We start from the raw sequence: 72,089 nt of genomic DNA, 5'->3' as shown, positions 1-72,089 counted from the left end.
CGCAAAACCACAATACAGGACCAGAGAGAACTGGAAGAAATAAATTAATTGGGAATTAAAAAGCTCCGATATTTATAATGACCTAGAAAATTACTGAACCGAAACGACGATCGAACAATCAATCAGCTGAAGTAGTGATAGTATTTATGATCAACGAAAGCGATTCATCTCAACGTGTGTGGTCACGCAACAGCGACACCGATCAAACAAAAAAAAAATATAGAATAAACGAACGAAAGATATAACAACAAAGAAATCACGAAATGAAAGTGAGTGGTGTGTTGTTGTGTTTCAAAGAAGTGGTTTTGGACTGAGTTTGAGTAAGATCAAAATCGAAATCAAAATCCCAAAACAACAAGTCAGTGTGTTTAAAAAAAAATATCACGCAATGAAAAAAAAAACGCAAAGAAAAAGAAAACGTGTAATACAACCCTTAAATATATAAAAGTTAATTGACCTAATAAACATTAACCCAGTCACGCAAAAAAAAAAAACCAACTCCTACGGAAAAGCGAAACGTGTCACACGCAATGAAAAAAAACACACGCAATGAAAAAAAAAACACTCATAAACCTCATTAACACACGTAAACAAAAATAGAATAATAATTAAACAAACTTACTTAAAATATATGAGGACAAAAAAGTAAAACAATTATTGCCACCTAATATGGTTGGCTATTTCCCTAAAAAACTCCAAACATAGGCTAGATCCCAAACCAAACGTTTTAAGTGGCCTAGTTGCTTATAAAACTCTTATATATTTGCTCTGTTATATCCATTCAAAAGAAGAATAATTTTAAAAAAAATATATTTTGAAGAACATTGAGATCCAAATTTATAAAATATTGAGAAATATATAATCTAAAATAAATATCATTATAAATTAATTAATAAATTTATCATCAGAGAGTCGCAGTAAGACCCAAATTCTGTTGGGAAAAGCTTGCATTAAATAAAGAGATTCAATTATTTAAAGTTTTATTTTAAGTTGTTCACTGAAAGACGAAATAGTGTGTTATTGTTGAGAGAGTGTGTTTGTGAGTGGGAAAGAGTCCCATATGGAATAAACATAAAGGTGTTGAGCACCTTATATAAGTTGCATTTAATAACCTTGAATAAACAAGTGGTAGAAGGAGAATATGTCATGTGGATGTGAGGTGGAGGTGAGGTGGCATATCTATGCTACCTTTCACACTCACATCCCCCCTCGTCGGTGTCGCCACCGGCGATAGAGGCATCTGGCTCGGGCGGTAGTGGCGCTTTGTAGGCGCACTTCGGCATGCCGGTCACGTGGGCTCGTGGTGAGTCAGGCGTAACGGCGCGGTCGCGCCTTTTCCTTCGGTGGTTATTTTTTGTTACTGTTCGAATGGACAGTCACGTCGTTTGGTCCACGGTCGTGTTGTTTGCGTTTGTTCCTGTCGTTTGAATGAAATTGTGCTTTTGTTCGTCAAACCTTTTCACGAACAAGTACGATTTCAGAAATCAAACAAGGTTTTCGAATCTGCTCTCTCTTCCCCGAAACACCTTTTCCCAGAAAATTATTCTTGCCTATTTTCGGATTTCACTCTGTCTTGGTGCAGTCCGGAATAAGACTTGTCGTATCTTGCGGTATCCTTATTCTGAACCTTAAAACACTTTTGGGGTATAGGAAATTCTATAAAGATAGCGTTCCCATGCGTGATTCAAGACACGACGTCTTCAATTTCGAAGAATTTTCTAACAAATTCGGTATGGATTTATATTAGAGAGAGAAAGAGAGAACTCTCTTAGTGAGAGTTTCCATTTAAAGTTTTAGCAAAGAACGCTGCTACTCTGCCACACAAGCACATTTGCCACATGTCAAACAACCATTGGACAGGATTCTAAGGCGTCGCTTGCATTTGTGCGAGCAAATTCTTATGTGTTTTGCGCTTCGTTGGCTACGTGTTAGCGAGAAATTCAACTACTCCTTTACATGTCGCACATGTGGCAAGCAGCATGCATAAATACTTAAAAACACTTCTTATTATTAAGTGACATCCAAAAATAGTCAAAACAACTATTTTAGATGCTGAGGCGCCTTCTAATTATATTATTTTGTTTAATTGAATATTTCTTTGTAGAAACTCCAATAATGTTGCTTAAAAAAAACTAAAACAACGTAAATTTAGCCATTTTTTTAATTATGTTTTGTATATGGAGGTCACTTCTTAATAAATAACAAAAGTTACAGTAGTAGTTTTTATTGCTATTTGAATTGATTAACAATGACAATAAGCAAACATCGACTCATTTGCCAAAATAATTCCCATTTAGCACAAAAGCTTTCATATATAAATTACAGGCAACTAGCTTTTTCACTAATTCATTTTAAGATTCTATCTCAAATTTCATTTTATTAAATAAAGTCCACATATTCGCAGTAAATTAAATTAAATAAAGAGTTCACTTAATTAACTTTTTAAATAATTTAATTTATTGTGGACTGTTGGACTACTTTTTAATAAAATAAAATTTTAGTTATTTTTTAAATAGATGATAAGCTATTAGGTTACTAAGTTAATTACCCCTATAAATTATCCGCCATAATATGATGATAATAATCTAACTCTACATATATATAATGAACACTAATTCCTTTTGAAAAAAAGGTATACTAATTCCGCTCGCTATATTTTGTTCTTCTATATAGTAATTGTTAGGCCCTCTTTTTCTTACGATAAAAACGATGCCCCAATTGCAAAAACGACGTTACAATATAAAAGCGCCAACCGAGCTTCAACCAGGCGCCAACCGAGCTTCAATCAAGTGCCAACCGAGCTTCAACCAGGCGCCAACCGAGCATCAACCGAGCTTCAACCAAGCGCCAACCAAGCATCAACCAAGCGCCAACCAAGCTTCAACCAAGCGCCAACCAAGCATCAACTAAGCATCAAGCACCGGTTTCTTTTTCTATAAATAGTTCACTCATTCCCAACTAAAAAAACAACTGAAGAGAATCCCCCGAACTCAAAAAAACTCTCTAAACCCCAGAGACTCTCAACCCCAGAATTCACTCATCCAAATACTCTCCCAACTCAAGAGGACTCCGAACTCAGAACTCATTCCGAACTAAAGGAGAGAAAGGTCCAGGATTCACACCGAACTCAAAATACACTAAACCCCAAAAAATTCCACTCTCAACTCTGGAATAGAGTCTGAACCGAGAATCCCCTGAACTACGTCATGACCTAATCCCGCAAAGCGGGTACGTAGGCAGCTCACGAAGAGCACAGTCACGCCCCCCAGGCGAGCTCAACCTCCAGGCAGGGGCGACCTCCAAACGAGCTTGACCCCCCCAGGCGAGCTCCCTCCAGGCAGGGGCGACCTCTAGGCGAGCTCGACCCCCAAGGTGAGCTCCATCCAGGCAGGGCGACCTCCAGGCGAGCTCGACCTCCAGGCAGGGCGACCTCCAGGCGAGCTCACCCTCCAGGCAGGTGCGACCTCCAGGAGCGCTCGACCCTCCAGGCGAGCTCAACCTCCAAGCCGAGCTCGACCTCCCAGGCGAGCTCAACCTCCAGGCGAGCTCGACCCCCAAGGCGAGCTCCCTCCAGGCAGGGCGACCTCCAGGCGAGCTCGACCTCCAGGCCAGACCCGACCTCCAGGCGAGCTCCCTCCAGGCAGAGGCGACCTCCAGGCGAGCTCGACCCCCCAGGCAAGCTCCCTCCAGGCAGGGCGACCTCCAGGCGAGCTCGACCTCCAGGCCAGACTCGACCTCCAGGCGAGCTCGACCCCCCTAGGCGAGCTCCCTCCAGGCAGGGGCGACCTCCAGGCGAGCTCGACCCCCCAGGCAGGGCGACCTCCAGGCGAGCTCGACCTCCAGGCAGGGCGACCTCCAGGCGAGCTCGACCTCCAGGCCAGACTCGACCTCCAGGCGAGCTCGACCCCCCAGGCGAGCTCACCCTCCAGGTAGGTGCGACCTCCAGGAGCGCTCGACCCCCCAGGCGAGCTCAACCTCCAGGCGAGCTCGACCCCCAGGCGAGCTCGACCTCCAGACGAGCTCGACCACCAGGCGAGCTAGACCCCCGGGCGAGCTCGACCTCCAGACGAGCTCGACCTCCAGACGAGCTCGACCTCCAGACGAGCTCGACCTCCAGACGAGCTAGACCCCCGGGACGAGCTCGACCTCCAGACGAGCTCGACCTCCAGACGGGCTCGACCACCAGGCGAGCTAGACCCCCAGGCGAGCTCGACCTCCAGTCGAGCTCGACCTCCAGGCGAGCTCGACCCCCAGGCGAGCTCGACCTCCGGGCGAGCTCAACCTCCCAGCAGGCTCGACCTCCAGGCAAGCTCGACCTCCGGGCGAGCTCAACCTCCCAGCAGGCCCGACCTCCAGGCGAGCTCGACCCCCCCAGGCGAGCTCGATCTCCAGGCAAGCTCGACCCTCCAGTCGAGCTCAACCTCCAGACGAGCTCGACCCTCCAGGCGAGCTCGACCTCCAGCCAGGTTCGACCCTCCAGGCGAGCTCGACCTCCAGCCAGGTTCGACCCCCAGGCGAGCTCAACCTCCAGACGAACTCGACCCCCCAGGCGAGCTCAACCTCCAGACGAGCTCGACCTCCAGGCTAGGAATCAAAGACGAAGAACGCATTCCCGACGAAGAAGAAGGCAAAGCATTGTTTCCCTCTTTACGATTCTAAGATCCTCCGAAGCCCCTGGACGCTTTGGGCTTTGCCCCGAACTTCCTTGAGCCCTTTGAACTCTCGAAAAGTAATTTGGGCCGATCCAATACTAGGCACGTGACTATTCTAAGCACGCCACGTGTCCTCAAATGTTAAATCCAAAAAACGGCTTAACAGTAATCAAACTAAATACTAAATATTAGTATCAAATAATACTCTCACTGTTTTATTGCATGCCTACAGATTTTACCACAATTGAATTTAAGACTTGGTACTTTTTTTCCCCATTTCCGTTCCTTTGAATTGAGGAAGATACAGCGAAGTACTTGACGCCAATATATTGCAAAAAATATATATGTAATTGTCAAGTGGGAACGCATATACAGTTTATAACTATATCTATGTTACAAAAAAATTTTGACGCAGCTTTTGATGCATTATCATTTATCAGTATTAATCATTCTATATTGCTTTGACATGCTGTGACCCAATATTGAGAAATAAAGTTGTCACAATATATGTTGACATAGAAAATGACTTTTTTTTTTTACATGCACATGTTTGATTTTTCCAATCTTAGCTTTAGAGGATATAATTTTTTTTTTTTTTTTAAAGTTTATCTCATCTTTTCTTTTTTATCTATAAACAAATGTCTTGCATATATATATATATATATATATATATATATATATATATATATATATATATATATATAAGGATTTTTGGCTCAAATAATCCATATCTTTTTATGATAGTGGCATTTTAGTCTTTAAATTCTTTTTTGAAGCATTTTGGTCTCTAAAATATTGATTTTGTAGTATTTTTATCCAATTTTAAAAAAATATATATATTTTATTTTATGAAATTATATACTTTATAAACTTAAAACATGTTTATATACTAAATCAAATAATTAGCTGTTTAGCCATCTAAAACACTAGCAATTGGTTTTAGCCAACCTTTCGTTAATTTCCCGTAAATAGTCATCTTGCTTACGTTGCAGCTTATTAATTGAATTAGTTTTACCTTTCTGCCCTTACGCTATTTTAATTAGGCAGCTTTTTTTTAAATTTCGAATTAAATATTGAAACCGAATAGGGAAGTTTTCAAATTTGAAATTTGAATTTTGAGCAGATTTTGAAAGTTCTCAGCCCATTAATTGTTATGTATTTGGAAATTTTCGGCGTTGACTTTGGGTAATTAGTTTCTATTTTCGTTGCAATTCATTATGGATAAAATCTGTATATATATTCTTCATTTATTGATATTATTTCGTCTTCCATATATTCACAATTTCCAGAATTTTCGTGCCAAAAATATTTCCAGAATTTTTTCAATTTATTTACACGAATATACTGTAAATATGTCTTGTATTTACAGTGAATATATTGTAAATAAGCTTCGTATTTACACGAATATACTGTAAATATGATTTCTATTTACACGAACATACTGTAAATATGATATCTATTTACACGAACATACTGTATTAAAAAAAAAACCATAAACTTCTCTCAGCAAGAAGCTTGTCGATTTGCACATGCGTTCTAGGAACTATAATGAACTTGATTCCCAGGTTATAAAGGAAAACAAAATCCCTGAGAACCAAAATTAGTCGAGAGAAAAACAAAATCATAGATCGTTGCCTTGAGACACGGGATCGTCGCCGCCACCTTCGTCGCCACCAGCAGCAGCCCCACGCCGCCCACCGCCGCGTACCCCAAAATGGCCCGCGCCTTCGTCGCCGTCCACCGCGATCCCCGCGTCACCTCTTCCACAGCGTCCTTCTCAGATTCGAAATCGCCGGCGGGATCGAGGCCAAGCGCGCCGGTGGTGGGATCGATGTGGATCACTTGCGTGTCGCGGCAGCTCGCCAGGCTGGCAACGATGCATGTCTCGCCGGAGTCCAGCTCGGCATCACCGATAGCCTTGCGCCTCGGTGGAATCACCACTCCCCTCCCCGATTTTGCTACTGTAGCCTTCGATTTCCGGCGGAGGCGTTGTCTTCACCCTCGAGCACACTCCCTCGATCTCTCTTTCTCGGTTCTCTCTCTCTCTCTCGGCTCTCTTTCTTCTTTCTTATTTCTTCTCTCTTAATGATCTCAATTAATGATCTTAATTACGTCCGTAATAACCGCGAGCAGTTATATCATAATATTTTGTATTAAATGTTTTTATTTTCAGCATGTTAATGGACGGGAACGGTTGGGAGGTTATTTTGGTATTTTTATCTATGTAAATAAATTGGGCTGGCTATTAACACGAAATTAACCAAATGTTGGCTAAATCCAAAACTGTCTAAACTGGGAGGCTATTTAGCTATATAACAAAAAAAAAATTATACAATATTAGATTTTTATAGCATCATATATATATATATATTACTTTTTTAAACTTTTTAAAATTATAAACAAGCTATTTTAGTTTGTAAATATGTTTTAAGTTGATTTGGTGTTGAATTTTATAAAAAGGTTGTCATTTTTTTCAAAAAAAGGATCAAAATGCTATAAAATAAAAAGATTAAGGACCAAAATACATCAAAAAAAAAATTTAGGGATCGAAAGGCCACTATCTTAAAAAAAATGGAGACTTGCGTCAAAATTTCTATATATAATTAGCACTGTGCTAGTACCTTTGATAACATGAGACGAGACAATTCGCCATGTGAACCAAAGGCTAAAGTTCCCGAAGTTTGGGACCCAAAATTAACGCGTTTTAATTTATATTTAGCATATTTATATATACGATGATCTTCTTTTCCGTTCATGTGTGTGTAGTGCAATATATATATATAGTGCATACAGCTAACACCCCGACAGATCTTCTCGCCATATATATATATTCTGCTTCTACTGAACTACCAATTACTAAAATTAACTTTATTTCTATAATATAAGATGAAAAAAAATTATCTATTGGTTCTGCTAAAACCAGTATTTCAAGGGTTTCATACTTTGTCGTTTGCTACATCCAACACTGGAAGTCCACTTTCTCGAAAAGATCGACGTAAGCACTTTTTATGAGTTTAAAAATATAGAAAATTACGAATGACTCATTGTGTGGATGACAAGATGTGGTAATAAATCCCCATACATACACACGCAAAATTACACTGTAATTAAATGAAATAGACGACGTTGTTATGTTTGATACAATCATAATTGCCAATTGTATTTACTATGTGTTAGTATTAATTATTGCATTTCATATTTCTATTTATTTTAAATGTTATTTAAAAATAATAATATCTTTTAGTATTTAAAAAAAATTATTTTAAATTTTAGAAAGGTTTATAGTTTAAAAATAACATTGGATATAGGGTAATGTTTAAATATTAAAATGATAATAATACTTAAGAAACTCTTTTTTTATAATAACAAAAGAGTCACAAAAGATTCAAGTTATATATTGTTTAATAAATGATATTTTGACACCAATGTTAATAATAATAAGTCTCCCAAATTTAGGAAAAACTCAAAATTTGAAAGTTTTATCATCTTCCAAGGTTTATAAAGATGGTTATCTTTTTCACAATTTTTCTTTTTACAGTAGTGACACAAAATACAGAATTTTGTGATAACAGTGTCATAAAATTATGCATTTCGTAATAGTAGTGTCACACAATTTTGTATTCCGTGACAGTAGTGTTGCAAAATGCATAATTTTATGATAATTTTGTCACTAAATTCTGTATTTTGTGACACTCTATTATCACGAAATAAAAAAAAAAGTGTCAAAAAATACTCGAAAATTTTCAGAATGTCTAGATAGGTCAATTTCCAACCTCATTATTGTCGCCTGCTGAGAGAGAGAGAGAGAGAGAGAGAGAGAGAGAGAGAGAGAGAGAGAGAGAGAGAGAGAGAGAGAGAGAGAGAGAGAGAGAGAGAGAGAGAGAGAGATCCCCCAACCCTATTATCTCAGGTTTTTAATACATAAAAAGAGCGGAAAAAATCTATGGGTAAAATCAAATGTCACAATTTAATCCTTTTATGTCAATTGTATAAGAAGAGTCCGAGCATGTTCATGGAAATCTGAAATCTCGACCTGAAATAATAATACTCGTAAACACTCAAAATCTTGACAAATAAATGATATTATCTCGAAGGAGTACTTATCAAAGAATATTGGCGATGAAGAAAGAAGGGGTACAAATTATTGAACGCGACTCATATCTACCCGTCGATATTATAGCTGCAACTATATATGCTATATGTTTAATGTGGTATAATCATATAAACATTGGGAAGAAAGCAACTACCTGTCGATCTTAATTACAGTTGCAATTATATATTGCTCATTCTTAAACAGTTCTTTTTAGTCCTCAATCAATTTATATTAACCCATAGCTTAGTAATACAAATCTGAGCAAACAACATTAGAGATACAAATAATATGGAGGCTTGAGAGAGAGAGAGAGGAAAAAAAGAAAAAAAAAAAGTGGAAACATGGGGTGAGGGTATTCAAAAACAATATTAATTACAAAAATATAGTTTTTTTTCTCTCTAGCTTAATTGAAGAGATTTTCCATCTACCCTAATGGATTATTCTTGCCCTTTCTCCAAGTCCTCCATGGAAAAGATGCTATTGTTGTTTCTCAATTGAAGGAGAAGAACATAGTTTTATTTTATAGATAGCGGACAAAAGAGCAAAAGCCAAGTTTTGTCTATTTGGGAGAGTCTTCTACGTAAGACTTATTCGACTTAATTTCTTTCGCAACCAGTTTACCAATCTATGGAACCCCAAAAAAAGCCAGGATATAAATCAAATTCCAATGAATATATTTCTTCTCAGTTTAAACAAACATGCTAAGATAACCCTTTCACAAATCCAAACCAGTACCCTAATTTCTAAACTCCAAATTTTAAAATAAAAATAGCCTTAAATTAAAATTAAATAATAAAATTCATATCTCCCAAGAGATGACTTCATTCCGTGTTTGAATTGCAACTCTAAATCCTGTTCGAATCTGTGATTTTGATGACTATCAACTGTCGACTTTTACCCTTTTGCCTATTTATGTGTTCTTCGCGATTAAAATACTGTTGTTTATTTTTTAATTTTAAATCAATTACATAAATGGCGTAAAGAAATAAAGATAATCGATGCTTACATACAAATATTATAGTCAACGTCAATGAAAAATCAATAAAAAGAAGATTTGTGACACTGTTGTCTATTGCAGGGTATAATTTCGTCATTTTAGTTAAACATATGGTATGAACTCGACATTTTTGAAAATCAAAAGTTAAACTCGATATTTCACTACAAAAATAAGGTATATTTGTGTCATTTTTCCTATATATTTCGTAAGAGAAACTTCATTTTTGAATCTTTAATTAAAAACTTATATATCTATGTGACCACGATTAAAATACTTTTTACCAATAATAATAAAAATCTTCATGGACCGAAATGTTACGCTAAAATCTATTTTCTAGATTTGTTATGTTTAAACTATTTATAATGGTATTATTTTTAATATATCAATAAGAAATTGTTTCTCTATATTAGTACACGCGCGTGTGTGTATATATGTATATATATATATATATATATATATATATATATATAATATTCAAGCATCATAAAAACAAATTGTTAAAAATCTTTATCAACTTTCAGAATGAATTTAAAGTAAAATTCATAATTTCGTACTAAACTCATCCATCACCACCATAAATAAATAGCTAACATAGGCGGACTAGCACATATCTTATAGAGGGTGGGACTCGGTGGGTTCTCCTAAAATTTGGACAAACGATGTTTCACGAGAATTTGGTTGGTTAAAGGAAAATTAGTATCTAATAGTTTATAAGATAATCGATTAATTAGTTATTAGTCGCTTGCGTTGCAGTGACCATAATCAAAATGCTCGGCTTTGAAAAGAAAACTACATTTTCTCGCGTTTGCCTATATATAGGGAGACCAATAGAGACATGACAACAATTTAATGCTAAATATTATATATGATGTTATTTTAATTACTTGTTTTCATACGTGATAGCTAGTTTAGACTACTCCCACACATACCTCAGTAGAGAGGTCTTCAATTTGAATCCCTTAGAGTACTGCAGAAATACATGCCATTTTACATATAGAGGATTTATCCTCTTTCAGCGTAATGCTCATGTACTAAATCATGTAATCTTGACCAATAACGCCACATGCACTTGCATTGCTAAATATCATACCATGTAATTTTGACCAATAATGACACTTAGAAAAAAAAAATACTATTTTACATATTTGTTTTGTCCATGATTAAAAATAGAGTGCGTATCTCTTGGTATTAAATAGTTATCCATATGTTATTCACTTATTGATCAAAATCAACACTAAGGATATTAAGGTGGTTTGAAGCCCATTTTTTACAATTTACACAAGTCATTAACATTTTTCAAGTCAAGTTATAAATATTTTTCAATTCAATATTTTTTCTTTTATTTTTAATAGAAAAATAATAATTATTAATAAGCTCTTCGCTCACTACTACAAATACTATTTTCCGGAGCGGAAGACATTCGGGTGCGACTTTTCGCACCCAAAATTCGCACCAAATGAGTCTTTCAGGTGCGACTTGTCGCACCCAAAACTAAAACAGCATATAAAAATTTTCGCTGATTTTTTTTTAAACTTTGGGTGCGACTTTTCGTACTCAAAAGTCCGTCAAAATTTTTGGGTGCGACTTAGTCGCACCTATAGTCTTAAAACATTTGAGCGGTCAACTTTCCCCCTCTTTTTTGTGAAATACTATTAGGTGCGACTTTTCGCACCCAATGGGTCATTGGGTGCGACAAAGTCGCACCCAAATTCTAGGTCAGGATATAAAATAAATTTTCACTGCGATTTTCATTCATTCTCTCACATTCTGAGCCTCTCCCTCTCTTTTTTTCTTCCTCTTTAATTTCCAGCCAGCCGCAAACTCCGACTCATCTTTTATTTCTTCATCTTTGCAGGTACCGCCCTTCGCACCCTCGACCTCAGCTCCAACGCCTTCACCGGCAACCTCCCTCCCGGCCTCTGCTCCCGCGGCGAGCGGCCTCTCGAGAACCCTCGACCTCAGCCCCAAATTTTCTAGGGTTTGGAACTTGAATTTGGGGCTTTTGTGGAAATCAGTTGACATTGCCCGTGTGTTTCTGGTGTTGGCCGTGTGTTTTTTACGCTGGCCGTGAATTTGGATTGGGTTGTGTTTCGGCCGAGGGATTTGGTTATTTGGCCGAGGGATTTTGTCGCCATTTTTTTGGTGACTTTTTAGGTGCGACTTTAGATGCGGAAAGTCGCACCTAAATGTCGCATCCGAAAGTCAAGACTTTTGGGTGCGACTTTTCGCACCCAAGACTTTTAGGTGCGGACTTTCGGGTGCGGAAAAGTCGCATCCAAAGTCGCACCTAAAGATATCTTTGGGTGCGAAAATTGACTTTTGGGTGCGAAAAAAGTCGCACCTAAAGGTCTTTTTTGTACTAGTGGCTAGTTCTATTTAGATCTTGTTCTAAGTCATAATTACTATTTTTAATTATATGATTTTATATAATATTAATTGGTAACCCGTATTACAATAAAATATGAACGATAAAAATTAATACCAGTATTTCAAAGGAAAAATGATATGAAGTAGCCAATTCAAACTATAACTTTTGCAAAATAGCCATAGTTTCATTAGGTATAGCAAAATAGCCAATTGAGAGTACTGCGACTTTTAATCCTGCATCGATTAATTTTAATCCAGCCTTCATAAAGCTTACATTCTGTCTTTATAGTTCGTTGGGATTAAATTTAATCAAGCCTAGATTAATCTTACTTAGACTAGTTTGTTTATAGTTGGCCAAACTATGGCTATTTTGCAAAAGTTTAAGTTCTATTTGACTATATAGCCGCTTGACCCTATTTCAAATAACTATAAATATTTGTTGGCAGTTGATATTTTAATATATTCGTAAAAATGTATTTTTCTCTATGTTCAAATATAACTCTGAAAACTGATTGCCTAAAAATAGGCCTGTGCACGGTCCGGTCCGGTCCAAAACTGGCCAAAAAATTGGACCGGACCGTTCAAAACGGTTCAAAAAAACTCAAATCGGACCGGACCAAAAAACTGTAAAAACCGGATCGGACCAGACCGTTTTAAATCATCTAGACCGGACCGGACCGTTTTGAACCGTTTGGACCGTTTTGAACCGTTTAGACCGGACCGGACCGTTTTGGACCGTTGGACCGTTTTGAACCGTTTTACATAATTAAAAAAAATAAAAACCATTAATTTTCCACCAAAACACAAACATATAGTCATATATGGGAGTTAAATACATGCACAAATGTCTAATTTGGCTAATTGGACATTAATTTTTTTTTTTTTTTTTTTTTTTTTTATAAATAAACCGGTCCGGTCCGGTTTAACGGTTTAAAAAAAAAAAAACCGGACCGGACCGGTTGCATTGAGTAAACCGGACCGGACCGGACCGGGAAAACAAAAAACCGTTTTAAACCGGATCGGCGGTCTAAAAATCATCGGTCCGATCCGATCCGGTTTACGGTTTTTTTGCGTCGCCCTACCTAAAAATGCATTGAAAAACACTACGCACCAATTGGTGAATAGAGTAAAATTGGCAAGTTCTTAGTTGCATGGTCTAATTGGTTGTGAGGTTCACATTTTAAAACCCGTACCATTTACATCTACATAAATTCACAGGGTTACATTGAATGCTATATATCATCAAATGTGAAAAACGCTTTCATAGTCATTACAAATTACAAGAATCTACTGTAACAAAATTGGGTGGTTTCAGAGACAAAACAAGACAAAAGGCATGGGATTGATCACTCCAATCGCAAATACATAATTAGTAATATATATATATAGACATATCAAATGCTTAGACGACTATCAAGTGTCAATCAATTTTTGAATCGAGTTAACTGTTTACCTTAACATTTTTACCCATTCCCTTTAAGTTTTGAAACTTAATAGTCAACATGTGACCAAGGCTTCAAAAGGCCTGCAGTTTTATAAGATTTTTTGGTTGTTTTTATATCCATGGAATGGTTTTGGTTGTGACGTGGCTCTCAAGGAATACAATGTCACAGTGGCATGGGTTATACGTAACGAAAGTGTATGTAGTCACATTGCATAATGTGGACACTCTAAGAGACCTATCAATGGAATTCCAGTTAGTTAGATCGTGACTATATTGACGTAACTGCCATTAATAATTATAAATGTTCATGCAATAATGAGAAACATATGATTAAATATATTCGTGCGCATACATACAACAAGATGAAATAAGAGTTTGTTGGAGTTGAAAAGGCTGAGAAAACTATTGCTTACCTTACCTTTGTTTTTGTTTTCCCGGCAGAAACAGAAAATCAATTTATTTTTTGTTTCAATAATATTAATCGTTACTTTCTTCAAGTAATCCACAACGATTTTCACCATGCACCCTCTGGTGGAAGGTCAAGAACCTTTTCTGTAAGTTAATGAATATAAATACGAGTGCGGAATTAATTAAGGCATAATTAAAAGAAATTATAGCATATTTAATTGGTTAGGGACAGAGAATAAAGTAAATCAGTAATTATCTTCGTACAATTTAAATGTACAGGTTCGTATTTTTTATTTATTTAAACGCATATATTTTTATGTTTCTACTGTTCTACATATAGATTATATAGTCCCTATTGTAAAAAGACCACAATCGCAAATGTTTTCAACCCTAATTTAAATAGCATTTATTCTATTTAATTTGAAAATATGTTTGATTTGCTTTATGGAAAACATCTTATCTAATTATGTAGTTGTTTGTTGACTACATTACCAGACTTACATAATTTACCATAATGTACAGGGGTGGTAAATATGGCGGAGCAAGAATTTGAAATCGGGAAGTGTATTTTTACATTTTGAAATATCTATCCGCGGAAACCTCGAACAAGGATGCAGCCGACGATTAGTTTTGAACATGTTTTATCCTCATCTTATTTATTTATTATCAGTCCTAATTGCTGTCAACACTTAATCATAATTACTTATCTAGTTTAGTTTAATAATAGAAAAATCACACGGACTAAATCACTTGGAATGTTGGGTTTGCGATCTAGCTAACGTTTTAATAATATTTAAAATATAGCTTGATTTGGTGACGTGACCTCATTAATAAAATAGTATTTTACATGATTGTCCTTAGCATTTCCATACGTTAATTTTGGTATATATGGTTAATTCATCAAAATAAACGAAACGTAGACTAGTTCTTTAAAATCAAGTTTGAAATTGGCTAAATACATACGGCGCCTTAATAATACCCACCCTTTATGTTTCAAATTTCAACCGATGAAAATGGTGTTACAACTAAATAGTCATTCAAAATTAATGAAATCGTGAAATAGGTAACGTTCGTCTAAAACTAGTGACACAACTAATTTGTAAAAGCATCGGGTTTTAATAATTTTTTTTGACCTCGTGATTACATTTATATGTAAGTGATAAATTTTTGATATAAATCGTCAAAAAATTAATGACATTGAAAAAAAAATGATTACGTAACTTTAGTTAGTTTGATGAAAACTTTAAAATTTGGTTATTTTACTAATCAATTAATTTTAAATAGTTATTTTGTATAATTTTTTTGAAAAAAAATTGAAGGTCTCCTTCATTGGATTAATATAAAATTGAAAAGTAAACCGTAATATAATAAAAACAAATATATGATCTTCTTCATTGGATTAATATATATTTTTTTTTTCAGATCCGAGTCTCAGATTTAAGATATGATATTTTTTTTCGTGGATCTCAATCAGGCAAGATCCCTAAAATCGTAATCTACAACGTGCGAATATCAGCGTTAACGCTCTTTATTCGTGTAGTAATCTGATAATGTATGGTTACATAGTTAGAAGTTTTTAATTTCTTTTGCGTTATTATAGTAATATAAGATTTTGACTTTTATCAATATTTCTCTTTGAGTAGCTCTTTATAACTAAAAAAACAAATATATGAAAGTAATTTTAGTTTTAAAAAATGTGATGTAATTGTAAGTAAAACACAATGAAGAATCTATTTAGTAAAAATATGTTTAAGACCGAATTCTCACTAAATTAGAAAGCTGGGACCACTTTAACAGTTAAATGTTTATTAAATTTCAAATAACTTATTTTACTAGCTAGCTATTGGAGAGTTTCAAACTTGAGCCTAGTTGCAAAGTTTGATAGTATTAAAATAATTTGGTTAAATTTACGGAAGCTCATGTAACTTGTTAGACAAAAATAAACATGTGCATTCTTATTTCTTTGTTTATAACAGTATGTTTTAGATGTTTGACTTTAATGTTTTTAGCTTAATTTAGATTATTATTAGTGTCATATAAATAGCATATATATTTTATATATTTATTTGGGTGTGCATACAGCTGTATATAGATACACACCTCAATTGTCTTTTCATCGACCATTATTATAAAGATTTGGAGAAATTCCCTATCAAAGATTTTTAGTCAATGAAGGTCAAATAATTTATTTTTCTAATTTCTGATAAACACAGTCAACGTTGCCGTGAATAGCTTGGAAATCTCTAAAAATATTGGAATTCAAAAGATCATATATTATTCTTTAAATAAAACAATGAAATGAAAAGAAAACGAACTATTACAACTGGAAATGACTACGACACCATCACCTAATATAAGGTTAAAAATAATATATTGATTTAGAAGTTTTAATTTAAGTATGTAAAGGGATATTAAAATAACCTTTACCATTATATTTGAATAGTCACCGAAAAGGAAACAGATAAAAAAAAAAAAAAACCGGGTATCGAAGATGTTCGATCTGTTTTTCAATTTTCATCAAAATCTCTCCCTATTTAATGCATACTGTATAGTTATACTTATATATACCAATTAAAACACCAAATGAATAACAATAAAGAATAATAATGATAAATTAATAAATATCACTAGTAAAGACTGTAAAGCTAAGGTAAAAAAAAAAAAAAAAGCCATCCATCTGCACTCAATATTGTTTATCACACTTGTCCTTTTCAACCCCAAAATAGTAAAATCACTCTTTTTTATACCATTCCCTCTCACCCTTTTCAATGCCAATTCTCTCTCTCTCTCGCTTAAAAATATATAAAAATTAAACAACGTTTCTGCTCCCAAACCCATTTCCACTTCAAAACCCTCGCATTTGCTCACTCCAAAGCTATTTAGCGCTCCTCTCTCTCTCTTAATAAACAAAACAAACACACCAACCAAAAACGCTTCAAAGAAAGGCCTTTTCTTTACTTCACAGTTCACACACTGCCTCTCTTTCTTTTCTCACTGGTTTCCCAATGGAGAAGAAGCAAGGGTTCTTCTCAGCCCTGAAGCACGAAGTAGTCCGCGGACTCTCTCCATCGCGCTCCCGCGGCAACAGCCCCGCCCGCTCCAGGTCGGCGTCGCCGATCTCCTCCCTCCTCCGCCGCCGGAAATCTGTCGGCTCGGCGTCGGAGATTGCGAGATCCGGCAGCCTGAGGCCGCTGGGAGAGCCAACCCTAGCTCCCCTCATGGAGGGTCCGGATCCGGACGGCGGCGCCGGAGACGGACTCGGCGACTCGAAACGGGTCGGGTCGGGTCTCGGGCACTGGATGAAGGGCCAGCTCTCCAGAGCCCCGTCCATGGCTTACAAGAGGTCCGACCTCCGACTACTCCTCGGCGTCATGGGAGCTCCTCTCTCCCCCGTCCACGTCAGCACCAACGACCCTCTTCCCCACCTCAGCATCAAAGACACTCCCATCGTCAGTCCTCTTCTCATCCCACGAAATTCTTCTTCTTTTTTATTTTGTTTATTTTTGGTTGGTGATGGGGAATGATGAAATTAGAAGAAATTTCATAACAATAATAATGAAATGGGTCCAACTAATTCTGTAACTGTGCGTGATAATTCAATACTCTGTCTTTCTTTTTTTTTTTAAAGCCTTTCATTGACTTGATTTGGATTGTGCGTTGGTTGGTTGTGATAGGAGACGTCGTCGGCGCAGTACATAGTCCAGCAATACACGGCGGCGTCGGGGGGCCAGAAGCTGCAGAACACGATCCGGAACGCGTACGCGATGGGGAAGGTGCGGATGGTGGCGTCGGAGTTCGAGACGGCCACGAAGGTGACGAGGACCCGCAACGCCTCCCGCTGCGCCGAGTCCGGCGGCTTCGTCCTGTGGCAGATGAACCCCGACATGTGGTACGTCGAGCTCGCCGTCGGCGGCACCAAGGTCCACGCCGGCTGCAACGGCAACCTCGTCTGGCGCCACACCCCCTGGCTCGGCGCCCACTCCGCCAAGGGCCCCGTCCGCCCCCTCCGCCGCGCCCTCCAGGTACCCGCTCGCTCACCATCAATCAGATCCCACCGCTCAGGATCACTCATTTAGTTTTGTTCCAGGGTCTTGATCCGAGAACGACGGCGAGTATGTTTGCGGAGGCGAGGTGCATCGGGGAGAAGAAGATAAACGGGGAGGATTGCTTCATCCTGAAGCTGTGCGCGGACCCTCAGACGCTCAAGGCCCGGAGCGAGGGGCCCGCGGAGATCATAAGGCACGTGCTGTTCGGGTACTTCAGCCAGAAGACGGGGCTCCTGGTCCACATCGAGGACTCGCACCTGACGCGGATCCAGTCGAACGGGGGCGACGCGGTCTACTGGGAGACGACGATCAACTCGTTCCTGGAGGACTACAGGGCCGTGGAGGGGATCATGGTGGCCCACTCGGGCCGCTCCGTGGTCAACCTGTTCCGGTTCGGGGAGATGGCGATGAGCCACACCAAGACCAAGATGGAAGAGGCTTGGACCATCGAGGAGGTCGCCTTCAACGTCCCGGGGCTCTCCGTCGACTGTTTCATCCCTCCGGCGGACCTCAGGTCCGGCGCCGTGGACGAGACCTGCGAGCTCTCGCACGACGAGAGAGGGAAAGCCGCTCTCTCCGCCGGGTCCCACGGTTCGCACCGGGCCAAAGTCGCCGCGCTAGAGAAAACCAACGATGGTAATCTCGATAGCATGATGTGGAAGTTGGAGAATTTGAAAGTTTGATGATTGACTGTTTTTTTTTTTTTTTTTTATAATTTTTTTTATAGGGCAATTGTTTATATTAGTAGGGATTAAGGGGGGAGAAAAAAGAGTTAGTCTAAACTTACACTACTTAGTAGGAGGTCTAGTCAAAATATTTTTTGACGTTGGTTATGCCTCTATTAATTCTGTAAATAGAGCATAATTGTTCACAGGTTTGTTAACGGGAAAAAAAAAAAGAAATAGAGAAAAAGCCTGGGTGAATCCTTATACTCTCGATGCAGAGTCCAACGACGGAGTTGGAAGCTCGATTTTCCGGCTAGGGATAGAGCAAATGGAGGTTTTAGTGTTTTTATTTTTATTTTATTTTTCATTAAAGCTCCTATAGAATAGCAGCCAAACTTTTTTTTTTTAACCGTTTACATAGTTTCCCACTAATTTTATCTTGACTGTAAATCCAGACCAGCAGTGAAAAAGGAAACTGTCTCTGGCTCTAGCTTTGAGTTTTTCTGAAGCTATATATCTGTTTTTTTTTTTTTCATGTTAATTTTTCTGTTTTTGGGTGTGCTTAGAAAAATCTTTGCTGTGGTTTGTTTGGTTGAATGATTGTATAACTTTCTTCTGGGTCTGTGGAAGGAGATTTGAAAAGGAAAAAAAAAGCAATGTGGATGTGGTGTTATTATTACCTTTTTTTTTTTTTTTGCATGTGTATTGACTTAATCTACAAGAATTGAGCGTTAAGACAAGTGGGGTATATGATATATCATGGTACTTCTGATGAAAATGTGTAAACAAAATAAAAATACTGCCCTCTGAAGATATTAAATGCTCATGAATATGATAATGACGAGTGATCAAGCATCTTTTTTCTATGTTTCCTTTCGGTGTTTCCCTGGAAATATGTACATTTGATCATTTTAACCCCCCCATTGAATGCCTAGAGAGTAGAGACCCATATCCCTTTCTCTCCTTTATTATCCTCTCAGTGAATCTAACCCAATATTATTTTTCTTTAATGTGCCCTTATTGCATCTTTATTCCCATTCCAACATTTATCCTGACTTGTTCTTTTATGGCTTTTTTATGCAATATATCTTTCATTTACCCAATTCCTTGTGTAGATATCTTATTCTTTTCCATGGTGGTGCTTTACAGCATCAATTGCTGAGGTTTGGAAAGTTCAGTGACATAAGATAGTGGGTGACTTTATGTAGTCCCTTTATTTAATTGTATTCATTTTCTCTCTTTGAGAAGAACCCTTCTTGATGGGGTCACTCAATAACACACCTTTTAACTTTGACCGTTTGGGCACAAGATTAAATTAATCAAGATGGGGTTAGGTTGGCGATTATCATTCGTAATACTTCTGGGTTTTAGGATATATTTAACTATGATTAGTGTAAGTATCCTCGTGAAGTAAGTTTAAATAATAAGTCCCCACTCCCACGTGATAACCTCACTCCTTTATCCTTTGCCTCCTACAGGAAGCAGAGTAGTCAAAGTCCAAGTTGATGAGAGAGGCTTTACCTTTTTATTTTTATTTTTATTTTTATTATTTTTTTTTTCGAGCAGGGCATTATCGTCCAGGATTACATGATATATTAGCAGTGCAAAGCGCATGTGGCACTATCGGCCAATATTACTTAGTAGGTGGCACTATTGACCAATATTACATAATTTTTAGAATAAATCCTATGGGGCATGCATTTCTGCATCCCATGAGGGCTTGAAACCATGACCTCTCCGTCGAGATGAGTGTGAGATTGCCGCTAGACCAAGCTATAGCTACCACAAGGCTTTACCTTTTAAATTTATTTATTCATTTGTTTTATAATAATAATAATGGAAAATATCACAGTATCCCATTTAAATGCGCGATTTATGATATCAAGTTTTAAAAATATCAGATATATCTCTTTAATTTAATATAAATGACATATATCTCGTTAATTTAATATAAATGACATATATCTTCCCTAAAAATATATTATATTGTAAATACCATTTTTTTCATTCGTTTATTTTTAACAAAAAAATAATTTGAATTCCCCAAAAAAACCTCTAATAGAATAAATCTTTATTTACTGTATTATAAAAAAAACCAAAACTTATCTTTACAAAAAAAAATCCTTAACTTTTTATAAAGAAAGTTTTTAATTTAATTTTTTTATAGAGATTTGTAACTAACTAGACCACTTTAAACATGTGATTTTGGATCTATCCTACATTTGACAATTTTTAGGAATATAGGCAAATGGCTAAGGTGACAATAATTAAAGTCTGATTTGCCCTTATTTATAAACAAATTCGTTACTTTCTCTCTCCTATTTTTTTCAAATAATTTTTTTGCTTCAAAACTTCAAAAATTCGTTTCTTTCTCATACGAACTCGAAATTGAGTGATTTCAGATCCTACAAATTCGTGGCGTCGAGATCTTAAAAAATAGACCCATTGTGTTAGATGAAAAATTATGTTAAATGCATCATATTTACGTTTTCATTTATTTTTTTGATAATTTCAAAAAATTTCAGTTATTTTCATATTTAAGGTAGTAACATGATTTTTCTACATCTATGGTATTAAACATGATTTTTCATCAAACACAATGGATCTATTTTTAAAGATCTCGGCGTCACAAATCCGTAGGATTTGGAATCACTCAATTTCGAGTTCATATGAGATAGATATGGTTTTTTGAAGTTTTTTATGTAAAAAAAAGTGTAGGAAAAAAAGTAGGAGAGAGAAAATGACGAATTTGTTAATAAATAAGAGCAAATTAGACCTTAATTATTACCACATAAACCTGTTGGCTATTTCCCTAAGAATTGTGAAACATAGGCTAAAAACTAATTTCATAGTTTCATTTGCGCTATTTTGCTACAATACCTTTTTTTTAGGGCCGGCTTAAGAACTAGCCAAAATGTCACCCCTACTTTAAAATTATAGCCAAACTATTAACATATTTAGGAAAATAGCCAATTTATCATGACAACATTCCAATATTCCAATTATACCCTTAGGTTAATATTTATTAACTATCATAGTAAATAATATCATCCATAACAAAAAAAATTAGTAAATCTAATTAACAATAACAAAAACTACATTAAATCTTATTTGCCGTAACAAGAATAATAGTAAATCTTATTTACCGTAACAAGAACAATAGTAAATCTTATTTACCGTAACAAGAAAACAATAAATTTTATTTACCGTAATAAGAACAACAGTAAATCTTATTTATCGTAACAAGAACAAAATTAAATTTTATTTATCGTAACATTTTGTTGTTAATCTAACAGGAAAAATATCAGAGATGAGGACTAGTTAATCTAACAGTAAATACGATTTACTAATTATTTCCGTGAACAATCGATGACTAACAATCTGACAGTAAATCATATTAACCATTGAGTAAATCATTCGTTTCTATGGTAAATATGACTAGTTAATCTAACAGTAAATACGATTTACTAATTATTTCCGCCGCCAAAATCTTCACGACTCTTCTGCTGTTTATTCCGTTCTTGTTTCTAATCACACTCAGCTTGCTTATCTCATCCTTCAGCCCCCACTCTGCCTGTATCCATGGTTTTAAATGTCGTATAATGTTGCATTCTTTTAAAATTTCTACACTTTTAGTCAATTTACTAAGGAAGATCCATATCTATATTGCAGTACAGATGATGATGTCAATTTACTCTAATTTATCTAAATTTTTCCACATCCAAAAAAAAAAAATAAAGACTAAAATAATATTTATAATAGGCATTATTACTGAAAAGAATTAAAACATAGTACATCATTTCATTATGGGTAGAAAGTGAGTAAGTTGAGATCCCTTCGAGTACCCAGCTCAACAAAAAGTTTAATAATACTAACATTAACATTAATGGTTAATATTATTAACTGTCAAGGTAAATATGATTAACTAATGCATGGTTATGGGATTCTTCCTTCGATCCCTCCTTCCTCGGATCTGCAAATTTCTCTTCGATCTTCCTACACTGATTTTCAACGGTGATCTCACCAAATAACTCTTCACAACGAAAAACTCGCCAGAGCTCACGAAGAGGTGCTTCCGAGCTCCGCCGTCGGCCATTGGCGGCGAGAAGCGAACCAACCTAATCATCACATCGATCCATAAAACCGCTCTCCAACAATCCACAATATACAATTGGCTTCGAAACAAAGTGATATCATTATATTATCCACAACCCTACTTTAACCTTCATAGTAAATATAATTAACTATCATCGTTAATATAATTAACTATCGCATGAATCAGTTGCTTAACCTCAAACTCTCTTTTCTCGGATGAAATTTTTGTAACTAACAACTATGGAAATTCAAATTTTAAATTTCAATTTCAAATTCCAAAAACCTAATCGAGAAATCTGTTTATCTCAAAATAGCGTTCCTCACCTGCCGCAAATCTCTCCCTTTCAAGGTTCTTCTTACGCCTTCGAGCACCGAGAACGTCGTCCTCGGCGAAAATCCGGAGCCTCTCGCCGCCATTTCGTTTGGCTGAAGAACCTTCTCGTCCTCTTCATCTTCATTTTTGAAGCTTCACCTTCGACTCGCCATCGCCGGAACATTCACCGGCACCGATTTCCGTGCGAGGTCTCGATCCTGAATCGCTGCCGTCGGAGGCCTCGAAGTCTGGCGAAATCGCTCTTGACGATGGAGAGATCGAGGTTTTTCGACAGAAGAACAACAAGGCTGAGAAAACTCGTTCGATCGTGATCTCGGGAGGAGAGAGAATCTCCAATGAGGTCTGTGAACTTTCCTTCGCGTAGAAGGTCATTGACGATTTGGGCGAAATGAATATGATATGTGATAAGGGCATTTTTGGTAACCTAACTTTACATTGGCTATTCTTTAAAATAAGTTAATAGGTTGGCCATAATTTTAAATTAGCCCTTGTAAACAGGCCAGTTGTTAAGAAATCTCTTTTTTTTTTTTATATATAAAATAGAAAATGAAATATTATTTTATTCAGGGTATTTATGGGAGCTCAATTTATTTATTTTTTTATTTTTTTTATAAAAAATAAACGAAAAATGTTGGTATTTGCAATATCATATTTTTATTAGAGGAGAGATATATCATTTATATTAAATTAAAAAAATATGTTTGATATTTTTAAAACTAAAAGTATAAATCGTGAATTTCGATTAAATAAAAATTATATTTTTGATATTTTTCTTAATAATAATTATTGAACGTTATTATTATTGGTTTGGTATTTTTTTTTCTCCTGTTTCTCGTTGAAGCTGAATCCGGGAAGGCAAAGAGAGAAATGACCTCTCTGTTTCAAAAAGAAAGAAGAAAAAAAAACAGAGAAATGAGTTACGGCTCTTATGATTATATGGTGCGAGTGTGCGACAATTAATGTGGGTAAATTTTTTTTTTTTTTATTAAATTAATGTGGGTTTGGGTTTTGGTATATTTATGGATGACATAGACCTTACTATTTTTTTTTTTTTAAATGACATAGACCTTACTATAGGCACAAAACTTTTACATAACCCTCTTCAAGACAAGTTGCAGTTGCAGTATTGTAATTTATTTTTTACAACTTGTATAGTGGGGTTTTATTTTATCTAAAGAAATCGTCACATTTAAGTCAGCAACGCGGTCAATTTGGGTCATGGTGAGATATCTTCGGTTGTGACTTTGTGATTGTGAATGACGTGAATTTAGTCGCACAACTTTTTAGTAGAAGTGGTCCTATGGCAACGTGGGAATTAATCGCATATAAATTGTAACCGATTTTTTTCTTTTGCATTCCTACTACGTGAAGCGGTGATCTAAGCTACGTAACATTACAGCTTTTTTTATTAGCAAGCGGAATCCGATAATGAATATTGGAAAGAATAAACGACATATATGTCCCTGAATTGGCGGCAAAATCGATCGGATTACTTTTCAATATCAGCTTTTATAACCGTTTTCGTCCTTCCATTTATTTGAGCTTAATATGTCCGTGGGATAGCCGGATCCTTATATATACGAAGCGGAGAATGCATGTGTATATATAAAAGGGTGTGAAGAGTGCATCATTCTGATCAGAGGAATGCCAGGGGTTATGTGGGCAGGCGGTGGCAAGCCACCAGCATAAAAATCGTATTTTGCATTTGCATATCTCACCATTCAATGCACGTTTACTTTTCTGCAAGCTAGACTCGTACGTGGTTGGATATCAACACGTGACGATGGATATACTTGTACGTGTATGTAGATCTACACGGGACAAGAATAGTACTATGATATATGAGAAAAATTATTTTTGAAAATCTATATTTTTAAAATCGAGCCAAATATTATAACACCTACTGGGCCTCAGGCTCATCCATATTTCTTCAAATTTTTCTTATAATCAGGAAGTGAGAAGGAGAGGGGTTAGAAAGACCTCGGGATTAAGTGTGGTCGAAAGTTTGAAGGTTTTCGCTGGATAGACTATCAAGTGTCGAAGGTTGGTTTTATTTTTCGTTTTCTTTCTTTTATCTTTGGACTTGTAAAGTAAATAACTGAGTATGCACCGTGGGATAGTTATGTAAAGTTTATTAATTTATTTTATATTCAATAATCACACCCCACTTTCCCGGGGCGTGACAGGGTTTAAATCTGTATATTTTTATCACATGATACGTAAAGTAAAAGAATTTTCATAAATACCATTAATATCAGTTTAAAAAATAAAAAATTAAACTAATAAAATTTAAAAATAAAAAGAATCTCTTTCTTTAGAAACAGAGTTTGAGCATTTTCGAACATCCAGCCCCGCGGAATTTTCCGGCCAGTTCCACCCCGACCCCCGGAACGGATTCTTAGTCCGGTAGTGTTTTTTTCTAAGTGTTTCTCCTCTGCTTCTACTGATTTTGTTGTTCTTGCTTACCCTTTTCTTTCATATATCTATCTTTTATTCGTCTAAATCTCGAACTCCAAAGTCTCTCTCTTTCCTTCCCAGACGTGAATGAGAAAAAAGAAGAGAAATACATTAAATACAAATAAAATAATTGCTCACCCTCACTGTCCGATCGCCACAATGACCAAACAGGGTCCTACTATAATTGCTCGCCATTGTTAGAGATACAAATTCTGGGCTCTCGGCGCGATTTTGTTCCTCGCTCTCTTCTCCGTGTTCACATCGATTGTGCTCCGGCGTGACGGAGGACGACATTCGGCGCCTCCGAGGAATCAAGGAGGCAATGCAGAACCCACATGAAGTTCGCTGGCACAGTCTCATAGTCCCTCGACTATTGTGAAAACCTCAAGAAGCTCGGTCTCGCTGAACCCATTCCCCTCTAAATCTGCAACGCCTTCGACAGACTCATCCTCAAGGAGCTCTCTCACTGCAACGTCTCGAAGGCTCAAGACACTCCAGCTCAAAGATAATCACCTATTCGGCCCGGTTCGGCCGACCTCTAGTTTCATATTAAAAAAAAAAAAACTAAATTGTCTTAGAAAATTGACTGTAAAAATGGGGTCGAAACTCTGTTTTCGATTAAACCCTCCCTTTTTCTCGTATTTTTTGCTTCAAACACGTCTTGAGTACAGAAGTGAAATAATGGGGTCGAAACTCTGTTTTCGATTAAAGCTCGAAGAATACTTTAATGGTGTCTTCGTGAAGACCGTTCCTCGTGTAAGCGCTCAGACTCTCGACGATGGTGCAACGAAAATGAAATTCGTGGGTCGCGGTGAATGAGAGTTGCAAGGCGGGTCAACTTAAGGAATTCATTCTTGAGATTCGCCGGAGGATATCTGGAAATTATCGTTCGTTCCTTTGACGATCTTTGACCAATTGAAAACTTTACAAATAAAATATGACAAATAATTTTTTTTCAATTTTTTTTTATTATGATGAAAATTGTATGTTTACGAAAATACCCTTATTTTACTTCTCACGTGACAAAAACGTACATAATTAACTGACGCCATATCTGAAAAATAGACCAAATGACTACATTGAAAAAATTATCAAAGATTAAGGGGAAAACATAGAGATTTTAAAGTACGGGGGATGTATTCTCGTCACTACTATAATTCAGGGGTAAATATGTTTTTTTATTCTATTAGAAATTACCAAACTACCTCATTTTAAAAACATTTTTCAATAATAATCTAATTTTCATTCTTATTATGAAAATATATCATTTTATTTTATTTCTAAAAGACTTCATTTTCACAATTTATTTTAATGTTTATATTTTTATTTGAACATTTTTAGGTTCTTTATACCTTCAATGATTGTCAAATACATTTGCACGAATTAACACTACATTTGTAAGCATTAACAACATATTATATAATTTTATGCGCAGAAGTACACTTATTTTATTATGTGTGGATCAGTGAAGGTGGTGCACGATAGATCTTTCAACCTCGGTATAACACATAAGCTCTAGAGAGTCTCGTTTCTAATACTTCTATTATATGAAAATTACTAGTGTAGGACATTGTCCTCATTTAATTATCACTGAAATGGGCCTTAGATAAAGATAGCCCAATACGAGAATGGGGAGGTTTGCAAAAAAAAAAAAAAAAAAAAAAAAAGATTGTTCCTAAACTATGATTTCCACGCTAGTTTATGATCAAAATCCAATATGTCTAATTTAATCCAAAACTCTGACTATCTTATATTTTTTTGTACAAAAATACCAATAAAATACTCTCTCTCTCTCTCTCTCTCTCTCTCTCTCTCTCTCTCTCGCTTAACTAAAAAGGGTTTTACGTTTTTCAGTTGTTTCATGCTCAAGAACGATTCAATTTTTTTTTTGAAAAATCTAGAAAATCGTTGAAGATTCATTGATATCGTTGTCTTTTTATTAAAATCGATGTAAATAAATCTTCAAACGATTATGGGAAAGTTTTTTTTGAAGATTTATTGACATCGATGTCAATAAAAGACAAAGATGTCAATAAATCTTCAAACAAATTTTCATATTTTTTTTTCCAGCTTTCTCAAAAAGAAAAAAAAAATCATAATGTCGACAATGTCAATAAATCATATAGATTATTGATGACCATATAAATAAACAAAATAATTTATTGACAATAATATCAATAAACCAGACAAATTAATGTCAATAATGTCAATAATAATGCTATTTATTGACAATAATATCAATACAAATATCACAGTATCAAACAAATTCTTTGGATGAAGCTAAAATTAAAAATAAATAAACAAATTACATCACCAAAGCTTCAGAAACAACAATCAGCAAGTCCCACCACAAAACCTAATCGAAATTCATTGATTTAATATATATAAATATAGCGCTACATTTTTCCGAATCAGGAAAAGAGCAAACCAATACCTAATCTGTAAAAGAAGAAGAAAACAAAATTAGAAACCTTAAAGCTTCAGTGACGACCAAAAAAAAGAGAGGTAAAAATTATCGGGAAACTTGTAGAGCTTGACGGAGTGGTCGACGGAGCCGGAGGCGAGGCAGGTGGAGTTGGGGGAGAGAGTGAAGGCAGTGACGCCATCGTGGTGGTGTCAGAAGATCTTCGGAGCAGCGGAGGGGACGCTTGGGTCGTGGATTGAGATGCTTGGATCCGACGCATCCAGTCATCAGATGGTCGGCGTTCTTGTCCCACGCCACTGAACATAACGATGCTCCTTCGCTCGCCGCCTTGTGGGCTTCCCGGAGCTTCACCGACCGAAGCTTCTTTGTTGGTCTTCTTTCATGGCGGTCAAACCGGTCCGGCTCAATGACGAGGCTTCAGTGTGAATTCGTTTTTTATTTTACGAAAAACAAAAATCGTGATAGAGACGAAGTTTGATTATGATTTCGAGACATTCGATGGACTTCGATGGAGAGAGCTCAATCTCTAATGGTTAATCTACCGGGATTCCTATTTCAGCCCATCTCAAGAATAGAAGCTATAATGGTCTATACATTAAAGGCCCACAACCTATTAGATACATTAAAACCTAATATCCGTAAACTAAATTAGATCACTTTTAAATGGGTTATCTTTATTGACAGTTCACAACACATAATTATTTAACATATAAGCCTAATGTTGGATTAAAGATCTAACATGTTGGATTAAGGATCCAACATGTTGGATTAAGGATCCAACATGTTGGATTAAAGATCCAAGATATTACTCATGCATAATTCATGTTGATGAAACATTTGCTCCTCTCGTTCGTCCAAAGTCATACCCCCTACAACTCCACACTCATTAAAACTCATCGATTCTTCTTCGGTCCAGCTCGTATCATTCTCGTTGTCGGCTTCACTCTCAATCCCTTAAACTCCTTCATTGTCTTCATCTCTGTCATTCCCTTCACCTTCGGGATACACAATATTCAACATCTCATGCGTGGTAAGCTTAACATGACAAGAAATCGTATCATCTCGGTTTGTATTAAGCTCGAACATCTTCATCAACGACTGATCATCTACAACATCTACGACACACTCCCCGCACCTAATTAAGGCTCTTATGGTGTAGCCTATTGTTGCATCTCTACGGGGCTGTTTGTCTATAATCCTTGTTATGATATCCCAAAATATCATCAAATTTGTGGTATCACTATCAACCTTGAAATGGAGGAAATGAGTCTTGTTACAAACAATTTGCACATTGTGAACCGACATCTCAAACCTGAAAACATTAGACGAAGAAAACGAACCCAAGTGACAACCCATTACAACACCAAGAGAATGAACAAAACCAGTACAAAAGAGAAACAAAACTAAACAAACCAGAGCAACTAAAAACGAATCCAACTAAAAGGAGAAACAAACCAGTGAAAGGAAAACGAATCAGAACAAAGAAAATGTAAAATCGATTCAAAAGAGAAATGAAAAAACCTTAACCACGCAACACTTCGTCAAATCTCTTGAACCTGTTTGCCACCCGATACACGTGATGAACCACACTCACTTGAACTTTTTTCTTGGTCCAAACGTGTTGAAGAAGAAACAAGAACACAAAGACTCTCTTATACAAAAAAAGAGAGAAGATGAAGAGTCTAAGATACACTGAATATGCATCAGATAGTCTTAGACACGCTGAATATTCATCAGATTATATATTAATACCTGATTTTAAGTGTAGGGGTATTTTTGCATTTTCAAACAAAAAAAATCTTAAAAACTCAACAAAAAATCAGAAAATGGTGGTATTTGAAGCAGTAAATATTTTAGGGTATAAAATTGATATTAATAGTGATGTTAGGGGTTTGTCACGATATTTCTAGAAATTCAGGGAATAAATGGCGTATTTCGATTAATCTCAGGGGAGACATATGATATTTTCCCTTATTTTTATAAGATGAATATTAGAACAAAACATGGCTTTTAGTATCAAGAAACACCATGCTTAAGGGAGTTTTCCCAAACTAATCTTCTGTAATCCAATTTTTTAAATTATTTTTCTAGGAAGAAAAAAAATATTCTTGGGGCCAAATTACTCTTTGAGTTTGAGGTGCACTGACGCACCAACAAGATTCGTCCTCTTATAGGAATGGATATTATGGGGTGATTAACATATGAGATGGCGATACATTTATCTCAGACAATAATTTAATTATAAAAATTATACTAAATTCAAGATTTTCAAGCATCCCATTCATGTCAATACAATCGTATTATTATTATTATTTTATTTTATTTTTGTCGTTTTGTCTTTCAACATGAGCTGAACGTCTGTTCTCTTTTAGGGGACGAGAGTGTTTATCTCTGAACTAGCCTCTTGTGTCTAATCGAGAGTTTAATAAATTAAGTTTTAATTAACGACTAAATGAGATAGCTAAAGTTGTGAGCACCTTCACCCACATTCTGCGATCTAGCGAATTTGAATAACAGATGGGGTAATGTTCCCCTTAAATAAAATTACAATTTATTTGAACAATCTATATAAGGTATATGCCTGCTAATGTATAATGAAAAAACGACCGGTCGTTTCTTCATTCTCTACAGCTCACTATCGTTTTCTTTCTCCCGCTTGATTGTTGTTACATATAAATATGTATAAACGTCCTTTCATTCATTATCAATCAATGAGATCTCCTTCTTCTCTGAGTTGATCCAAATACTCTCTCAAAATTTTAACAATGCATCTCCTCAATTTTTACCATATAGTTATGACTTAGAGTATCTCCTATCACGCGGCATTCCGTGTGATTTGGTCCAACCCCACGCTATTTGCAACAGCAAATATAGCGTGTGATACAGTGTCATGCTATATTTGCAATGACATTGTATCACACGGTAATTTTTATTTAAAAAAATATTTTATGAACACATTAAACACTAATTATATATATGTACATATTAACCCTGTAAATATTTATAAAACATCAAAACTTATAAATTGACTTCAAAAAACACATTAAAATAAACTTCAAGTAAAACATAAAAAATTTAAACATATATTAAAATTAAAATTAAACACACTAAATAAACATAAAAACTAAAAACATAACATAATTTTAAAAGACATAGTAAAAACTTAAAACACAATTTAATAACCGGGAAAATTATTTTCAGTTCCGTCAAGGTAATTATAATACTGAGTAAAATCTTGATCATGATCTTGATCTCCTTGAGCTTGATCTCCATGAGTTTGATCTCCCTAAATCTGGGCATGTGGAAGGTTATACATTTTCATTTCCATGAGACGCGGAATTCTGGGTTTGACTGGAAGGAATTATTCATTCCAATGTTGACCGGAATTCCATTGGGTTTGGAAATGAAATTTCCATTCCATGTATATGGAAATGAATTTCCTTCCGGTCATAAAATATTTATTTTTGTCATAATTTAGAGCCATTGGATTTGTGGCAGTTGCATAAAAATAAAGCTTAATTATACGTGCGGAAGAAGCCATTTCCGCTGATGGAAGTCAACATCCGCTCATCCACCGGAAGGAAATCCTTCCACTCACACTTTTCCGCTCGAATTTCAAGGTCGGAAGGAAGTGATTTTCATTCATCTCCCTGAGCTTGATCTCCCCGAGCTTGATTGAGCAAGAATAGAGAAGCTCATATTGAACTTTGAAATGTATTAATTGAGCTTGTGGAATGAATATACTAATTCGGATAATTAGTATGATGTAATCTATCTTTCAAATGTATGTTTTTTTTATGTTGAATTATTTAAATGTAATATGCTTTCTTTTTTGAGATTTGTAACTAACTAGACCACCTAAAACGTTTGGTTTGAGATCTAGACTATGTTTGGAGATTTTTAGGGAAATAGTCAAACGTCTTAGGTGGCAAAATATTTTTTACTTTTTTGTCCTTCAATAATTAAGGTAGTTTTTTTAAATCACGTTATTTTTTTTTCCCTTTTTTGTGCATGTTAAATTCCTATTTTGTAGAAGATAGTTACCAGATTTTTGTATCCACGTTCTCTCTCTCTCTCTCTCTCTCTCTCTCTCTTTCTCTCTCTCTCTCTCTCTCTCTCCACAAAACCAGATCTGGGTTTTTTTTTAACCTTCAACATGCCAAGATGACGAGGAAGACGCCGAGGTCGCGGACCAAGGGGGCAGTCCAGCCGAAGAAGTTGTCGCCGATGGCGCAGATCGGCCGGAGACGGCGGAGGAGGTCGGCGAAGGCTCGTCGAAGCCAGATCGACGCCCACAGGAGACGGTCGATGAGAGTGTAGGGGAGGGAGTCGGTGTTCTCGGAGTCCAGAGGAAGGCCGTGGTCGGCGCTCCAGAAGGGGATCGCGACGAGCCTCACGGCAGTGGTTGGCGGGAGAGACGATCGGAGCTTGGAGACCCTAATTCGACCCAGAAGCTCTTCCTCTGGTTCGATGTCCGAGGAATTTTATAAAAATAGTATAGATTTCTTCTTCGTATTTTTTGACAATTAACGTAAATTAACATTAATTTTCGTTAATAGTTGTTAATTATTGTTAATATGAAGACGTCTTCATCTTCTTCGACAAGCTTCATCCTGTTCTTTATATTTTTTTTTAAACTCGTATATTTTCAATATCATTTTTTTCGGAAATTAATATACGTGATTTAGGGAGGAAGTTTCCAAAATTGACAAATTCTAATTATCATGTTTCTTTTTTAAAATAGGCAGTTTTTTTTTTTTATAATTTCCTTATATTCCATTATTTCTGTTTGTATAAATAAAAAGGCAAATTAGTCTAATAAATATTGTCACCTAAGGCTATTGGTTATTTCCTTAAAAAATGTGAAACGTAGGCTAAAAACAAAATCTATAGTTTCATTTTGGCTATAAATCTACACTGGCTTTCTTTTTTAGTAATGTAATTTTTATTTCAATTTTTTTTATTTATTTTAGTTTTTTTTTAAATATTGGTAAGCAATAAATAATTTAAATCACCTAATTAAAAAAATATAAAGGTTATAATTATTTATTGAAATATTTATTAATAAAGAGATTGTATAATTTTAATAATATAATAATGGTGAATAGTATTTTTAGTGTGAAATTGGGTGTTGTGGTTAGAGTTGGAAAAAAATTGGTGCTAAATTAACACAACTTTTTTTTTTTTTTTTTTTTTTTTTTTTTTTTTTTTTTAAATTTTAACACTAGAGTGGCTCTTAGTATCATGACAAATCCAAAAACTGATGTTTTTACCGGAAAGAAAAAAACAGAAATGTTGGCCTCAAATTGTGCAAGAAATCATTAATATTCTTAATAGTTAAATACAATAAACGAAGCCGATATATTAATAAAAAAAAAGTACTTATCTAATTAAATGAGATATCACTTATAATAAATAAAAAATTAATATGAGATATATTATAATCAATGTCCACATATGATAGCTTTTTTTTTTCCCTCAAATTTAGTGAACCGTGGGGATTTCGGGTCAAGTTATAATTGTCAGCCAAAATTCTACTACCGACTAGAATTTTAGAAAACAGGAAAAACGCCCATATGCATTTAATGACATTAAATGAAAATTTCAAAGTTCTTCCAATTTGATTCACACGCCAATTTAGTCTTTCTTTCTTCTTCGTCTTCTTCTTTTGTTTAATCCTTTTTATCGTATGTTGCCTTGGGACCGTGACGAATACAAAAAATTGCGTTCATTGTCGGCTCGGATATTAAAAACATCGAAGGCAGTGTAAGAAGATTGGAATAAATTCATTCACACGCCCAGATTCAATAGCAAAGCTTCTATACACAATAATATATTCAATAGCAAAACTTCTATCGACAATAAGATATAGATTTATACGTATTTTAAAATGTCTGGGAAGTGGGAGATTTGGTTAAATAAATGGCGTCATATACAATTTCGTTTGTTTAGGGCTAAATATATGCGTCAAAGAGGTAATTTTTTAAATGGCGAATAAAAATCTTTAGAGATTTTCTTTAAATAGTTATTTTATGTGGTGCATCTTTTTTCTTTTTAAATAATATTTCTCAGTAGTCTAGAGTAGACATTAATTGTTTGGACTTGGATGTGACAAAAGAACAAAAAAAACAAAAGAAGAAGAAGATGTTGACCTGTTAATTCTCAATTGAAGGAATTAGATATTACGATGATTCGAGGTGTTAATTTCAACACCACGTTTATATAAAGTAACACGAAGAGCAAGCTATGAGACGCGCTGTTAGCTTATTAATTTAATGTAATTTGACATTGACCACTTCTTCATATGGACTAATTACTATTCATGACCCGATTTCCAATATCAGCTTAATCGAGTTTTACATATTAATCTTACAAATACCTAAATTCACCAAAATCAAGATTTTAAAGCATATGGCGAGAGATGATTTATGGCTCTCGCAAGTGTGCCGATAGCGAGATACCACACAGTATATCATTTTATGTGTGATATTTTAAATTTTGGTTTAAAATATCGCGTAGAGAGAGTAACTGTATCCCGCTTTCTGCACCTGTAAAAGCGGCTTGAACATCTCCCGCAATATGCTCCAAAAACCGAACAATATAAGCATCACAATTGTAACGCAAATACCACTAATATAAGCATCACAATTTTATTTTACTCATAAATCTACTATATTCATCATAATTCTAACATTTTTATAGATACTAAATTAAATATAATACTTTAGATATTATTTATAATTATTTATTTGTCACTCAAATACTATGCGGGATACTATTTTTTTGGTGATTTATCTATGCGATAATGATATAAACGCGACACTAGTAACGTTATTCATATATCGCGGTATACCACAAATGATATGCAATTTACCAATAAAATCGGATGTGTGTCACGGTTAGATGTAACTAAGAGCTGCAATGGTTAGATGAGACAGTCAAAAGACCATCCTAAATATTTATACGAGACATGACTACATCAAACACGCATTCTTATAAAAACGACTAGATTAATGATATCCGTTACTGCAGTCTTAACCTGCCATATGCAAATTAACAAATATTATTAGCATCACATAATAATAATTATAATAATACAATCTCTAGGAGAAACGAGTAAGGGCATTAGCAAAACATGTGTTTTTTTTTAAAAGAGAGATTAGCAAAACATGTGTTTTTCCCGTTTGTGGAAATTATATGTGGTAGCCGTAGTATATCTTTGTTGAGGTAATGATGTTTAAAATTTTTATCACAAAAAATACCTTTTAAAAAAATTATAAACAATTATATTCTGTTGATGTTTTCAAAAAAATTTAAAAACTTTGTTTTTTCATTTAAGGCCTCATTTGCCGTAGTTTAAAAAGTTAACAGTTTATAACTACTTTCGTAAACAATCATTTTAAAAAAAGTTATATTTGGAGTATTGAACTTTGATACCTCTTCCAGATATTTTTGAGCTTAGTCCTAAACGATGTGGGTTGATCTGGTCAGTCTCTCTCATGCGCTATTTGCCCTATTCGGCTCAGTTAGTTAATCCAAGTAAGAAATTAATAATAATAATAATAATAATAATAAATAATATTTGTGTTGCATTGCCCTCTCGCGCGAATATAACTGAAAATTTTCTAGTCTTCAGTTAAGAATATATTGGGTATATATTATCGAATATTTGTTTTCCGATTCTGTGAGATTCGCGAGAGATTTGTACGTTGACCTAATAAAGCTCCTTGAAGTCGAATTAGGCCATTAACTCGTGTTAGGTAAATTCACGGCCCCTTGAGCCTTGAGCTAGTCTCTGCCTTGGAGATCTTCATCGACAACTATCTATTGGTGCTTGCAATTTTATGATCACTGCCTTGATCGGAATTTGTAAGTGTGTGTGTTTGTATTGACGTGTCTGATAATATTCATGAGAAGATTGGGTGAAACATAGATAGGGAGTCTCGAATTTGAGGGGAGCTCGGATCTGTCATCCACTGGAAAGAGTAAAAAACGGAGGTGTTTGTAAAGGAGTCATCAAACTTAATATTCATATTCCTTTGACTGATTGATATAGTGAATTGTTTTACCCGGACGTATCAGTCTCCCTGATTAGGTTGTTTATAGCCTAACAAGATTATCAATTCTCATGTGTCATTTACTCGTTTTTGTTTGATTGTTTGCTTGTTTAACACCTTGATTAAAACGGCTTAAAAACAAGTACTTGTACAACAAATTATTACACCCACTAGTTAAATAACCATCTTAATCACGTTATGTAATTTCAATATTGTTGCGACAGAAGTGTGTATATCGAATATATTTTTCTTTTTGTGTTACGCGGCATTCAGGAGTAGGATTAAGAGTAGCTAGGTTTTATTAGAGTTTTCTTTTCCCTATAGCCTTTTAAAATATCTCCTGACTTCGCTGGAGATTCTTTTTGGTTTCACTCACAATTCCCTCACGCTATGCTCTCCGTCCCTATCATTCCCTCGTTCCCTTCTTTCCCAAAAATAAAAATAAAAACCCTAATCACCAAATAGCCACCTTAATATCTAAGTTTTGGTCCAAGAAGTGTTAGTGATCTTTTCCTAACCTCTTCTAAGTTACTTTTCGTGGTTCCTCTATGGATTAATTTCTTTTATGTAAATTTTTTTGTTTTATGAAATCGTCTTCAATTTAAATACCGTTTTCAGCCGGTTTTTCAATAGTGTTAACATCACATGTTTTAAAATATCTACGTATGGTTTTTGGATCTAATGTTTTTTTATAGATTCTATTTTCATATGTTTTATGCTCGTGGTTCAAAATTTAGATTTTTTCGAGTTATCAATATTGTTTTATGAATTTGTTACGATCTGTGCGCATATTTGTGTTTGCTCTGATCTTTTTTAAAATAAAACGTCTTGATTATATAGCTACAAAATTCTTTTTAACCTAAGTTTTGTACAAGGCCTAGTTGTATATGTTTTTTTTATACATATTTCAAATTTTGGAATTTTTGGATGCACACATAATATTTTTAGAATCTCTAATAGTACACAGACTTGTTTTAAAACAGTTTTTGTTCTTAAAAATGTTCTATATTCTATTTTATGCTTTTGAATTTTTATAAAAAATAATAGGAGCAAATTTTGACCATTCCGCTAAAGTAAAAAAATGTTAGAAATATTATTTGGCTTTGTCAGTAATTTGTATAGAATTACTTTCAAAAATTTATTTTTCTTTATCCTAAGGGTATTTTCGTAATTTTCACCACAAGCCGAAATTCCGAAATTTCCAGAACTTGAGTTGTATTTAGAACTTCTTTGACAGAAGCTTAAAAATCTTTTCCATTAAATAGGTTCCGAGCTGTCAAGTATTCGTGAGCCATCCACGATCAACGTTCGAAATTTCCGAAACAAATGAGAGAACAATCTCACTTCAACACGGATTTGTTCAAAAATAATCTTAATGACTATGTGATCTAACGTAGTTGGTGTGTTATGTGATTTATTTGTTGTGTGATTGATTGAATATGTGTGATATGATATGATATGTTATAATATAGAATATCTATAGCATGTTCTTAATTCTAGGCATGTTATCATGTATGTTTTTGTCATATGTCATTCATGCATATAGTGTAACTAATATGAGTAACAAGATAAGTAAGCACGGAAGTCGTACCGCCTCGAGTTAGGAGGTAATTAGAGGAATTTCTTCAGTCAAATTACGGGCTCACACAGAGAGTTCCTCATATGTTTATATTATATGATGAGACGTTCTATGAGAGGTCGCAGCCTCATAGTTCTTTTATAAAGTGTAATCTGAAATCGGTACGACTACTCTAGGGGACCCCCGAATTAAATATGATAGACTTTTAATAGGGTATCTCATGTCACGGTTTAGTTTAAAATACTAATGATCGGTTCATGCATTTTATTACTTATGTTTTGTGAGTTATAGTTTATCGTGGAGCGTTAGCTCACTCTATGTATATCCGTTTGTATTATAGGTAAACAACTTATAAATAAGTGAGGAAGGTGGATCAGCGGTGACGATAGCGATAGGGTTGTGTTATGACTGCCGTTTAAGAAAATAAAAGACTTCCGCTTTGCTTTCTATTTTAAATAATCCAAATCCAAGATTTTATTTTTTCATGGTCTTAAGTTACGCTTTTTAAGATCATTTCAATTTCGTTAAAGGTTATGACTTTATTTACGTTATTAGCTACATTCTTATTTTGGGTTCTAAATGTTCGAGTATGTAACTTCTGGTTTTGGTTGTTCTCTTTTGTCAAGTTATGAAATGGATATTATTTTAAGTCATGAGTTTTCAAACAATTCAAGTTTTGTTTAAAAAGAAATTATCTCAATTTTTTCTTATGTTTTAAAAGTTAGCTAAGTAAGATGGTCCGAAAAACCGGGTCGTCACAGTGGGCATGTTGTTTTTTTCGTGAAAAAGGTATGCAATCATGACGAACAACAATGCTGAGTCATTGAATGCGTTCAACGTTAAGCCTAGAGAGTTTCCTATTTCGAAGTTGTTCGACTGGTTGCGGGAGAGAAGTTTAGAATGGTATTTCGAGAGTGAGGATAATAGGTCTAAAGGTATTGAACTTGTAGCCTTAAATGTCAACAATATCAAAAAAATTGTAGAACAAAAAATTCTACAATCACAAAAAATGTAGCTATATATGTCTCCAAATACCCATACATATATCCTATTATATACTTATGCATGAAATCAATAACTTATCCAAACTTATAACCAAATTTACCTCATTTTTACTGGACTTCCGTTTTTGGACCTTTAATTCAAATTGGGATGCGTCAAAATCCTCTAATGATGGCGATTCTGACAGTTCCTTCTTCAATTTCTTTGTAATTAACTTTGCGGGAGAACCTTTTATCGTCCCTTTTGTTGAGGACGTAGGCGCAACATGACCTTTCTTTGTCATGGGACTCCTCCGAACCTGTGTGCTTTTTTGGGCTTCGTCATTCTCCGATTTAGGGTTTGAGAAAGGGAATGGAGAAGAAAAAGGGAAGGTCATGGTTTCGTTGGATACCGAGAAAGAAAGTAAAAAATAACGAGACTTTTTCTTGGTTTCGAATGATACATGTTGTATCATACATTTAGCGCGAATGGTTGTGGGCGAGGTGGTCTCGGAGAGGTGGTTTTTCCCGTCGTTTTCGCCGAGATTGTAGAGAGAGAGAGAGCGAGAGAGAGAGAGAGAGAGAGAGAGAGAGAGAGGAGAGAGAGAGAGAGAGAGACCGAAGGAATTGAAAGGTCTTTAATGTTTAGTTTTTATTTTTTATTTGTGTTTAAATTTTTTAGAGGGAAAGTAGGTAAGTTGGTATTTTTATTATAAAAATTAAAGTCGATGGCAAATTTGTATTTGTCCTAAATTATATTTTGGTTGGTTTTGGTTCAAAACATTGAAGTCACTAATACTTGTGTCCAAATCCCTACATAGTTACGTTATATTCATATTTTAATTTAGTTCTTTCTAAAATTTTGAAGTGTTTTATTTAGTATTAAATTTATAGATAGTTGATTACTTAACATAATTATTTACCAGTAAATGTACATATTTTTTTTTCCATAGCTACATAGTTAACAACCATATATTTTTGTTTCGATTATTAGATAATAACATATCTATTTTCATATGTGAAATTTATAATTCATAATTATTTTTTCAAGATGAAAATATTGAGCAGAGTGAAGCCTTGATACACAAGCTAGTGTGGCTAACCTAAATGAGAACACTCTTTCAAAGGAAAAATAAATAAAATAAAACACTCTTGAGCCCACTAGTATGCTCACTCGGTATCCTAAAAGCAACTCCAATGAAGCGCCCATGCTCAGGTGGATCCTAGATAAAAAGCACCTTAATTTGTTAGTGCATTGTGAGCAATTGGGATCCACCAAATATTAGGGCCATATCACTACTACAATTTTTGGATTCTACACCAATGTTGTAATGTTGTAGAGGATTCTACAATGAAGAAACTGTGGTTTTGATGTCGCTCGACACAAACGACGTCAAATGATAGTTTATAACGGTTGCCTGCAGTGAGCCACGTTAATTGCTGTTTTAATCCCACTATTTTTTTCCCAGAAAAATAAGTAAAGAAAATTAAATCTTTGTAATTGACTCGAACCTAACTATATAGTACTAAACATCACACATAAATCTCCATTTGAAAACATAGATAGCTATAAGATAATAGAGCAAAAGGATCAGACCATATATATTTTTTTACCAACATTCACGTCAAACTTTCTTGACCAGAATGTTGTGTGTTGATTCCTTCGTTTGGTCACAAACGAAAACCCTACCTTCTAAAACTCAAGTATAGAAATGAAAAAGGTAAGTAGTTTTTTACCTTTTGCTTCTTTGCACATTAGTAGAATGCAAAAGCTTTTAATATTTTTAACTTATGGTCTTCGTTTGTCAAATTGCTTTGTCCCCAAGTATTTTACTCGGACTTTTAGCATGACTGGTAGGTACTATATAGGACCCTAACCGGTAATATCCTGATTTTACCCGTATACACAAGTAAAACCGATTCAAAATACAATTAAATAGTTACACTAGGACATTAATTTATACAATTAAAAATATAGTATAAATTTATTTTTCTAAACATTTGTTTCTTCTCCACCACCCAAGTCATAAAAGTGAAAATAACTCCTATTGGATATGTGAGAAAATAACTCACATTTTGTCATAGTTTTGAAATAATCCCAAAATAAATCAGTTTTAAGTATATCTCAAGCTCTGGGTGCTTTGTGAATTGCAGAACCACACATGAAAATCCATAAATATATTCATTAGTTTAATTATTGGAATGTACAATAATGACTCTCTGAGAATAAACTAATAAGCTTTATCTGTAAATTAGAGATGTGCTTAGTACAAAAGTTTATATAACTTAATCATAGCAAACATACAAATTTGAATTTCGTACGTATAGTCTAAGTTTCTTGACCAACAGCAGTTTTCATCACTTGACAGCCAAAACCGTGAAAATTTTGGCATTCTCTTGATCCCCGAGAAAATCGCTGGCGTCAAGCAAAAATTCATCGTCCATGTCTGGCAACTCCTGCCCCGCCTTTAACGTGCTCTCGAGCCACACTTTGAGCCTTCGTTGTTCGTGCTCATCTTCTTCTTCGGCCGAAAAGGACCCGTTGCTCTTTCATTCCCAGTGACACTCGGCTGAGAAACCCTCTTTTCCATTTGAAGAATCTTCTTTCTTTAAAATCAGGCGTATAACTTCCAAAAACGGGTATTTCAGGTGCTGATATTTCAATGCATACGGATGATCCCGCAAGAGAGAACCGATATCATTGTTGTGTTTGTTTAACAGGGAAAGGTTACAATAACATGGAAAATCAAACAAAACCTTGTTGTAGTTGATCCAAACATTATCCTCAGCTATGATCACCGGTCCTTGAGAACGTCTATATGTGGTACTGCGTCTCAAACTTTGAGTTGAACGAAGCTGAAATATCTTCCCACAATGACTGGCTGTCCCGTGGCCATTTCTTCATCACTTGCTCAACCAAGTAACAGTTCATCTCCATTTTTCAATATGTGTATATATATTTATATATATATATATATATATATACTAGTCTGAAACACGTGCTTCGCACGTGGTGTTTGTAGTTGTAATCAGTAAATAATTAAAATATGTATGATTTAATTCACCAAATTTTTCTTCAAAGCATGAGGTTATAAATGAATATTAAGATATCAAATATTTCACATACATAATACTTAAGAAGGCATGTTTTACTCAATTTTTTTTTCTTTTTGTTAGAAGTTGATGTTGTTGGAGAGTGATCTTCCTCTTTCTTTTGGACTGTCTTGTTGGTCTTGATCATCGCCAGTGTGTGCTTCTTTGTTTTTCAGCTCTTGGTTGAAAGAACGAAGCTCGGTCAGCTTGTAAACTTGATTGACAGTGAGTTGTCGTTCCATTCCTATTGAATTGAATTTTCTCGTGTATTGAACCAAAAATGCTTTTGTGATAGCTTCTTCGGCCTTGAATATTGGTTTCAAAGAAGCACTTTGTGAACCCTGTATAACAATATATGGAGAACCATTATGTTTTTAATTAATTATTTAGATAAGAAATACACACGGACATATATTATTGATTTACCTGTTCCAAAATGTTGTATATTTGTTTAGCCTTGCACGAGAAGAGCTTTTCAGCGATATACCCAAAACATGCAACTTCCAGCTTGTTTGAACCATCCGTCAAGATAAATTGAATGCGTAACCTACAAATTGTAATGTCATATAAGTAAACAATTGTAATTTGTGTTAACAAATACTATGTGTAGCACATATATAACATGGTACATCTTTGCTTTTTTCAGTTCTACAATTTTGGCATGGGAAGTGTTGATTTATCGGTTCAACATGCAAGAAAGGAACCACATACCGATAAATCAACACTTCACATGCCAAAATTGTAGAACTGAAAAAAACAAAGTTGTACCATGGTATATATGTGCTACACATAGTATTTATTAACACCAATTATAATTGTTTACTTATACGACATTACAATTTGTAGGTTACGCATTCAATTTATCTTGACGGATGGTTCAAACAAGCTGGAAGTTGCATGTTTTGGGTATATCGCTGAAACGCTCTTCTCGTGCAAGGCTAAACAAATATACAACATTTTGGAACAGGTAAATCAATAATATATGTTCGTGTGTATTTCTTATCTAAATAATTAATTAAAAACATAATGGTTCTCTATATATTGTTATACAGGGTTCACAAAGTGCTTCTTTGAAACCAATATTCAAGGCCGAAGAAGCTATCACAAAAGCACTTTTGGTTCAATACACGAGAAAATTCAATTCAATAGGAATGGAACGACAACTCACTGTCAATCAAGTTTACAAGCTGACCGAGCTTCGTTCTTTCAACCAAGAGCTGAAAAACAAAGAAGCACACACTGGCGATGATCAAGACCAACAAGACAGTCCAAAAGAAAGAGGAAGATCACTCCCCAACAACATCAACCTCTAACAAAAAAACAAAAAATTTGAGTAAAAAATGTTTCTTAAATTACTTGTAAACTTTTTGGTTTGTTAATTTTTCCTTCCTTCTATTTGTCTATCAAGACATCAAACTTTTGGATTTTTATTTACTTATGTCATTTTTTTTTTAAAATTATGTCATTGACTATATATTTCCTTGAAATGTTTGCACTTATTATGAAAGTCTCAAAAATTACTCCCTAAGTATTATGTATGGTTGAAGAGATATTCGTGTTACTTCGTCTGCACTAGTTTGTACACTCATGCGTGAGTTATACCTCACACTCAGTAAATTATAGACCACTTCAAATTTCGATATCTTAATATTCATTTATAACCTCATGCTTTGAAGAAAAACTTGGTAAATTAAATCATACATATTTTAATTATTCACTGATTACACCAAACGACATGATTGTAATTAACATATTTTGTCCAAACACATAAAAGAGCTGGGATCAATTTTTAGGATTTTTGGTGGGTAATATATGAATATACATAATTGTAATATTCAAAATATAATTTATAAATCTTAGACAGTCGAAATTATAAATGATGGAATTATAAAAAAAAATCCTCCAGAAAGTTTAATTGTATGAAAAAATGAGTAAATGAAAAAAAAAAATTAAAACATCTTAGTCTAGTATATTTCCTGTATATCATTGAGCAAATGAAAAATAAAAAACTTCTTAGTCTAGTATATTTCCTGTAAATAGAATGCCCTAAGGTTCCTACACGTAAAAGAGCTGGGATCAATTTTTAAGATTTTTGGTGGGTAATATATGAATTTACATAATTGTAATATTCAAAATATAATTTCTAAATCTTAGACAGTCGAAATTATAAATGATGGAATTATAAAAAAAATCCTTCAAAAAGTTTAATTGTATCAAAGAATTGAGTAAATGAAAAAAAAATTAAAATATCTTAGTCTAGTATATTTCCTGAAAATCATTGAGTAAATGAAAAATTAAAAAAAAAAAACATCTTAGTCTAGTATATTTCTTGTAAATAGAATGCCCTAAGTTTCCTGCACGTAAAAGAGCTGGGATCAATTTTTAGGATTTTTGGTGGGTAATGTATGAATTTACATAATTGTAATATTCAAAATATCATTTCTAAATCTTAGACAATCGACATTATAAATGATGGAATTATAAATAAAATCCTCCAAAAAGTTTAATTGTATCAAAGAATGAGTAAATGAAAAGAAAAAAAAAAACATATTATGTAATTTCTCTATACTACTTTCAAGGAAAGAAGAAAAACGACATACAAAACAGAAAAGGACATATCACTTTGTTGCATTGAAACAGTAAAACGCAGCCTGAAAACAAAGGCCGTAACAATACAACACAAAGTTTCAACTTTTCTAAACGTCTATCAACTTTGACAACAAAACAACACCTTTCCTAGTATATTTCATGAATTAATTTATACGGGCCAACGTATTCAATACAAAGCTGAGTTAGCTAGAGAGAAAGAGAGTGAGAAAGAGAGAGAGCTTACCTAGGTTCCGCGGAAAAGACGAGAGCCGGCGGCGAGGAGGACGGGCGGTCGGGGCTGGTCGGACGCACTCTGCTTAGAGGGAAGCATCCGCGCAAGCAGTGGTAGGGAGAGTGGAAGCGAGACAGTCGTCGGACACACTTACAATAGTCCGAGGATCAGAAGTATTCCAGTGGAAATCAACCTAACTGCAGTGTTCCAATTTAACGTGTAATATTTTTCGAAAAAAAAAAACAAAAATCAATTTTAGGCACTCACGCGATTCCTTCGGCGGACCCGATGGCGATTCCCATTCGCCGTTTCCAATCGAGTTGGCACTCGGCCGAGTGTTGGCCGTGAAGATGCGACTATCACAAAAAAAAAAATTGTAGTCTCTATGGGGATTTTTCTCAAGCATCTAGTGTGCATTAAGTGTAGCAGTTTTTGGAAATCAACCACTTTTGTCCCTACAACAACAGATTTACATGCCTTAAGTATCAATTTCCACAGATGAGCTTCGTATCTTCCAGTCCATCTATGCCTAAATATTTATATATCCATTAAACTATTAGCAAAGTATACGAAATCTTACCATGAGTATCATGTTTTAATATGCATTTAAAATTACTGAATATTTTGATACCAATAACAAAAATAATTATATGCTAATAAAAATTAATAAAGTAATGTGTAGGTGAGAAGATGAAAAGCACTCACCGAGTGACCCCACGGTAAATAGAGGTGCGTTGGCCGAAATTGTCGACAGACTTCTTTGCGGCGGTTTGACTGATCTCAGTCGCCGGCGTTGCCGCGCCGTTGGAGTTGAGGTTTGTGCGTGTTGTTGATTGCCGTCGAGAAAGTTCTCGAGCTTCGGTCCTCCGGTGGTGGTGGTGATGGTTGAAGTACTGTCGAGCGCCAAGGCTGTTGAACGATTAGATGAAATGAAATGAGAAATTAATTATTATCGGAGGAGAGCGCTTCTCTGATGAGATCGCTGCACCAACAGTAGGAGATGATGTGAACGTCGACGTTGGAAACTGCGTTCTTGATGATCTTCCGGAATAAAAACTAAATGAAATGGGAAATTTAAAAAAACTTGACGCTTAAAAACTTAACGTGCTTAAAAGAACCAATGAATGTCACACCCTGTAAATGTCGAATAACGCTTGCCATCCTGAACGGCCAAAACATGAACGGCCAAAACATGCGCAGAACGTTTCATTCACTTCCACGAGCAAGTGTTTGGAAGAAAAAAAAAACGTAAAAATGATTAGGAATAGTCTATGAATAGTAACTACTCATTGTGGCTTATTATATTATATAGATATAGATATTCGTGGCGGCTCTCCCGAGCAACTCATCTCCCACAATTCATTACTATTGCTGCCGACGCTGCTGACCGGACAACTTACAGTCGGCATTGACGCCCGTCAGACCATTACCTAACCACTAAGACAGACACCAGACAATACAAGACCAACTTCACAGAATTCAGCAACTCAACAAACAAACAATAAATTTCACAAACACAAATTCAAAGAGATAATCTGGAAAAAGAGAGAAATCAACCAACAAACACAAATTCAAAGTCTCCAAATTATATTTCCATTTCAAACCCTGTTAAAGAAAACCCTCAACTTTATTTAAAAAAATTCGGACCTAAAAACACCAATTCAAGAGGAGAAATTCAATAATCGACACAAACAGTGGAATTTTCAAATTCGAACAGCTACTCAGGGTCAACTCGAAATCCCCAATTAAAAACCCTAAAACACGGAAAAGCCTTAATTTCACAATATCAAATTCGAATTCATCATCGAAGATTCTCCATTCCAAGCTCAAACACGACACCCAAACAAAACCATAACTTAGTTATTCCTCTGAAATCCAAACAAACAGAAGAGGAATCAAGGTTTTTTTTTTTTTACCTTGAATAAGCTCCGACGAGGACTCGTATTTCCTCCTCCCTCTTCTTCAAGTTCTTTTCTCGGTCTCCCTCTCTCTCTATGTTGCTACTAAACCCTCTAATTCGTTTCCCCTGCTAGTTTCCACCCCAACACAACTTTTCTACTCTTTTATTAATCTTTTAATTGCTGCAAATGGGTCCTATTTCATTAATTTATAATATTTCAAACCCAAAATAATGCTTGATTAAATTAATTAAATAATTTTCATTCATTCAAATTAATTTTAATATATATATATAATGTGCTTTGGAATATAGTCTTTCATGACACTTCAACTGCTTCTTGAAGAATTAATCGAAAATCTTCATTCGATAACTTAATTTACTCGAGATGAACTCGAACTTTTTTCGAAATCATACCAAAACTTCATTTGACTTTTTTTTATATAATTTTTCCATTCTTACCTTTTAAGTATATATGAATTTGCAACTATCAAAGATTCATTTATGACATAAATATTTAAAATATTCACTCGAAGTTTAAATTTACAAGAGATTTTCGGTATCATAGTATGTAAAATAAAAAGATAATACATAGCTATTATTAAAGATAGCACTGACAAAAAGTGCGGAAATTCAAATGTTAACTTAAACTCCCAAATTCATAAGTAATGCTACAATAGACAATAAATACTTTACTATTATGTCTTCACGTGACCCCATCGTCTCATCGTCATCGTTCAGTAATCAACTACTCGTTTTTTGGAAGAATGTTGGGAAAATGGGGTGGGCTATAATACTCGGTAAACAAATCTCATGCGCATGAATGAATGATGATATGATTATGAAACACATATGATTCTATATTTATATTTTGTATATTTAAGTCTTTTTCTTTTACTTGAGAGCGTTCGGTGTATGTCTAATTTTTAAGTAACCGGTGGACCCTGGTTAAAGAACCTTCTTCTTATAACTATCAGGTTCTTGGTAATAATATACTACATGAAATATGCGTACAAATTAAACTATGAAATCGCACACTTAATAATACTCACACTGAAACGGAGAATTCGTACGAGTAATCATGAGCTTGTGGACATTAAGTAATTGATTAACTTATTCATTTTGTAATATATTACCTTTACAGCTATTTTTTTTTTATTTACCTACATCATATTTTAACTCAAGTAAATACACAATTCGACCTTCAATATTTTCTAACACATATTAATAATATATATATATATATATATATATATATATATATATATTGCTGTTATCCACGAACATATCCAATGCTGTTGCTTAGATGTCGGTTTCCAACTAAAAAAAGAAATAAATAACTCTTTGGACGGCTGTCGATTGACATAAAAAGCCGTCCATACAGTGGTGTATATACAGTTGTCGTGTAATCAACAAGATTTCTTATTACTAGTTTTTTTTTTTTTTTTCACTTATATAACCATCCTCAAACACAAATTTTGGGTCTCTAGATTGAATATATACATGGTGATGGTGTCATATATACTTCTTTACAATCATATTGGATATAATATTCTTCCATCATCTGGTTCTAATATTTTTCTTTTTCTTGGGGTATGTATATATTCTGTATATTAGCTAGTCACTGTCGCTAATTTATATTCTGATACTAATCTTTCACCGACCAGTTCTTGAACACGAATATTCAATAACACCTGATCTAACATTTCTAATTACTTAGTCACAACCTGTACTTAATTATCTGTATAAATTACTTCACAACATGACCTTTTCTAGAACCCGATGAACAGCTGTCAATCACACGTGATGCATTATAATAGTATTTGACTTTGAACCAATTTAGATCTTGATTTTCCGCATAACAATTTAATCATATTTATTTGTGTTATTATTCTTCTATGGAGAATTTTTCTTCTCACATACAGATATATACGCGTGAAAATACTATTTTTATTGATTATTATAGACATAAAAAAGATTCAGAATATTGCATAATGTATAATTTAGTGTTTGACATTTGATTGCAAAAAAAAAAAGTCAGCCTCAACTTGACACATAAATTTATATTATATCTACATATTGGACAGTTGAAAACATATTTACAAGCACGTACGCTATATCTGATGATTAGTCCACGAGATGAAAGAATATATATGGATGCACGTATAGTTGCCACGTGTTCCACCACGGCAATTGCTAAGTCCATATTATTGTAACCTATAAATATTGGCAATGGTGTATTGTGATAATACTCATCATATAATTCTCTTCTTTATCGTCTATTCTATACTCTTCTTTACTTGCTTCCAATTTCGATGGCTCGCTCAAGCATTTTGCTTATTGCCTTTATTTTTTGGTTGTCTTGTCTAACTATTACCTCTGCTTCTCGCTTTGGTTTTATCACAAACCTTCTTGTGGACAATAACTCAAATTACGAGCAAAAGTCTGATCACGGAAAGCAAAAGCTCAATAATATTATTGTTCCCGCAAAAGTAATAGACTATGAGAAGACACAGCCAGATCACGAAAAAGAAATAAATCATATTACCACACTTCCAAAGGATTTACGAGATAAAAACGAGCTCATTATTCCGATCGGAAAAATCTATAATGAACCTCTAAACCCTAACTTTAAGGAGGAAATAGAGAAGTACGAGGTTCCAAGAACCATTGGTGTTCAAGGCCTTGTTTACTGTAAATCAGGCATCAAATACTCCCCTATTCCAGGTACTATTAATCATATAATTATCAGTAAACTATAAAATTATACACTTATTTTATTTATCTGAAAAATAATTCCCTTGTTTCTTCATTATATATGTATAGTAACACTGTGACATTTTGAATTCATGTAGAATAATTGTGAAAAAAAAAAAACTTTACATTTATACCATATTATGGTATTTTAATTTAGTACTATTGGAGAGAATCTCTAGATAAGGAATTTAATTAATATAAGTATTATTCAGTTTTAGTGAAATTATAGCATTTGGTATATACATATAAACTTACATAAATTTGAAAACTGAAGGTAATAATTTGGTTTGATGAATTTAAAATGTTAGGGTTTTATTTTGCACAGGCTGTCATTTGCTAGAAAAGGAAAAAGTGGGTACATATTATTTATACAGTCTGTCCTATATCATCTATTTGAAAACAATTTATATAGCTCGTATATTTTCATTACACATATAATAAATAAATACCATGTTATAATACAGGAGCTGTGGTGAGAATAAGATGCGTGGGCATGGACGAGCAAAGTCAGAAGACGAGTGAGTATTCCTTTCTGAGCGAGCCGTGTGATTCGAAGGGATATTTCTACGCGAAGGTATCGCCGGAGACTGTGATGGGTCGTCAATGGAAGATCAAGCAGTGTAAGGCTTACCTCGATCACTCTCCAATGGACTCATGCAAAGTCCCCACCAACGTCAACAATGGCATCAGCGGAGATTCGTTCGCAGCTTCTTCTAATTTCGACATTCTCCAACAACACACCACCATCAAGCTCTCATCCGTCGGACCTTTCTTCTACACCTCGCTCGATCAAATTTATGACAATCCCGTCCCTAAATTTAGTCGTGAATATTTGAGTAACCTTTTTTGGAGTTGGATAGATATTTGAGGGTTTTAGGCATTTTTGGTCTATTTATTTTAGGTTTTATTTATTTATTATTTTGTATTATATGCCTAACATTTATCTATATTTTAGAAAAATACTCAACCTCGGCGTTTTAAATGTTAAGAACTACTAAATCCATTAATAGGTTTTCTTGTTATGCTTTGATATATGTAAAGCTTATCATGACACAGTAAAAATAAAAAAGAATATGACTATTGAAAAGAAAATAAAGTTAAATGAAGGTTTGAGTGTAATCTGAATATTTAGATAAAAGATTGGGCATATGCTTTTCTACTATTTCAGTTAATGTTACATGCATGTTACTGTTTTTGGTCGTTTTATTTTGTATTTTTCGTTTGAAATTGTTGTAATACTTGGTTTTATTGTCCTTTTTTTTCTTCCTTTCTTCCTATTTAGACTTGTTTTTATGTACTACGTTTGTTTACTAAAAAAATTTATTCTCTTCCTTTCGGGATTAACTTTTTGCTTATATGCTGTCTTTGGAGAACAGTTTCAAGAAGCCTCATATATGCTTGCTTATGGTACGTAGTCCCCACTAACGTCCATTTTTTTCGAGTACGCAATTGCACGTATCACAAAAATAGTAAACATACCAAAATACGAGTATCAATGTTACGAAAACTAATAATAAACGAATTACTCTTATTAATATTGTGAATGTTGTAACTTTTGTCCTAACTATTGAAAACGCTCTGACAAAGATTTGACCTAATTGCAAACTAGATTATCACGCACAAACATAAAGAACATAAATGAAAAGAACACAACCGGATTTTTCCGTGCTTCGATCAATAAAGAACTACGTGCACATTGAGCTCCATGGGAGAATTAAAATATAGGTGTTGGACGCCTTATTCTTTTTTATACTATGTTTTGTCTATACTATGTGAAATTACTGAATCTGCGCAACTGTTTCAGAAAGTGTTTGTAACAGGAAGTGCGACAGTTGCTGAAATTTAGAGAAACAACAGATTAACGATATAAGTGCGGAAATAATAAATAGACACCAGAGTTGGTAACCCAGTTCGGCAATCCGTGCCTACGTCTGGAGGGCCTTTGCCCGGTGGAAAGCAGTTTACTATGATAACGTGGTACAATAAGGATTTACACTCAACGACTCCCTCGCTAGCTACCCAACCTACGTCTATCCTCTTCAACAGCAACTTAGGCTCCCCCTAAGCACGAGATCCCCTCGATTCCCACAGAAAATCTCTCCCGAGACTTCTAAACGTGTTTCCCAACAAAAACAATTGAAAAACCTAACCTCTAGCTTCTAATACAATCACCCGTATATAGGCAACAAAGCAGAGGTAAAAGACACCTTAAAAGCTTGAACACAGGTCGTTCTAAGCTCAGCTAAACACTCAAATAAATCTCTCAAAAGGCGTGAGTGTAGAAGGTGAGGTGATGACCTATTTATATGAGAAAACTAGGTCAACACGAATCTTGAAGTCGGATTAGGAAGACCAGCCCATTATCTCATTAATCCACGCTGGAATCCTTCTTCAAGTCGGAGTAGCGAAGCCCAAAAGTTCAATGGGCCGAGACTGTTATACAGGACTGTTACAACACAAACTGCGACACTTGTGACCGAAAATTGTAACAAAGCCCAACGCTATCCGATAATATATTCCACGATTCTATATTATTTTGCCAACATTAAATCGCCAATTAATGTAACAACAATCTCCCCCTTTGGCGTTTAAAGGCAAAACAGAATCGTACCTGTGACACTTGTGACGATGACGACGACGACGAAGCTTCAACACCATTAGCAGAGTCACCAAGAGTCACATAATCTCCCCCTTTTTGCCATAAACATACCTCCAAATTTGAACAACCACCAATCAACACTTTACTCCCCCTGAATATGATGCATCATCGTAGATCTCGTTTCATGTCGAAAAGAAGATATCACGGCGTCGGAGAAAACACGACCCAAGCTCAATACAAAAGCTTCTAGCTCAATGAGTGTAGAAAAGAGGCGCTCATGGTGGTGTAAATCTGCTCCGGAGGTGGAGAAAAACGTTGATTCATCGGAGAAGAAACCAAAAATTTCGGAATAAATCGCAACTACTCCGACCAGCGTCGCCAAACACGATTTTCTGAATTCGTTAACCGTTGGATCGTCACGAAATTTGTACACCATGGTCGTAACACATAAAGGTACATTCTGAACGGTGGAGATTGGATTCTGAGACTCCGAAGTCTGTCTGCCGAGTGAAAAACCAGAGCAGTAAAATCTGGAAATCTGCAACTTTTTTTTTTTTTTTTTTTTTTTCGAATTTCGACTTTTTTTTTTTTTTTTTTAATTTCGACTTCTGACCCTTTTTTTTTTCGAACTTTGACTTTTTTTTTCGAACTTTGACTTTTTTTTTTTTTTTTTCGAAATTTCGACTTTTGACTTTTTTTTTTTTTTTTTTTTTTTTTGAGGAACTAGGAAAAAAAAAAAAAACGAAAAACACAAAGACAACTACTCGGACGAACACTAAAATTCCGAGTTAACATGACAACTTGCACTTGAGGTAAAAAAAATATCGTACCTCAATAAAAGTGTATTCAAGCATTAATTTTCCATATTTATACTCGAATACACGTCGTTGATAGATCACGAATCATTCACACAAAGACCCACGGCAGGCCTAAGTGATTCGAACTTTGAATCGTCTTTCGTGAGAGTATCTGCAAGTTGTTGTTCCGGAGCAACATCCTCTTTTATGAAGTTACCGCATATGATAGATTGCTTGTCTTTGGTCAGGACTTTCAGAGGAGTACACGCACCGCGATTTTGTGGATCTTTGACTTTCCAAACTTTTTTCATGGCAAGAGGGTTTGACCTTGAACGTCTTTGCTTTTTCAGATCTTTCAGGAGCTTGTAACACCATGGTTTAATATGACCCTTCTTCGCACAGTAATGACAAACCCAAGATTTTTTGCTTGCCTTCGCAGGTGTTGCAGAAACTGTTGTAACAGTTCTTGAGCCAGCAGCTTCATTCTGGGAATTTATGCTCGGGACGAATGTAGTCTTAGAGCTGGATGCTCCTCCTCTCTGATAGCCTAGACCATGATGATCGCCACTGGTTTTGCCTGTACACAAAATTTCATCAAGTTTTGACGTTCCAGAATTGAGCATTCTAATATTTTTCTTCAAGAGAGTTATTTCAGAATGAAACTTATCTTGTTGAGATCTTTCAGATTTCAATTCTTCATTTAAGGAGGCAACAGAGGCAAGGAGTTCATCCTTTTCTTTTGAAGCGGTGGCAATCTTCTCATAAAGCCTTTGATTAAGAATAACAACCTCATTCCACTTGCTGTAGAGAAGTCCATAAGCCTTGGTAACAGACTCAAGTGTTAATTCTTCTTCATCTTCTTCGTTGCTACTAACTTCAGAGTCGCTGTTGTAGAAAACGTCACTAACACAACCTGCGACAGTGTTGCATGGCTTCAAATTGTCTTGAGAATCACGGGCAGTAAAAGCAAGGAAGTTGTCAATAATGTCTTCCTCTTCTGAATCTTCATCACTCCAAGTACGGGTGTTGTAGCTTTTGTTTCGCTTCTTGAGGGTGTTGGCACATTCTGCTTGGATATGACCGAATCCATGACATTCTCGACATTGAATCCCCTTAGCTTTGACATTCAGATCTGTGGAAATTTCGTTGGCGTTGGATCTGTTTTGGGAACTGTCAGAGACAGTTTCTGAAACACTTCTGCAAGTGTTGTTGTTCATCCTCTTCATGAATTTTCCAAAGTTCTTAGCCAGAAGAGAGATAGTCCTAGCCAAGTCTTCATCTTCAGTAAGGCCGTGGTTGTTGTCGAGGTTAGCTTTCAATGCAATTCCATGAGTCTTCGGCTCGGGATTGTGGTGCTCATCGTTCATCTCAAAGGTTCTGAGAGAACCCATTAACTCTTCCAGCTTCATCGTGGATATGTCTTTAGCCTCTTCAATGGCAGTGACTTTGTAGATGAACCGCTTCGGAAGCGACCGTAGAACTTTTCTGACAAGTTTTTCCTCAGACATTTTTTCACCAAGGGCAAACGATTCATTAGACAAGTCACAAAGTCTAGAATTGAATTCACTAATCGTTTCATCTTCTGTCATTCTTAAGTTCTCAATTTTAGTAGTCAAAAGCTGGAGACGAGACATTCGTACCGTATCAGTTCCTTCATGAGTGACTTGAAGGATATTCCATGCGTCTTTGGCCACTTCACATGTAGAAATCAGCTTGAATGTGTTAGGGTCGACGGCAGCCATGATCGCATTAAGAGCTTTAGAGTTACCGCTTGCCAGTTTATCTTCATTCACAGACCAATCAACTTCAGGTTTCAAAACAGTCTCTCCGGCATCATCGGTGGTGGTGGGGTGCTTCCAGCCAGTGAGGACGGCTCTCCAAGCTTTCTCGTCTAGTGCTTTTAAGAAGGCTTTCATCCGAGCTTTCCAATACGAGTAGTTTCCACCGTCGAGGAGGGGCGGACGGCCAATAGATGCACCTTCTCTCATGAACTCCATCTCTAAATAAACAGATCAGTAACACTACGGATCACACTCAACAGGACTGAGTGAACCGCTCTGATACCAATTGAAATTACTGAATCTGCGCAACTGTTTCAGAAAGTGTTTGTAACAGGAAGTGCGACAGTTGCTGAAATTTAGAGAAACAACAGATTAACGATATAAGTGCGGAAATAATAAATAGACACCAGAGTTGGTAACCCAGTTCGGCAATCCGTGCCTACGTCTGGAGGGCCTTTGCCCGGTGGAAAGCAGTTTACTATGATAACGTGGTACAATAAGGATTTACACTCAACGACTCCCTCGCTAGCTACCCAACCTACGTCTATCCTCTTCAACAGCAACTTAGGCTCCCCCTAAGCACGAGATCCCCTCGATTCCCACAGAAAATCTCTCCCGAGACTTCTAAACGTGTTTCCCAACAAAAACAATTGAAAAACCTAACCTCTAGCTTCTAATACAATCACCCGTATATAGGCAACAAAGCAGAGGTAAAAGACACCTTAAAAGCTTGAACACAGGTCGTTCTAAGCTCAGCTAAACACTCAAATAAATCTCTCAAAAGGCGTGAGTGTAGAAGGTGAGGTGATGACCTATTTATATGAGAAAACTAGGTCAACACGAATCTTGAAGTCGGATTAGGAAGACCAGCCCATTATCTCATTAATCCACGCTGGAATCCTTCTTCAAGTCGGAGTAGCGAAGCCCAAAAGTTCAATGGGCCGAGACTGTTATACAGGACTGTTACAACACAAACTGCGACACTTGTGACCGAAAATTGTAACAAAGCCCAACGCTATCCGATAATATATTCCACGATTCTATATTATTTTGCCAACATTAAATCGCCAATTAATGTAACAACAATCTCCCCCTTTGGCGTTTAAAGGCAAAACAGAATCGTACCTGTGACACTTGTGACGATGACGACGACGACGAAGCTTCAACACCATTAGCAGAGTCACCAAGAGTCACATAATCTCCCCCTTTTTGCCATAAACATACCTCCAAATTTGAACAACCACCAATCAACACTTTACTCCCCCTGAATATGATGCATCATCGTAGATCTCGTTTCATGTCGAAAAGAAGATATCACGGCGTCGGAGAAAACACGACCCAAGCTCAATACAAAAGCTTCTAGCTCAATGAGTGTAGAAAAGAGGCGCTCATGGTGGTGTAAATCTGCTCCGGAGGTGGAGAAAAACGTTGATTCATCGGAGAAGAAACCAAAAATTTCGGAATAAATCGCAACTACTCCGACCAGCGTCGCCAAACACGATTTTCTGAATTCGTTAACCGTTGGATCGTCACGAAATTTGTACACCATGGTCGTAACACATAAAGGTACATTCTGAACGGTGGAGATTGGATTCTGAGACTCCGAAGTCTGTCTGCCGAGTGAAAAACCAGAGCAGTAAAATCTGGAAATCTGCAACTTTTTTTTTTTTTTTTTTTTTTTCGAATTTCGACTTTTTTTTTTTTTTTTTTAATTTCGACTTCTGTCCCTTTTTTTTTTCGAACTTTGACTTTTTTTTTCGAACTTTGACTTTTTTTTTTTTTTTTTCGAAATTTCGACTTTTGACTTTTTTTTTTTTTTTTTTTTTTTTTGAGGAACTAGGAAAAAAAAAAAAAACGAAAAACACAAAGACAACTACTCGGACGAACACTAAAATTCCGAGTTAACATGACAACTTGCACTTGAGGTAAAAAAAATATCGTACCTCAATAAAAGTGTATTCAAGCATTAATTTTCCATATTTATACTCGAATACACGTCGTTGATAGATCACGAATCATTCACACAAAGACCCACGGCAGGCCTAAGTGATTCGAACTTTGAATCGTCTTTCGTGAGAGTATCTGCAAGTTGTTGTTCCGGAGCAACATCCTCTTTTATGAAGTTACCGCATATGATAGATTGCTTGTCTTTGGTCAGGACTTTCAGAGGAGTACACGCACCGCGATTTTGTGGATCTTTGACTTTCCAAACTTTTTTCATGGCAAGAGGGTTTGACCTTGAACGTCTTTGCTTTTTCAGATCTTTCAGGAGCTTGTAACACCATGGTTTAATATGACCCTTCTTCGCACAGTAATGACAAACCCAAGATTTTTTGCTTGCCTTCGCAGGTGTTGCAGAAACTGTTGTAACAGTTCTTGAGCCAGCAGCTTCATTCTGGGAATTTATGCTCGGGACGAATGTAGTCTTAGAGCTGGATGCTCCTCCTCTCTGATAGCCTAGACCATGATGATCGCCACTGGTTTTGCCTGTACACAAAATTTCATCAAGTTTTGACGTTCCAGAATTGAGCATTCTAATATTTTTCTTCAAGAGAGTTATTTCAGAATGAAACTTATCTTGTTGAGATCTTTCAGATTTCAATTCTTCATTTAAGGAGGCAACAGAGGCAAGGAGTTCATCCTTTTCTTTTGAAGCGGTGGCAATCTTCTCATAAAGCCTTTGATTAAGAATAACAACCTCATTCCACTTGCTGTAGAGAAGTCCATAAGCCTTGGTAACAGACTCAAGTGTTAATTCTTCTTCATCTTCTTCGTTGCTACTAACTTCAGAGTCGCTGTTGTAGAAAACGTCACTAACACAACCTGCGACAGTGTTGCATGGCTTCAAATTGTCTTGAGAATCACGGGCAGTAAAAGCAAGGAAGTTGTCAATAATGTCTTCCTCTTCTGAATCTTCATCACTCCAAGTACGGGTGTTGTAGCTTTTGTTTCGCTTCTTGAGGGTGTTGGCACATTCTGCTTGGATATGACCGAATCCATGACATTCTCGACATTGAATCCCCTTAGCTTTGACATTCAGATCTGTGGAAATTTCGTTGGCGTTGGATCTGTTTTGGGAACTGTCAGAGACAGTTTCTGAAACACTTCTGCAAGTGTTGTTGTTCATCCTCTTCATGAATTTTCCAAAGTTCTTAGCCAGAAGAGAGATAGTCCTAGCCAAGTCTTCATCTTCAGTAAGGCCGTGGTTGTTGTCGAGGTTAGCTTTCAATGCAATTCCATGAGTCTTCGGCTCGGGATTGTGGTGCTCATCGTTCATCTCAAAGGTTCTGAGAGAACCCATTAACTCTTCCAGCTTCATCGTGGATATGTCTTTAGCCTCTTCAATGGCAGTGACTTTGTAGATGAACCGCTTCGGAAGCGACCGTAGAACTTTTCTGACAAGTTTTTCCTCAGACATTTTTTCACCAAGGGCAAACGATTCATTAGACAAGTCACAAAGTCTAGAATTGAATTCACTAATCGTTTCATCTTCTGTCATTCTTAAGTTCTCAATTTTAGTAGTCAAAAGCTGGAGACGAGACATTCGTACCGTATCAGTTCCTTCATGAGTGACTTGAAGGATATTCCATGCGTCTTTGGCCACTTCACATGTAGAAATCAGCTTGAATGTGTTAGGGTCGACGGCAGCCATGATCGCATTAAGAGCTTTAGAGTTACCGCTTGCCAGTTTATCTTCATTCACAGACCAATCAACTTCAGGTTTCAAAACAGTCTCTCCGGCATCATCGGTGGTGGTGGGGTGCTTCCAGCCAGTGAGGACGGCTCTCCAAGCTTTCTCGTCTAGTGCTTTTAAGAAGGCTTTCATCCGAGCTTTCCAATACGAGTAGTTTCCACCGTCGAGGAGGGGCGGACGGCCAATAGATGCACCTTCTCTCATGAACTCCATCTCTAAATAAACAGATCAGTAACACTACGGATCACACTCAACAGGACTGAGTGAACCGCTCTGATACCAATTGAAATTACTGAATCTGCGCAACTGTTTCAGAAAGTGTTTGTAACAGGAAGTGCGACAGTTGCTGAAATTTAGAGAAACAACAGATTAACGATATAAGTGCGGAAATAATAAATAGACACCAGAGTTGGTAACCCAGTTCGGCAATCCGTGCCTACGTCTGGAGGGCCTTTGCCCGGTGGAAAGCAGTTTACTATGATAACGTGGTACAATAAGGATTTACACTCAACGACTCCCTCGCTAGCTACCCAACCTACGTCTATCCTCTTCAACAGCAACTTAGGCTCCCCCTAAGCACGAGATCCCCTCGATTCCCACAGAAAATCTCTCCCGAGACTTCTAAACGTGTTTCCCAACAAAAACAATTGAAAAACCTAACCTCTAGCTTCTAATACAATCACCCGTATATAGGCAACAAAGCAGAGGTAAAAGACACCTTAAAAGCTTGAACACAGGTCGTTCTAAGCTCAGCTAAACACTCAAATAAATCTCTCAAAAGGCGTGAGTGTAGAAGGTGAGGTGATGACCTATTTATATGAGAAAACTAGGTCAACACGAATCTTGAAGTCGGATTAGGAAGACCAGCCCATTATCTCATTAATCCACGCTGGAATCCTTCTTCAAGTCGGAGTAGCGAAGCCCAAAAGTTCAATGGGCCGAGACTGTTATACAGGACTGTTACAACACAAACTGCGACACTTGTGACCGAAAATTGTAACAAAGCCCAACGCTATCCGATAATATATTCCACGATTCTATATTATTTTGCCAACATTAAATCGCCAATTAATGTAACAACACTATGTTTTGTCTCAATTACACCCTCAGGCTCACCAACTCTCGATCTCGCAATACAATTACTCATACTCTCAATATAGGTGTTGGACGCCTTATTCTTTTTTACAGTTTCTCACAAGGAAACACGATCAAACCATAACAAATCACTCAGAGAGAAGAAGAAGAGAAAACCCCTAGTGAACTTGTCAATAAGAGGTAATTATTCGAACATTAGGTGTTATTTATATACCGTGTAACTCATTGTCAATTACTCAGAGAAAATCAGTTACAGACTTACAGTCAACTCTCTCTCTCTCGTTCTCTCTCAATCTCTCTCTGGTCCAAACTTTGTTTGGCTTCAATTCTCTCTTCTTGATAGTAATAACAAGTTAGATTAGCACGTTGAAGTAATTAGAGTGCGACTAATTATTCAGTATAAAAATATTAAAATAAGGACAAGTTAATAATCGGTAATTCCGTAATAGGCAACAAAAAAATTAAAAAAAGGAAACATAATGCATTCAGACTATTTCAGTGATTTGATATAATGTAAATACATCAACAATATATGGCTACGAATTAATGAATAAGGAAAACAAAAAAAAAACAAAAAATCTTGTTGATGAGGTGCGTCATTGGCCGTACTTCTGAAACTCCCAGTCGGAATTGTCGAGAGGGCATGATTCTCGGTTTTGGAGCCAAGAAGAGATGCAGTGGAAATGGAAGGCGTGGTTGCACTGTCCCCACGCGACGGTGCATTCGCCGGAGTCTCGGTCGGCGACGGTGACGGAGTTGTTGGCTTGGCACTCTATGCAGAAATCCATGATGTGGTTTCGGCAGATGGCACAGTTGTCGACGTTCATGTCCCACGCCCACATCGCCACCGCATTCCACTTCCTCATCTCAAACCTCTTCTTCTTCTTCTCCGACTCTCTCACCGCTTCTTCCTTCATCCTTGTTCTTGTTCTTCGATCGCCGCTACTCAATGATCAATTCTTGTGTGAACTCACAGATCGGCTATTAAATATAGTTTCGTGAAAATCTAGTGATTTTGAGACCTCTCCTTGTGGTGGTGGCTTTTATATTTATAGGCGTGAGTCAATATTCTAGTCCTTTTAGGAGTAGGATTCCTATTATGGGTTTGGAAAAAGGTAATAGTCATTTTTTTTTCTTTTTAACGAAAATTATGAAAATAGTCAATTTAAACGTTTGATATTGTTAAATAGCCAACGTTTGGTAAATTTTAGGTAAATAATCATTTTCATACGTAAATCTTAAGTAAATAGTCAACGTTTGATATATGAAAATGACTATTTATCTAAGATTTACGTTTGAAAGTGACTATTTATCTAAGGTTTATCAAACGTTGGTTATTTAGCAATATCAAATAGTTAAATTACCTATTTTCCTAATGTACCCTTTTTTTAATATTAAGAATTTAAATTAGGTTCAAATAAGGATATTATTAGATGCCAATATCTCATTTGTGTAATTAGAAGTAGTCGGACAAAGCCAAGTTATTTTAATTTTTGGGCTTAAATATTTACTGGACCAGGAGATGTTTAAAAGTTGAAATTAGACGTGATATTTATTTATTTATTTTTCTCTCCACAAGTTGTTTGATTATATTTTGAAATACAGAACATGATTGGCAATTTGTTTGATTATATATCATTATGCTTGGGAAAAAAAATTAACAATGTTCTTATTCAGTTCTAGTTAGAACTGTCAATTGGGCCGGATCGTCTGTGGACTAACTGGCCCGACCCTCTTATTTAGAAGTTTTGCTCTATTTTTTAAAAAGGGTTGGGCAAAACAGGGTACGTTGAAGGGCCTTGGCGGGACTTGGGGTATAAGCCATCAAGCCCTTAAAAAAGTATAATCCGAGCGATTCGGGCCCAACACTTTTTAAATTTAAAACTATTTCTATTTGTTTAAAATTTATATTGTTATATATAAATGAATAGTTTGGATTTTTTGTGACCTGCCCAGATCTCGACCCCAAGGATCTAAGACTTGGCCCTAGTTTAGCAAAAATCTCACAAGTCCTTTGAAATAAAAGATCACTTCATCATAATAAAGGTGGTAGGTTCTGCCTCTGTGGTTGAAACTCGGCATGCCGGAGCAACGTAGGCTCCTCGGTTGAAGCCGAAAATTAAAGGAATATACTATAACCAATATGAATCACTAACTTAAAGAAGTAACAAAAAATGACAATCAATCAATCCTTAGACAAAAGTTGATAATTGATACATGGCCACTGATATGTTCTCTTGGTTGAATGTCTTTTGTTATGGGAGTACTCCGATGGTCATCCCCGACCTCATCGAAGGATTTTTCGGTGCCGCTCACTCCAAGAGCAATATGATGGACAACCTCGTGCCTATTAGAAGCAATCTTAGTGTGGTGAGCAACCTTGTCGTCTTCGGATTCAAGTTCTCCCCTCCTTTGATGAGGTCCCATTTCTCTGGAAATTTGTCATGTTGGAGATTTCTAGCGACATTTCTCGCAGGTCGTGGTAGGAGAAGATTTACAATGATTAAATTTAGTTGCAGAATGAGATTTTTTTTTTTTTTTTTAAATGTTAGTGCTATGTTGCTTTGGTCTAATTAAAATAATTTGGTTGTGTGTTATTTTAATTTTCATAGTCTTCTTGGGTTATTTTTTAGAATTTTGGCAGGGCAAGTATACGTTCGTCTCTTGTTTAGGTTGGTGTTCCTCAATCGTTTTGATTCATCCTTTAACTTCAGCGAGTTTTATGAAAGAGCCATTAAAGTGTTCGATGTTTAGCGTGGTCGTTTTTTTTTTTTTTTTTTGAGGGGGAAAGAACTGATTTCATTAAACTACAGCAGAGGATAGAATATCCTTCTGAATACATTCCTCAAGCCACGCAGGGCTTATCAAACACCACAAATCGACATCTAGCCAATTAAGACGAGTTTTAGCAATACAATTTGCAACCTCATTACACTTACCAGGCGCCCAAAAACAAGAAATGAATTGGGAATCCAAAATAGCCAAAATCCCTTGAATCAACGGGCCTTGAATTACTCAAAAGCTCATTGGTCATTTTTGCATTACTCAAAAGCTTACACATGATGGTGTACTTTCATCTGATTTTAGTCTTAAATTAATTGTGTCTTCTCGCATCCTCTTTTAATAAAAGATAACTAAATGTTTTGTTTCTAAATATTGCATTGTCAATAATTTTTTTATATTTAGGTTGAGTAAAAGTAAAGAATAGTGATGTCTAGTAAAAATTTCAAATGGCAAAAATAAGAATAAAAGAATATCAGAAAACTTTATTTGATCTTAAAAAGGAGCTGTTTTTGTTTACATTTCCTCTCATTAAAAATAATTCCCTTATTTTGATTTAAAAAAAGGCCCTTTGAATTTCGTCCTGATAATATATATATATATATATATATATATATATATATATATAGATATATATATATATAGAGAGAGAGAGAGAGAGAGAGAGAGAGAGAGAGAGTAAGAATAAGAAAATGAGTATTAATAAGAACCAATAGTCACAAAGTACAAAGAAAAAGCCCCCAAAAAAACCTCCAAAGAATGCAACCGAATGGTGTATCAGTCCCAAATAAAGAGTAGCGAACTAAACAAAGAGTCCCAGTTCCATATACACACACTTGGGCTAACACTCGCAACCAATAATAATAACATTATAACATATCGAATGTAATAATCATAGTAGTGAGCCCCAAAACTAAAATAACACTGCAGGCACAAAACAGAGCAAAAGAGAGAAGTTGTGAGCTTCACTCTGTCTCTCACTAAGCCATCAAAATCAGAGCATATCCAAAGCACAATCCTCCGACCATCTTCCCCATTGTCGACACCTTAACAGCCCCGCTCTGCATATAATCAACGATTTCGTTAACAAATAATCTAATTTAAAGTTTGTATTTTTAACACATTCCTATGAACTTGAACAAAAGATTAATAATTGATAATACAGCTGTTAATGTGACAGTCTACATATATAAATCTAACGTATATAATGTCTAAATGGTCGTACTACGGAGCATCAGACTTTTCAGCCAAGCCTGAATTGCAAGATCTGGGAATATGTGTGGCTGTCTAATATTAGATCTCCTGAATCTGTCCGCAGCGTATAGACTTTTCCACGAATTAAAATAATAATAATAAAAACCAGGCTGCATAAATCTAATCCACGTGCTTAGGACTTAGAGCCTAACCAAACCCTAGTCAAACTATCGACACGGGTAAGTCAGATCTAGAGCAGGCGTAAACTAGCTCACGTGAGCCCGATCACATCCAATCTAACTCTAAGCGCGAGGCACTAACACAAACCGACAAACAGTAACACTACGCCGCGTAATTAACTGATATCTAATCACCTCAACAGTGTATGTAAAAAGATGTAAGTACCTCATCCCCCGAAGGAGCATTGGCGTCGCTGGGCCCGGGGCCCTCAGTCGCCGGTGCCGGTGGGCTCGACGCCGGACTGATCGATCCCGGCGCCGGGGCGGTAGCCGGAGAGTCAACTGTGTCTACGCTCGGTGCGACGGCGGGAACCGCGGCAGGGGGAGAAGCGAGAGGAGCCGGCGGTGGTGTGGCCGGCGGCGGGGTGGCGACGGGAGGGGGGGTCGCCGGCGGGGGAGTGGCGACCGGAGGAGGGGTGGCCGGAGGCGGAGAGGCGACCGGGGGAGGGGTCGCCGGAGGGGGAGTAGCGACGGGTGGAGGGGTCGCCGGAGGGGGAGTGGCGACCGGAGGAGGAGCGGAAACCGGGGGAGGAGTCGACGGCGGTGGTGACTGGACGGTCGGCGGCGGAGATAAAGCGACCGGAGGAGGGGTGGCGACCGGCGCCGGAGGAGGCTGGGAGTTTGCCGGAGGAGAGGCGGTTGGAGTGGTTGGCGGAGACGGTGTGGTCGGAGGAGCGGGTGTTGCGGTCGGAGATGCGGCCGGCGATTGGCCGGAGACTCCTGCTGCGGCGGCGAAGAATAATACTCCGATGAAGAACACTGCTTTGACGTTCGTCATTTCGTATCAACGTGCACACTCACTCACTCTCTCTTAAATCTGGAGACAATGTAGATTGTAGAGAGAGAGAGAGAGGATTTTGTTTTGGTGGAGAGGAAGAGAGTGAAATGGAAGAGGTTAAATAGGGAGCTTCGTGATTAGTGTGTTTTTTGTCAGTGGCGATGGTGAATGATCAACTCGACAGTGTTATTTATTTTTTTATTTTAATTTTAATATATTGTATTATTATAAAAACTGGAATCCAACGGCAACGAAATTTCGGTCTCACATGGCCAACCCGCAATACAGTTCAAAAATATTACACCGTGGGTCCCGTACGCCGCAGATGGCAAATATCCGACTGGTCCACACTTTAATTACCGTGTTACCTATCTCACCTTAGAAATTCTCCTACGCATTCATTTCACTTGCTTCAAGGAAAAAAAGGTCAGTTGTGAAAGGTTACCTGATTTCTGTAGCATACTAAAAAAATGTTACTTTCACATATTTTTTTCGACTGCAACGTATCGTCTGAAAAGATAATTAAGATATAAACGTTTAATAATTAATGAGGGTCATTATAGTCGTTAAGGACTCTAGAGGTAATTTTGCTCTCCAATTAATTTACTTTTTTTTAATTATGAAGCTGACATCCGAATTAATGCTCGAGTAAGCTTTATTTTTTTTTGTATAGCGCTGTTAAGATTTCTGAAACACGACACATGACCAAAAGCTAAAAAAAGATTCAGCAAATTAGAGCATCTTTAATGGTAAGCTAAATGTCATTTTAGCTTATCAAGATACATAGTTCTCATTGGTTGAAAAAAAATGGGACCCATTTTTTGCTAAGCTAATGGTTAAGCAATTAGCTCTATAGAGCTAATTTGCTAAGCTAAATCAATAGCTAATAGGCAAAACAATGGTAAGCAAGTAGCTTAAAATTTTTGCTATTTACTAGCAAATCCTTCAAATTACTAAGCAAATGACCATTAAAGATGCTCAAATCATTTTTTTTAGATTTGTCGCTATGTCTATGTATCTCTAATTAGGATATTGCTCCGGTAATCACTCGGCATTTAGTTAAACTTGGTAAAGTAAAGTAAACACCGACAGTGTAGTTACATAATTAATCGGTGTTTATATAATATGCAATGAGATTATATAATATGTGTGTGTGTTTGGCTTTGGTTTTACCGTTAGGACTAAAGTGGAGGTATTGTCATTATTGGTGTTATGATGATCATCGAATGAGGTTATGATTAGTGGGTCCTTGCGGTGCCTGGTTTTACATGTGAGGGTCGTTCAATATGAATGATTTCTACGCCAAGTTTTTATATATATACATACACACATATATCTGGTTGGTGCGCTGTTGTATCACCGCCAATTATTGCCTTAGCCGATAAATTTTAATATATATCTATTCTTTCTTACTCTCTCTCCTTTTCGTTATTACGTTCGTTCCCTCCCTCTTAGGTGCAAAATCTTCTAACTGTATTAATCAAATAGGATTCTTTTTCGGGTGATCATCCACTACGTCAAGTAAAACGACTTCTACTTTTTTTTTTTTTTTTTTTTAAGTTTAAAAGGTGAATATTGGAGTCACATAAATATGGACTATTAAATAGAAGAAACTGTAAGTTCCATACGTTCAGCACCGTTCACAAAACTTGAAATTTGGTTCCGATTATTCACAGAAGTGGAAGTCCAATACCCTCCTTCGGGAATTGTTCATCGATTTTTTTTTTTTTTTTTTTAATAATAGAGTATGTTTAAAAAAATTTATTATTATTTTTATTTCGTGAATAGTGCTGAACATAAGTAAATACAGTTTCACTTTCAAAATTTCATTTTCGGCATTCTTTTTGCCAAGAAATGAAATTCCGACTTAATGGAAATATAAATTTCGTGACTTCCATCGGTCAGGTTTATAGCCTATATTGTACAAACTTAAGAGGATTTTTAAAAAAAAAAATGTAATTTCTATCATATGAAACAATATTTGATTTCGAACACAATACTCTATTTTAACACACACAAAATATATTCTTCATGTATCTATTATAATTATAATTTTAGCAACTTCCTTTGTCCACATAGACAACATGACCTTCTATGCCCTGCTCGAGTTCTCTCTAAGAAAACCCTAGCATTTGAGTGCTGCTGCCACCTCCCCTGGGACCCGGACGTCGGTCGTACGACTCCGACTAGGCAGGTGAGCGTTTTCTTTCGTTATGCTTTGGCGTCACAAATATGGTGTGAGTAACGTTTTCTCTCTTTCTTCAACGACCTAAGGACAGTCGTCGTCTTGCAGATCTTGGAGCAAACATGAGCTGATCTTGGAGTGGCGTGGTGAGGTGTAGTTTCTATGGTGTGTAGCGTTTGCTCCGTCACGGTGCTGCTCTTGGAGTGGACCAGAGCTTGGAGCCAGATTTGAGATTCAAGTTACGGAATAGTGATGGCTTTTCGGCATCGTTTCCAGACGAGTTTCCAAAATCTGGAACGACGATGGCTCCTCGGCGTCGATTCCGGGGGAGTCTCTGGTTCAGTTTCTAAATCCAAACGGGATTCAGTCATCGGGTCCTCGGCTCAAGTGGGCTTTGTCTTAGGTACGGTGGCCTTCATCGTCGACAATAAAACCAAGGATCAGGGACGGAGCCAGAGAAGCTCATCGGGGGTGCTAATTTGAAAAAAAAAATCACGGGGGACTAATTTGTAAATGGTCAGGGTAAAAATGTAATTTTTTTAAATGGACCAAAAGTGAAAAAAAAAAAAATTATTCGAGGGGGGCTTGAGTCCACCCTCGACCTTCTATAGCTCTGTGCCTACCAAAGAGGCGGGCTTGGGCTTGATCCGTACGATGCAATTCCGTTGCAGCCTTCGAGACGAGATGATAGGTGGCTAAAAGTGGAAAAGGGGAGTGGTCGTTTGTTTTTATTTTTGTTTTATTACGTCTAGTTTTTTCAGACTATGTTGGTTTTTTTAGGAGTGGCGGTTGAAGTTTGGTCCACCATGTTCTATGGGTTTTGGAGTACTATCCCCCTTGTTTATAATATATATATATATATATATATATATATATATATTAATATATATATATATATATTAATATATTGATCTTGGTGGGATGGATTAGTTTTGCTTAGTCGCATGCTAGGATTGGAGTCCCTCTAGCTTTTAAGGGTGGCGTAGAATTTGAGCTCTTACCTGTTATCAGCAGTGTTCCTTGTTCACTTTCAGGAATGTCAAAAGATCTCTACTGAAATGGCACAAGGGAGTTCTTGACGAGTTATGACATTACTTGGCCGAATAGACCATTGTCTCATTTGTTTTTATCTGATTGTCTTATGCTTCTCAATTCATAGAATATATGGATTACAAAGGATGGTTCCAGATGAACTCGTCATTGCTCTTTGACGCTATGTCATTCTAGAGTCAAACTATCTAAGAAATATATGGTAATTATTGTTCAACAACGGATAAAAAGTACCGAGCATAAATAGGCCAATCATAATGAATATCCTTGGCGAGATTGTTTCTAATATGGATGAGTCTAATAAAAAGAGAGAAAATAGTTGTTGAGAGTGTTGTGTAATTGAGAAAATAGTTTATGAGTTTGATTGTGTGTGTGAGGGTGTCTATATGTTGGTGTAGACTTCGTCTTCTTTCCGAAAGATAGATTGAGTCTCGAAATCCCAAATATAGCGAACTTGGCTCAATACTCACGCAAAAGTTTTTTTTTTTAGGAAGCGTGGTCGGTGCCACGAAATATCATAAAAGCCCTCACGTATGGCGGAGGAAAACCGTGGTTACAAAGATGAGAATGAAACAGAAACCATCGGTAAAAACACGAATAAACTCAAACAACAAGGGCCCTAGGAGGCCGTGCGGGACCTCAACTCGCGATCATCGGCCCTAATAGCCTCCTCCGAACAAGACGGGACTAAACCCAGCCAGGTCGAAGACAAGTGATGGTTAACCGCAAAGCGCGCTAGATTATGCGCTGCAACATTACATAGACGAGAGATATGCATAATGCGAAAAACCTCAAGCTCCCTCACCTCTCTGAAGATGCGGTGCAAGATCGTCCCAAGCTCTGTAACAGTCGTCACGCCCTCATTGATCATCCTCACCACCCCCAAGCAGTCAGACTGGATCTCCGCTCTCCTGCCACCGACGCTGCGAGCTAGCTCTATGCCTTGGAGGACAGCATACGCTTCCGCAAGCTGGGGGGAGAACCCCCTAGCCAGGAAAAGCGTCTGCGAGGCGATCACCTCTCCGGTGTGGTTTCGAACTATACAACCGACACCGAAGCCTCCACGGTCGCGAGCGAGTGCCGCGTCGACGTTAATCGAGAGGGTCCCGTCCCTAGGGGGGTCCATATGGGGGTCGTAGTCACCCTCGTGCTCGTCGGAGTCTCCCCAACCGTAGCCGCTCTATACTCCTCGACGAAGCTCACCGTCCACTGGACTAGCTGTGGCTGGCTCCAAGGTGATCTCCCGGCTAAGACATTGTTCCTGTGGTTCCAAAGTTCCCAGATAATAGTAATGAAAAGCTCATGGAAACGAACCTCAAGGATCTCCGTCACTCCGAGGATAGCGTCGAAAACGTCACCGTCCCTAAAAGGCGGAAGAATGTGGCCGAAGCCCGCCTCCTTCCAGACTCTCTTGCTCCACCTGCAACCCCAAATCGCGTGGACAACTGTCTCTCTCGCCTCTTGACAAACAGGGCAGCTGTCGTCAGAGGTGATCCTCTTCTTGGCTAAGACTGCTCTGGCTGGAATCTGGCCTAAACAGACTCGCCAACAGAAAAGTTTCACCTTAGGAGGGGCTCTCAGCTGCCAGAACTTCGTCCACCACCTCTCCATCACCGTCGGATCTGAAGAGCTGGCGACCGGAGTACTGGCTCTCTCCATCGCTACACGATAACCGCTCTTGACGGAGTACTCTCCGTCCTCAGTGAAATGCCAGCGACGCACGTCAGGAATACCCTCACCACCACACGGGATGCTCAAGATCGCCGCATCGTCCTCCGCTCCGAACATCGCTGAAGTTGAGCTGGGCCCAAACGTGCCAAGTTAAGATTTGAACATAAAAAAAAAAAAAAAAAAAAAAAAATCTCAATTTCGAACTTGAGCTCAACATGAGTAAAAAAGAGCAAGTGATCTCACATAAAATCAGGACTAAATTCGGAGTTGTTGCAACCCACTTTATATGATTTGCTTTTTTCACACCCACTAATAATCTTCGCATCCCCTATTAAAAAACTCACTCTATATGTATGTTAATTGTTAGATCCTCTCTAGCTAGCTTTAGTTTTAGGCTTTTAGCCATGGTTTTTTTTTCCTTCTAGCGTTTTAGCCATGGTTTTAGCAATGCCGTTATATCTCTCCGTTACACGTGTAATCACTGTTATTACTTAGCTACTATTAACTGAGCTCAGTATTTTCTGTGAGTGTTAATTGATAAAGTATGAATAAAGTTTGACAATGGAAGTGAAAAGGGTTTTACAATGAACAATAATCCTTTACGACATTTCATTTTTGTGGGTTCCAAAAAGAATTATGGACATGGTTATTTGATGTAACGTACGTGTCTTTCATCAGGTTATAGGACAAAGTAAAACTTGACAATGTTTTTAGAGTCAAGTGTTATATAGCTCAATAGAACTTAAGTTTTTACAAAATAATCATAGTTTGAAAAATTATAAGCAAATTAGACCAAGTAAGATTAATCTAAGCTGTATTAAATTTAATCATAACGAACTATAAAAACAGAATATAAGCTTTATGAAAGCTGGATTAAAATTAATCGAGGCAGGATTAAAAATCATAGTACTCTCAATTGGTTATTTTGCTATACCTAATGAAACTATGGCTATTTTGCAAAAATCATAGTTTGAATTGACTACTTCATACCATTTTTCCATGTTTTTAAATCTTAGTTTGTAGCCTTATATGCGGGGGAATTTCGAAATTAACATAATGACCAAACTTTGCTTGTAATTCAATCCAATAATGTTATGAAACAGTGAAATTTTAATTCGAATGATTACTAGTAGGCACAATAACAATGATTACTTAGTAGTCAATAACAACTTCATATATAGGTTTCCTTTCTTTTTAAGATATTTTCTATCCAAGTCCTTCAACTCAACTTTTTTTCAAACCACACAATTTTATTATTATTGGTCCCTCTTGTTTTACCCACGCCCCATAAATAAATGTGCTTAAAAACAAATGTTTTGTATTATTATAAGGTATACAGTCAATTCAGATAGTAACAAAATGCTGTTAGATCTTGAAAGCTCATTAATTAGAGCTTTCGCATAAACATACATATATATTTATATGTATATATATATATACCTCATAATAATACAGCGATTTTTATAATAATATTTTTGTTAAGTGCCAGCTCAAATTTGTTCTCTGGATATTGTTTTTTCATAAGTAGGACCCTCTCAACCTTCGTCTCTTTCCCATACGAAAGTTTTCCTGTTTTTGTTTTGTTCTATACATTTTTCATGGCTCAATTTTTTTTTTCTTCTTCATGCAATGATTTGATATTCTACATCGCTTTGTATAAATATATCAATAGAATGTAATTCATACAGAATTAATCCACACACTAATAATATATAGTTAGCTGTTAGCATCTATAGCTAGCATTAGTTTTACGTAAATTTACCTAAATTACGTATATTATTTACGATCGTAAACATAATCCAAGGATATTGAAATTAAAAAAAAAAAAAAAAAACGTTAAAGATAAAGCAATATAAATTGAAATGGATGTATGAAAAATACTTGCCACGTGGTCAAAGGGTTTGGCTTTTGTTATAGTACAGCTTAGAGTTAAAGGAAGAGGGCCCAAAAAAAAATTAGTTTGGAGGTCACAGTCACAGCACAATATATACAGAGTGATGTTTACTCTCTAGCCTCCTTTCGTTGGCCCATAACTTTCCACAAGACCGATCTTCTTTCCTTACTTGATTGGTCATAATTTATATATTTCTATATTCCAAATGTTGGTTAATAACTTAATGTTTATATGCATGGCTGTTTTGGATCACATTCCACGTGCCATAACATCTTGTGGCCGTTGATACTTGTAGGTCGACAGTTCATTCATGTTCCCTTCGAATAGAATAAATAAACTATATATCCCGTTTTTTTTTGTTTTTTTTTTATTTCCCCGTGAAGCTGGCTGGCTTGTTGGCACTAATTATTAAAATATGTTCAAATTAATTTTATATTAGCACAAGAGTGACAAGTTAGAGTCCGTTAGGTAACTTGATAGTTAATACTCAATTAATGTATGAGACTTGTGAAAAATACTGTTTCACGTACTAACGCATTTATAAAGGGCGTGGTAGATATATAATTATTTTTGTTGAGCAAGTCATTAAATTATCATCTTTCAGATTTACTCCCATATGTCCCAGCTATTTATCAAATACTTTTCCAGCGCTGTAGATTTATTTTTGGTTCACGGCGCTATAGATTTATTTTTTATTCACAGCTATTTATCAGAGTAAAAATTAATGAGTACATGCCATTATTATACAGAAAATTTATATTTTTTACACACAAGTTTATATATACGTACTATACTCTCTCTATCTCTCTCTCTCTCTTTCTCTCTCTCTCTCTCTCTCTCTCTCTCCGAAACTAACCATATGCCTGAAGAAAAAAAACGACGTATAACTTCAGAGTCAAGGCAAAGGGGTCCATATGTAAGTAAAGATAATTATAAATCCACCTACTTATAACTTCCAAGCCCTGCTTTCTATTGAATTTTCTTGGTAATTTAATTCATGTCCATAAAAAGTTTATTGAATTTTAAGATCAATTTAAGAGGCGAAAGAAAAAAAAAAGAGTAAAAAAGTGCATAAATATTACAAAGGTGGTCTTTCTCATTGCAGAACCATCCATATCTACGGAAGATTGCAAGTTAGGTGAAGTTTCAATGGCTATGATGATT

At 36.1% G+C, this 72,089-nt stretch overlaps 2 protein-coding genes, 1 long non-coding RNA gene and 1 pseudogene across 7 annotated transcripts; 1 reads left to right on the top strand and 3 right to left on the bottom strand.

Moving 5' to 3' along the window:
• Positions 1-16,761: 16,761 nt before the first annotated feature.
• On the top strand, positions 16,762-19,351 carry LOC149389132 (glutamyl-tRNA (Gln) amidotransferase subunit A (DUF620)). The gene is made up of 3 exons (XM_089623624.1): positions 16,762-17,410; positions 17,636-17,983; positions 18,049-19,351. Exons 1-3 carry the CDS (start codon positions 16,967-16,969, stop codon positions 18,688-18,690), a joined length of 1,434 nt encoding a protein of 477 aa, XP_089479750.1. The 5' UTR covers positions 16,762-16,966; the 3' UTR covers positions 18,691-19,351.
• Positions 19,352-40,823: 21,472 nt separating this feature from the next.
• On the bottom strand, positions 40,824-46,553 carry LOC149389131 (uncharacterized). Of its 5 annotated transcripts, XR_016300444.1 has the most exons (6): positions 46,430-46,553; positions 45,219-45,422; positions 44,781-44,869; positions 44,526-44,710; positions 41,357-41,506; positions 40,824-41,251 (listed from the first exon to the last, which is right to left on the bottom strand). It is a non-coding gene; the product is annotated as an uncharacterized LOC149389131 (long non-coding RNA). The 5 variants fall into 5 exon arrangements; XR_016300442.1 differs by having other exon boundaries at positions 40,824-41,506; XR_016300443.1 differs by having other exon boundaries at positions 40,824-41,506; positions 44,526-44,706.
• Positions 46,554-59,729: 13,176 nt separating this feature from the next.
• LOC149389130 (RING-box protein 1a pseudogene) lies at positions 59,730-60,050 on the bottom strand (annotated as a pseudogene).
• A 2,540-nt stretch (positions 60,051-62,590) lies between these two features.
• AGP9 (arabinogalactan protein 9) lies at positions 62,591-64,248 on the bottom strand. The gene is made up of 2 exons (XM_089623420.1): positions 63,514-64,248; positions 62,591-62,975 (listed from the first exon to the last, which is right to left on the bottom strand). Exons 1-2 carry the CDS (start codon positions 64,123-64,125, stop codon positions 62,895-62,897), a joined length of 693 nt encoding a protein of 230 aa, XP_089479546.1. The 5' UTR covers positions 64,126-64,248; the 3' UTR covers positions 62,591-62,894.
• Between the last annotated feature and the right edge of the window lie 7,841 nt (positions 64,249-72,089).

The sequence above is a fragment of the Urtica dioica genome, chromosome 8, assembly GCF_054948205.1.
Source record: "Urtica dioica subsp. dioica isolate 48M chromosome 8, U.dioica_male_clone48M_v1_H2, whole genome shotgun sequence".
In the NCBI taxonomy this organism is placed as follows: domain Eukaryota; kingdom Viridiplantae; phylum Streptophyta; class Magnoliopsida; order Rosales; family Urticaceae; genus Urtica; species Urtica dioica.
The sequence above is the reverse complement of the archived record's forward strand: the minus strand, read 5'-3'. Positions and strand labels throughout refer to the sequence as shown.

Bases quoted from the DNA above. Each gene is read 5' to 3' on its own strand.
- LOC149389132 (XM_089623624.1), top strand. From the start codon at position 16,967: ATGGAGAAGAAGCAAGGGTTCTTCTCAGCCCTGAAGCACGAAGTAGTC. The intron at 17,411-17,635 runs GTCAGTCCTCTT...TGGTTGTGATAG, and splicing joins GCATCAAAGACACTCCCATC to GAGACGTCGTCGGCGCAGTA. The intron at 17,984-18,048 runs GTACCCGCTCGC...GTTTTGTTCCAG, and splicing joins CCCTCCGCCGCGCCCTCCAG to GGTCTTGATCCGAGAACGAC.
- AGP9 (XM_089623420.1), bottom strand. From the start codon at position 64,125: ATGACGAACGTCAAAGCAGTGTTCTTCATCGGAGTATTATTCTTCGCC. The intron at 62,976-63,513 runs GTACTTACATCT...GATTATATGCAG, and splicing joins ATGCTCCTTCGGGGGATGAG to AGCGGGGCTGTTAAGGTGTC.